Source organism: Neofelis nebulosa, chromosome 12, assembly GCF_028018385.1.
Source record: "Neofelis nebulosa isolate mNeoNeb1 chromosome 12, mNeoNeb1.pri, whole genome shotgun sequence".
In the NCBI taxonomy this organism is placed as follows: Eukaryota; Metazoa; Chordata; class Mammalia; order Carnivora; family Felidae; genus Neofelis; species Neofelis nebulosa.
In genome coordinates this window covers 1599564-1652472 of record NC_080793.1, presented here as the reverse complement: position 1 = coordinate 1652472, position 52909 = coordinate 1599564, and the positions used below count along the sequence as shown (strand labels likewise).

General features: G+C 63.9%; 2 protein-coding genes and 1 long non-coding RNA gene across 4 annotated transcripts; all 3 read left to right on the top strand.

Moving 5' to 3' along the window:
- Window positions 1-340: 340 nt before the first annotated feature.
- Window positions 341-29189, top strand: QSOX2 (quiescin sulfhydryl oxidase 2). Of its 2 annotated transcripts, none has more exons than XM_058693533.1 (12): window positions 341-692; window positions 14189-14289; window positions 16192-16240; window positions 16916-17021; window positions 17171-17261; window positions 18838-18983; window positions 20270-20404; window positions 20665-20794; window positions 22303-22425; window positions 23262-23412; window positions 25938-26126; window positions 28047-29189. In XM_058693533.1, exons 1-12 carry the CDS (start codon window positions 356-358, stop codon window positions 28592-28594), a joined length of 2106 nt encoding a protein of 701 aa, XP_058549516.1. In that variant the 5' UTR covers window positions 341-355; the 3' UTR covers window positions 28595-29189. The 2 variants fall into 2 exon arrangements, with proteins under 2 accessions (XP_058549516.1, XP_058549515.1); XM_058693532.1 differs by lacking the exon at window positions 341-692 and adding an exon at window positions 7854-9465.
- Window positions 29190-29344: 155 nt separating this feature from the next.
- Window positions 29345-30960, top strand: LOC131491064 (uncharacterized). Its single transcript, XR_009251286.1, has 2 exons — window positions 29345-30114; window positions 30377-30960. It is a non-coding gene; the product is annotated as an uncharacterized LOC131491064 (long non-coding RNA).
- Window positions 30961-33936: 2976 nt separating this feature from the next.
- LHX3 (LIM homeobox 3) lies at window positions 33937-40580 on the top strand. The gene is made up of 6 exons (XM_058693556.1): window positions 33937-34146; window positions 36336-36507; window positions 37054-37256; window positions 37836-37987; window positions 38077-38248; window positions 39104-40580. Exons 1-6 carry the CDS (start codon window positions 34053-34055, stop codon window positions 39520-39522), a joined length of 1212 nt encoding a protein of 403 aa, XP_058549539.1. The 5' UTR covers window positions 33937-34052; the 3' UTR covers window positions 39523-40580.
- The last annotated feature ends 12329 nt before the right edge of the window (window positions 40581-52909 follow it).

Genomic DNA, 52909 nt, shown 5'->3' with positions numbered 1-52909 from the left:
AGATATAAATCTCATATTTAAAGGTCAAGGTCAGGGGAGCAGACCCTCTGAAGCCCCAGGTGGGGTTTCCAGATGAAGCGCAGGACCCCCAGTTAAATGGAAATTTCCGATAAGCAGCCAGTCTTTTCCGAGTCCGAGAACTTCCCGTTAAATTTGCATCTCAGACACGGGGCATTTTCGTTTGCTAAATGTGGCGACCCTGGCGTGGGGAGGGGCGGGGCCAGGCCCTCGAGGGCGGGGCCTGGAGGGCGTCTGGGAGGCGGGGCCGGGCGCTCGGGGGCGGGGCCGGGCGCGCGCGGCGCACGTGACGGCGGTTGCCAGGGTGAAAGGTCAGGCGCGCCGCGGCACTCCCAATATGGCGGCGGCCGGGGCGGCGGCGTTGGCGGCGGCGGCGGCGGCGGCGGCAGCGGCGCGCAGCTCGAGAGCCCCGGCGACGACGGCGGCCCGAGCCCGGCGGCTGCCTCCGCTGCTCGTGCTGCTGGCGGCGGCGGCGGCGGCGGGCCCGGGGGCGGGCGGCGCGGCGCGGCTGTACCGCGCGGGCGAGGACGCCGTGTGGGTGCTGGACAGCGGCAGCGTGCGCGGGGCCACGGCCAACAGCTCGGCCGCGTGGCTCGTGCAGTTCTACTCCTCGTGGTGCGGCCACTGCATCGGCTACGCGCCCACCTGGCGGGCCCTGGCCGGGGACGTGCGAGGTGAGGCGCGCCCGCGCGGGACCCCCGACCCCGGCCCCACCCCCTCCCCGGGCCCCGCAGCCAGCCCCCCCCCCCCCCCCCCCGGGACAGCCCGGCACGTTGGCGGCCTCGAGTCGCAACGGCGAGAAGCCCTCTTCCGGCCCGCACTCCGCAGCTGCGGACCGGGGAGCCCCCCTCCCAGGGTCTTGGGGAAGAGCGTCGGTGCCTCCCCCCCAGCCTTTGTCCTAGCTGTTTCCCGACGCACACCCCGTCTCCGTGCCTCGGAGCCCCCTTCCCCTGAAGTCCTGCGCCGTCACCCTCTTCTGGCCATATGGTGGATGCTCAGAGCGAGCCAGCAACTTAGACCGACGTCCAGATGCCCCGCAGACCTCTGTGGAGGCAAAACAGGACCTTCGGAGCCTGTCATCGGGAGGCGCCTGGTTCCTAGAGGCGCAGCCCGTGGTTGACCTGACATCCACCAAGCTACGTTTTATGTCGTTGGCAGTTTCATCAAGCTGCCAAGTGCTAATCAGTCCCTCGTTACTCGCCTGCCCCGGTGGCAGAGTTGGGGGTGGGGGTGGGGGTGGGGGTGGGGGCGGGTCTGCGGCTCCCTTCCGCAGGCCGGCCGGGCTTTTACATGGCACGTGAGTCGCTCTGAAGTCCGTGCTGTCCTCAGCGAGAGTGAGGTTTGGCGGGACCCTTGCTGGTGCTCAGCTAACCTCTAATTACATATTTCCGCGGGCCAGAGGATAACAAATTGCTACACTCTCTTCCAGCACTTTTGTTTTTTAAGTCTCCTTTCCTACTCTTGTGATTTTCTCATAACTAAACAGGTTCCCAAACTTCTTAAAAGCCTAAGTAGGGGTTTTGTGCAGAATCGTAAAAGATTGTCTTTAAGAGGCATTCTCGTATTACCTCGGGGAGTTGGGGCCTTTTGATTCTGAAGGGCCTGTTCTTTGATCTCCTGTTTTCTGAAGTCCCGAGTGTTTGGCACTGTGGCCAGAACGGAGGTGGACGGACAAGTCCTTAGCGGGCTTTCTCAAAGCCTTTGCTTTGGGAACAAACAAACTCTAAGAGTGCGGAGAACTTTTCAGTTCTCGTTTGTCACTCAGTGGCAGAAACACAGATGTGTAACTATTCTGTAGTTGAACCAGCGTGTCAGGAGCCTTGAAAATGGCCCCTGGAACTTGGAAGAAAGGTTTCTTCTGGAAATGAAAGCGGCAAAACCCATACCCGATGGTGTGATTCACTCAACCCTTAGCTAAACAAGGTTATCTTAAAAGGATTGCACGTTGCCCGCGTCGGGCAGGACGAAGGCCTGGGACGGAGGGAGATGTGGCTGAAAGTGAAAAGCAGCTGTGGTCTGAAAGACAGTGGGGACAGCCGCGGGGCACCTGGGCAAAGCGTCCGTCCCGACAGCCAAACCACTGCTGGAGGCAGGGGCCTCGGCACTGGGGACAGTTCCACATGGGGTCCCCAAAGAGAGGTCACCAACCCGGGTCTGCTGGGTCCGAAACGGGGCGTGAGGCCCAGCATCCTGTCAGCACAAGCCCCACGGCTGGAGGATCACCGTCCTCAGGGACACCAGCCCCATGACGCACCTGCAGGGAAGCACCCGTGGCCAGGATACGTGGCATATGGACTCCCCCTCGTGGATGTCCCCAGTACACAAGGACTCCCCAGAAAAGGAGTCCATTAACTTTTTTTAAACAATTTTTTTTACGTGCGTTTATTTAAAAAATTTTTTTTAATCTTTATTTATTTTTGAGAGAGAGACAGAGTGTGAGCAGGGGAGGGGCAGAGAGAGAGGGAGACACAGAATCCAAAGCCGCTCCAGGCTCTGAGCGGCCAGCACAGAACCTGACGGAGGTCTTGAACCCGCAACAGTGAGATCACGACCTGAGTTGAAGTTGGATGTTTAATCGACTGAGCTGTCCAGGCGTCCCCCTTCCCTTTTTAAATGTTTATTTATTTTTGAGAGAGAGAGAGAGAGAGAGACAGAGCACAAGTGAGGGAGGGGCAGAGAGGGAGGGAGACACAGAATCCCAAGCAGGCTCCAGGCTCTGAGCAGTCAGCACAGAACCCGACGCGGGGCTCGAACCCACGAACCATGAGATCATGACCTGAGCTGAAGTACGGCGCTCAATCGACTGAGCCACCCAGGCGTCCTAATGTTTGTTTATTTTAGAGAGTGATATACACAGCAGCCGCGGGGAGGGCAGAGAGAGGGAGACACAGAATTGGAAGCAGGCTCCAGGCTCCCAGCTGTCGGCACTGCATGGAACCTGACTCGGGGCTCCAGCTTGAGGTCGTGACACTTAACCGACTGAGCCACCCAGGTGCCCCTGGAGTTCACTAACTCTTAAGCCTTTGCTTCCTATGTGATCGACCACAGGGCTCTTTTTGTGCCTAATCCTGGCCCGCTCCCAGTGGAACCACTGAGAAGCTGCGGCCGCCCCCAAGGAAAGCAGGTCCCCATTGCCCCCCATGTCCTGTGTGAACACAGGCTTCACTCCCGTTGTCACCCCTTTGGTGCCGTCAGTCACCTGTGAATTGGGCTGTCCATTCCCCGGGGCACACGGACCTTGCACTGGGCCCCCATGGGTGCCCCTCCCCACCCCTCTTGAAATGGAGACCATCCAGCTGGCGTTTTTCCCCATCCACTGCTCCCCCCACCCCAGCCTCAACACTGACTTCTAGTAGGTGGGACAGGCTCTGCTCCCCCGTGAGATCGCCTGGGGTGGGGGCAGCGCTGTTTGCCCTGCTGTCCCTCCACCATCACCTGGGGCGGGAGCGGTTTCTGTTTGCTCAGAATGGACCGAAGGCCTGAGGGGTGGTCTGGAGAGGGTGAGGCTCCTCCCCCCGCTCTGGAAGCGTCTTCCGCTCAGAGCTGAGGGTACTTTGCTTTCCTGAAGGACTTAGATTGAACTTTGGCAATTAACTGACATTTTCAAGATTTTGAAAATAAATGTTTTTCCTTGTAACACGGCGGCTTAACGAACAAAAGGTCTACCCTTGGGTGTAGCCCAGAGTTCCTGCGGTGTTTGTGTGGATCTGGCTTACTTGCTCCTGTCACTTCTGAGTCCTTTGTAAGACAAAACCCTGCTGTGTTCCCGGAAACCATTTAGCCCGGAGCTGTGGTGTTAGCGGTTTGTGGTGCCACCTCCTTTTACGGACAGGAGACACCTGCGGCCCCCAGCAGCACCCCACCATCGCGCTGCCTTTGAGTGTCTCTGTGGAGACCGTGGTCGCTGGAGGAGCGCCCCTGTCGAGGGTCACCGGGGCCTCCCTCTCCCTTCTTACTGGTCTGGAGGAAGCAGGGGCACATTTCCTGTAATGGGTCCTGGAATTCTAGATGAGGCAGGAAGGGGAGGGAGCCTGAGACTCGGTGGGCAGTCACCGACAGCACACACCTTCTCTTCCGTCCTGCAGACGTGAGCGGGTGTCGCCCTGGGGCCCAGTGAGGCCGGGTCCTTCACTTTGGGTCACGCAGCTGAGCACCAGGCCGGGTGGCCCCGGGGCCCGTGGCTCTCTGTCCTGGCCGCTCCGGTGTCCGTGCTCTGGCTCGTCCCCCTGCAGCTCCTCACTCACTACCGGGTCTGGTCTCTCTGCCCACCTGGCTAGGCCACAGGCTCCTGGAGATGAGCTGGCGTTCCCCCACGGGCCGCGTTCGTGGCGGGGGGGGGGGGGGGTGACTGAGCGGGGAGGGGTGCTGACGGCGCACTGCCAGCAGGGGTGTGCGAGGCAGGGAGCCCCAGGAGGCACCGGGAGCTCGCCGCCTGAACTCTGGAGAGGGCCGCCCGGGGGTTGGAGGCAGGCAGTGGAGATGCCAGCTCGCGATGGGCCCAGGAAAGGCCGCTGTACCCCCTGCCCCCTGCCTGGGCAGCTGTGGTTTCAGCCCAAGGGAGACGCGCCAGGGAGGCCCGGTTTCTGTGATGACCATGGCCAGAGGAGCGCCACCAGGCACCAAGGTCAGCGATGCCAGTGTGAGAAGACAGGTCATCAGTGCGGCCGGGAGGACGGGCCGGGGGCTTTTCCTTTCTCCTGAGGCAGGGTCGCCAGGAGATGCGCTGGGCATGGGGACGGCTGTGTCCCGTCGAGCGCTCCGGACTGTGCGGGGCTAGTTCAAGGCCACTGCGCCGAGGGGCGAGGGCGCCATGGGTAGCCCGCCCCACCTCCACTCCCGGAGGAGGCTGAGACGAGCGCCCGACTCTCCAGCCGCCTCCAGTGACTTGTAGCTAACTCTTGCTGGCCTCTGCTTGTCCGTTATGTGGGGTCAACTTCTACTCAGACCTCCAGACCAGACTTGCCCTTGAACTTGGAATTTGCCTGAAAAGACCTTGCTCACCCAGGACGGGGCCTGCGCCGGGGAAAAGAGCGTCCTGCGGTGGGTGGACCGTGTGCGCCCATGCACCTCCCCCAACCCCCCCACCCCGCCCAGCCTGCACCACGACGCAGAAGCCACGGAACAGCCCTGCGCCTTCCAGACTGCCCTCCTCTCGCTCCCTCTTAGAGCTTGGAGGTCGATTACTCTGTGCTGTAATCGTTTTCTACAACTAACTGATGCTGGACTGTAAATCAGACTTCTGTGGACATTTTCAGGAGAACTTGACCAGTACTGGTAAAAGGCTTAATCCTGAAGGTTAAGTGATAGGGTCCCTTGATAAGTAAACTTGAAATAAATATTAGTTTGCTCTCACAGAGAAGCCTCATTATTTCTCGAGGATTTTTTAAGCCTGTGGTACCGAAGACGGGCTTGTGAGGAGAGCAGAGCAGGGCTTGCGTTGCGACCCCGCCCCCGTGCCCCCAGCGGATGCCCCTGGAGGCGCGTGCCTCCCAGCTGGTGCCCTTTACCCCCCCCCCCCCCCCAGCTTTAGGACATTGTCCCCAAAGCAGGCAATTTGCATTCAGTGTAGAGTGTTTCTCTCCTTTGTGTGGTGGGATCCAGACAGGTGGGAGAGGCAGGAGGAGGGGAGGGTACCAGTTGAATGTGGCCAGCACCCTGAAGCTAGACCTTTGAGATGCTTTGCATTTTATTTGATAAAACGGACTGTGTCTTTTGTGTTGCCCTGAATGCCTCCATCTGCCCGAGCACCGACTGCCGGTGTCTCTGTAACCGAAATTCTCCCTCATCTGCTTCCCTCAGGAGCCTTCCCGCCTAGCTTAGCCTAGCCTGGCCTGAGCAGCCTTCCTCCCCAAGACAAAGGCCTGGTGAGGCGTCAGCACGCCCTCCCGCCAGGACGGCCAGCCCAGCTTTGAACCGGCCGAGCAGAGTGCTGTGTCGAGGGGCGCCGTGCAGACGTGCCTGGTGGCGGGGTGCTGAGGAGCCCGGGCAGGCGGCTGCCCCTGCGCACGGCGCGTGGCACTGTCCTCGGCCCGTCCGTGCTGCCTGGAGCTCGCCGCTCCCTGTGCGAGTAGAGCCCGATGTCTGCCCTGCGTTGACTCTGCACCTCGGGACCTGTCCTGAGTTGTGCGTGGCGCTGGCAGGTGCGGAGAAACCGTGAACGGCCCTGGGAAGGTCCGAGTGGGGCCCCTGTTCCAGAAGGAGGGGCGCTGACGGAAGCACAAACAAAATGAGGTTGATTGCAGCTCCTGAGTCCTGGGAAGATAACCAGGATGATGGAATTGGCACGGGGCTGTGGGGGAAGGCCTCGGCTGGCGTTCGACACTCAGCAGATGAGGGGCGAGGGGCGAGGGGCGCGGCCAGTGCCAAGGCCCTGAGACAGGCAGGACGGCAGGTGTCCAGGGGACTGTGCACGCGGCTGTTGCGGCTCCAGGGTGGGGAGGTGGGGAGGTGCCCGCGGGTGGAAGCCGGCGGCGGCTCCGGGTCCAGAGGCTGGGCGAACCGCGTCCTCATTCCTGAGCAGCGGGAAAGAAGAGTGGCTTCAAGTAGGGGGTCCTTTGATCTGGTGTCTACGTTAAGAAATCTGCGCCTGCTCCCTGGAGAACCAGGGCCAGCGGCCGATGGGGGTCGCGGTGGGGACGATGCGGGCCAGACTTGGGATGGTGGGTCTGGGCCGGAAGGAGGACCGTAGTGTTTCGGCAGCGGTGGGGGTGGGGGGCGTCTCGGAGCGGGCCCTTCAGCGTTGTAACCAGGTGGTGGTCCGGTTCTGGACAGACGTGCCGAGTGAGGTGTCTTTCCTTCTGGGAGCAGGGCGGGCACGGGGATTCGTGGCCGCTGTTCCCGCGCTCGGCGGATGCCAGTCGCTTTTCCACGGTGAGCTGGTTTTCTTCTAAGTCCTGTCATCAAGGAACGTCTAAAACCTAGAAATGTGAGAAGAAGGTGGGTCTCGCGTCCTCAGTGTCGCTGGGGCCTCGCCTCACAGGCTCCCCCAAGGGCTGGCTTTCCGGGGGAACGTGTCTGGATTTGACCTTGCGTGGTGGCTGTAATTAAGGGCTTTGCCTCTGAGGCTACGCGTTGACTCACAGACCTTCTCTGGTGGAGGAACGGACAGCTTCTGTCTGGAAGAAGAACCCCAAACGCTAGGGTTTTCCTGCCCCGTTGGGTGCTGGAGGGCCCTGTCTCGTAGGCTGGCTGTTCCTGGTGGCCCTGGGCCCGACCCGCGCACCCTGACGGGGCCCTTCGGTACCTGTTCATCGTGTGCTTTTCTGAGTCATGCCCTTAGCTCTTTGAAAACTATGTCCTGACACTGGCCGCGGGTGGATTCGCTGTCTAGAGCCCTCACGCTGGTGAATTTACCAAGTGCCTTTATCAGAGATGTCGGAGCAGAGGTTCCTGCGGCCTTACACTCTCTTGAAGGCCCTGCAAGGCATTTCAGAATCACTGGGCTTGCCAAGCACCCTGCTTCTCCGGGCGACACTGCGACTCTGGCCCTTTCGCTGTTGTGATGAGAAGAAGCAGTGGGTTGAAAACCCGGCGAAACCAAGGTTTCCCTTTATCTTTTTCATCTCGAAGCCCCCAGCGGTTGTGCCCTCTTTCGAAGGGCAGGGTCCACCTCCCGGGTGCCTGGGAAAGTCGAAGGCGCTTGGGAGGCTGAAAAACCAGCGTTGGTGACCTCCGTCTGCGCCGCCTCGTTTCTCTGTGGCGGCGTCTGCAGCCCAGACCGAGCGTTTCCCACCTGTCTCCCCCTCACTGGGAGAGCAGCCGGTGCCCCTGGGCTGGCGCCCCAGGGAGGGGGGCCGGCTCCCCCCGCCTTCCAGGACACAGCGGGTGGAGGACCCAGGGGCCTCTTTCGGCCACGTTCCGGGAGGTCGAGCCTGGGGCGCCAAGCGGAGACAGCAAGTGGGCAGGGGTTGCCCGCAGCCTGGGCTGGGTGAGGCCCGCGGGCAGAGGTCCGGGGGGGCTTGACCCGCTGAGTCAGAGCCCTCCACCCTGGCCCTCACCCTCGGCGCCTTTGACGGAGAATGTGGCTACTCTGCCCGTGACCTGTGCCCGGTTCCTCCAGAGTCTCTGAGGCCAGAGGTGGTGGCCGAAAGTGAACATCCGACTGGCCGTGGGTCTCGGGCTGGGCGGGGGCGCCCCGTCTACCCGGAATCCGTGTGCTGGGCTGCGGACAGACCGCGGAGGAGCCGTCTCAACCTCTCTCGCTGGAGCTGCCGGAGCCCCAAGGAAGCCTGCCTCCCGGGTGTCGCGAGACACCGAGAGGGGGGAGGCACGCGCTCTGTGGTCTCTCTGACACCGGGACCCTGTGCTGCTGCCATGGTGACGCCGTTGGTCACTCACCGCCTGCAGGGGTTTCTGGGTTCCCTGTGCGCGTCAGTGCCACCTGGGACAAAGGACAGGCTCCCCACACCTGCAGCTTCTCAGGGACTGGCGCCACCGCTGACTCTGGAGCTGTTTGCATGGCCGCCCTCCCTGCCGCCTGCTGCTCTCCACCCAGAGCTGTCTCCCCTCCCCTCCCCTCCCCTCCCCTCCCAGGCGGTCCCCAGTGTCCCGTAGGGTGGCAGCGCCCGGGGTCGTCGGGAGTTCGCTGCTGCTCTGCTGGCCGTGGTGCGCGCTCGGAGCACATTCTAGCAGCAGACGCTTCCCAGCTGCGAGCGGGATGTGGCCGTTAGCCCGTCTGTCCTCGCGGCCCCCTTAGCGGGTCGTTCCCTGGCCTCTGTCTTACAGGTGCGGCAGCTGACTTACAGACACTGGTAAGTTGTCCAGAGTCTCCAAACCTGGTAGGAGGCAGGGCAGCACGTGGGCTGCGCATCTGCCTCCGGACGGGGTCCCCGTGTCGTGTGGCACGCCGCTGCTGAGACAGGCCAGGCCTCTCGGGGGCACCCGGAGGGCCAATGGGCACGAGCTCAGTAAAGGGCGCAGAGGCCAGGACCCGCCGCGACGCGACTGACTGGGGACCTGTGGGCGCCTGTGCGGTGCGGCTGCTGGGGGCAGGTGGCGGTGAGGTGCACCGAGGCGACGGGACCGGCGGAAAGCGCTTGTCTGGACTGTGGCTGGTTGAGAAGGGCCCCGCTCCCGGGACCCTGGGGGCCGTTGGGGGCCGTGGCCCGGCCCCGGCTGGCTGCCACCCTCGGAGCAGTGACGGGGGCGGGCTGCCCGAGCCTGGATGGCTCCCGGGGTGCTTCTGCATGCCGCTCCTGCCCCAGCACAGCCGGCCCCGGCCTGCCCTGACGCCCTCGCCTGCTTCTCCACCCCGGTGTCCCCCCCCCCCCCCCCCCCCCCGTCAGGCAGGAAAGATTCCCCGCCTTCCCGGGATGGTGCGTCGTCAGCGCCGAGCCGGGAGAGTTGGTCTGCCAGTCGTGCGTGGCTCGCCCTGCGTGGAGCTCGTTGGAAAAGCAGAGCTCGGGGGACACGTGTCACGAGTGTCCTGGAGAGGAAGGGGCCTGGGAGGTGAGGACCGTTAGCCGCCTGGTACTTCCTGTGCCTCCCTAGTTACTACGTCGCGGTCAGAGGGTGGCTCTGCTCAGGCGCAGAGGCAGGGCGAGGGGGGCAGACGCCGGGCACCCCCCACTTACCCCTGGGGCCTGTGAGCTTGGTTCCGTCACCTGTGGGGGGGGGGGGGGGTGGTGACAGTCTCATCCCAGGCTGGGATGTGAGGCTTAGCTGGGACGGCAGGGACCAGAGCGCTTTTAGAGCACTGAGTGCGGGACGAGGCTCCAGAGGTGCTCCGGCCTCCTCGGGCTGGGGCTCCGCACCCTCCCGACCTGGTTCCTGCCCGTGGGGGTACGGCCACCGTTGGAGGGACGGAGAGGCCGTGGGAAATATGCTGGGAATGCGAGGAGAGGCCGTTCTTCCAAAGAATGGGCTTTCTGTGCATTTAAGAAGGAAGCACGCCGTGTGCAGGGGCTCACTGAAGAGGTGGGTGCCGTTGGTTCCTCCCGCGCGTGACCGTGTGGGGTCAGAGGAGTGGGAGCGGCGGGTGGGAGCGGGGAGTGTCTCCTGTCTGCGGGCGGTAGGGTAGAGGGAGGGGACTGCTGTGGGAAGACACCCACAACACAGGAACTTGCCGGTCGGTGGACGCCTGTCACATGTGCTCTGCGTGCCTGTGACAGTGGGTGACGGGCAGCCGGTTCTGAACCCTGGGCGGCTTCCTCGGCCTCTCTGACCCCCAGCCGCCTCTTCTGTGGCGTCCTGCCCGTTTCACAGAGAGACTTCCATGGTAGATGACGTGGTAAGAAAGCATGAGGCTCTGTGTAGTTTACTTTGTTCTGGAAGCAAGGCTGGTAGGGAGCTTTTCTTGTCATGTCATGTTAACTGTGCTTGGGCAGGGAATCAGGGAAGGCCTGTCTAGGGAGGTGACGTTTGTGTTGAAATTGACAATAAAGCAGCAAGTGCAGATCAGAGGCAAGTGTGCTGCACCCAAGGAAGAGCAGGTGCAAAGGTCCTGGGGCAGGAGTGTGCTCAGACCCGTCTGTGGCTTGAGGGGAGGAGCGAATGAGGGAGAGGAGGGTACAGGTCAGCTGATGAAATGTGCCACGAAGTGCTCCCTCGGGAAGGTCCCGGGGACACACAGGAAGTGATGTCGCCTGCAGACCCTATGCCTTGCTGGGGGCTGGGCACCCTCCGGGCCCCTTCCAGCCAAGGTTGGAATTGAAGGAGTCACGTAGTTCAGTGCTAAGAAAGGACGCGCTCCTTCTTACGGTGGAACAACCAGCAGACACCACGGTGGGGGAGCGTGAAGTCTGCTGGAAGGCGGAACAGCTGGAGTCGGCAGCCCAGGAGGCCTGGTGGGGACGCCGCCCAGGAACACGGCTGTGTCCTTCGTGCTGAGAGCCGGCCGCGCGCACGTGACGGGGCCAGGGTCCTCCGGGCCGGCTGCTGCGTCCCAGGGCCCCAGGGCTGGGGGGCTGCGGAGGCGGGCAAGGGACCGGGGGCACTTTCGAGGCCTCGCTCTGGTCTGGGCCGGCAGACTGAGCCTGGGAGCAGGTGCTGCGAGCCTGACAGGCCCGTGTTCCCCAGGGTTCAGCGCCCGGAGTCCTGCCTTTGGGGTTACAGAGTTGTTGGGTGCGGGGCTCACAGCCGTTCCTACCAGCCCCGCGTGAGGTCTGCGTGTTCGCGTGGTCTCTTGGTCTCTCGCGCCGTGGGGCACTCAGGAGGGTTGCGAAAATGTGGTCGGCACCACCGTGGCCTTGGGTCCGATTTTGCTTCGCGTCATTGTCACCTGCCGCGTCGTGACCCGTGGCGGCTGCTCTGTGGGGTGCTGTTTGCAGCCTCTTCACGCTGAGGACTCCAGGAGGGTGGGAACTGAGCAGGGGACACAGTCTCCGCGTCCTGGAGGCTCGACTGTGGGTGTGTTTGCTTTTGCCCATAAGACGTACCTAGTGGGGAAAATCTGAAGGACGAGGGGGTCGGACCGAGTCCCGCCGTGAAAACCAGACCGTAGTGAGCGTCTCGGAGTGCATTCTCAGCGGCTTTTTTCGGTTTCGGGTCCGGCTTGATTATTCGTCGGGATTGTATCCGATGCTCAGTGCTGGCCCTCGGGGCAGTTTTTCATTTTCCTACATACCTTTTCTGGGTAGCGGGTGCTGTTTCTTTTTTTAAACATGAAATGAAAGCGCGTCGTGGAAATTGCGTTCGCGAGGCAAGAAAGAGGCAGCAAACAGGAGGCGCTTTGGCCAGATGGATGGGAACAGAAGCAAAGATGACAGGCTGGGGGAGGGCTCCCCCCACAGGGCCGCTGGAGGGCGGGGGGCCACGGCGCGGTGGAGGGGGCCTCGTGGGCGGTGGGGGGCCACGCGTGGAGGGAGCCTGCGCTGAGCCCTGCGCGTTGGGCCATCTGCCGCACTAATTGGATGAGAGTATTAACTGTTCGCCCTTGGTTCCATGTAATTCGAGACTCCGGAAAGATGTGGCCTGTGATTCGGGAAGGTCCCGTGACTCTCGCTCCCGTCCACGGCCTCGGGACCGGAGTTGGTTTCAGGGGAGCCACATAAGCGGAACGGGACTTGGCCGTCGATTGCGAAAGACGGCTGTGGTTTTTTTCCAGTCCGTCCTCCGCGTTGTGTCAATGCTGGTAAACCTTGGGCACCTGGGGGGCTCGGTCGGGTGAGTGTCCGACTCTTGATTTCGGCTCAGGTCGTGGTCTTGAGGTTCATGGGTTTGAGCTCCGAGTCGGGCTCTGTGCTGACTGCGCGGAGCCTGCTTGGGGTTCGCTCCCTCCCTCTCTCTGCCCCTCCCCCACCCCCCACACGTGCGCGCTGTCTCCTCTCTCTAAGTAAAGAAACTAAAAAAATGCATACTGGTAAATCTTTTTTATAACTGTGGGGGAGACAGGCGTGTATTTTTTAAAGTCGAGGAGAGTTTTAATCCTCTGCCACTTCTTTTTTTTTTTTAATGTTTGTTTATTTCTGAGACAGAGCGTGAGCGGAGGAGGGGCAGAGAGAGAGGGAGACACAGAATCGGAAGCAGGCTCCAGGCTCCGAGCGGTCAGCACAGAGCCCGACGCGGGGCTCGAACTCACGGACCGCGAGATCGTGACCTGAGCCCAAGTCGGTCGCTCAACCGACTGAGCCCCCAGGAGCCCCGGAAGGTGCGTATTTTTAAGCACAAGTGGCTCCTTCCGGGCATATTGCTAATGGAACCTCTGAAGTTTAGGGTCATAGTTAGAATCCAGAAAAAACCTGTGACATGATTTGTAACCAGGTTACTGGTTCAGGCCAGTGGTGTCACATCCGAACACGAGGCAGCAAAGAGCCCGGTCAGTGTCTCGGGGACGGCCGTGCGTCCCCACTGAGAAGTCATTGGACTGCAGGACACCGTGAGGGGGACCGGCCCGTCCCCCAGGGCAGCCAGCGCGTGGGGCGCCTGGGTCTCCACCTCAGGAGCCAGTGGGCGGGTGCTTGGCTGTATAACCGGAACCCTAGGGAAAGGGATCGAATGTTTGTGTTTTTTCTTTTTTTTTTTTAATTTATTTTTAAGTTTATTTATTTTGAGATAGAGAGCAAGTGAGCACTGGGGAGGGGCAGAGAAAGAGGGAGAAAGGGAGAACCCCAAGCAGGCTCTGCACTTTCAGGACAGAGCCTGATGTGGGGGGTCGAACTCATGAACTGCAAGATCATGACCTGAGCTGAAACCAAGAGTCAGATGCTTAACCAACTGAGCCGCCCAGGTGCCCCAGGATCAAATGTCTCAAAGAGAGAACCTCACTTTTTGGAGGATGTCAGTGCCTTTGAGGCTGGTGACCCCTGGGCCCAGCCGAGCACCTGTCTCCCTGTGTGTACCTCGCCTCAGGGTCGCCGTGAGCTAGGTTCCTCTGTACAGCCGTGTCCCGCCCATAAGTGAAGCAGGGATGAGATGGGGCACCCCGTCTGGCTGCAGCCCTCAGGAGTCCGTGCGTTCAGCGGGCCATCAGTAGGAAGGAGGGCGGCCAGAGGTCCCCCGCCTCCTGGTGGGAGCGCACATCGCCACCTAGGAAGCCGTCTCCCCAAAGGTGTGCAGGTTTCAGAAGATCCAGGGGGAGGGGGTGCAGCCACACAGCCCGATGGTGGGAGCCGCAGGACAGAGGACCTTCAACGGGGTCTTCCACGAGGGTGTGCGGGGTTCGCGGAGCAGTGGGTGAGACAGCCGCCACTCGGAGGCTCCCCGTCAGACTCTCACGGGGCAAAGGGAGCAAGCCGTGAGCCCGGAGTAGAGCGCGTGTCTGTGTGACTCGGGGTGGCCGGGGCCACTGCTGGCCATGACCCGGCAGCGGGGCCTGGCGGGAGCAGATGGCCGTCGATGCTGAGCTGAGGGTCGTGGCGTTGCCGTGGCGTCACCTCGGTGGCATTCACGTGCAGGACTTTCCGCAACACAACCATTAGAGACGGGCAGATGCAGACGTTACGGCCGCTCCTGCTCTGCTCCCAGAACCGGCGACGGGAAGGGGGGAAGCACTTCCTAGAGAGACAGCCGGTCAGGCGCTGGGGGCCCGTCTCTCACTGGAGCGCGTGCCTGGGAGTGTTGCCACGAAACGTCCCGGACCCGGTCCGCGTCATCCGCGGGTGCACGCTGCTGCCTCTGTGCGTCTGGGATGTGCCCGGTTAGGAGCGGGAGCGGTTGGCCGCGTGGTCGGGGACGGTGGCCGCGCGGACGCGGGCCAGACCGCCACACCGAAGGTCGCGTTCCTGCTTTTCAGACTGGGCTGCTGCCATCCGGGTCGCCGCCCTGGACTGCGCGGAGGAGGAGAATCACGAGGTGTGCCGAGCCTACGACGTCCACTTCTATCCCACCTTCCGGGTGAGCACCGCCCTGCCTTCCGCGGCGGGCCGGCTCTCTGCCTGCCCTCTGTCCTCCCTCCCCGCGATCACCGTGGGGGAAGCCGCGGCGCTCTGGCAGGCGCCGGCGTGTGGCTTCAGCTTAGAGGAGCTCGTTGGCCCGGGGCCCCCTCTTGTGCTCCGCCCCTGGCGGGTTGTGCACACGCACGCACGCCCCGGGCCCCCACTGGCGCCCCGTGGGAACGGGGGAGGCGGGGTCTCCCGACCCGGTGGGCATGGGGGTGCCCGGGAGCTGCCGTCACAGCTCGGGGGGCAGGTCTCTCCACCCCCTCGTGCCCACGTCCAGCCGGGCCTTTCCCGCCTGCACGGGGCCGGGCCAGGTTGTCCCAGTGACGCCTGGAGAGCGGCCAGCGGGTGGCCCCACAGGCGGGTCTTACCCGTTTCTTCCACCGGGGGCGGAGGGTGAAGGGATCCCTTGAAGGTGTGAAGGGGCGTGGCCCTTGCCGGCACGCGAGTGGGAGTGCGTGGGGAGGTATTTACTGCCCAGAACACTCGCGGTGCCTTCAGAAGTCCCCTCCGAGGGAGCTTTGTGTCCCCTCCACTCCCGCTCGGCCCTCGAGCCCTGTGCCCTGTGTGGCCTGGCGCCCCCGCCCCGTCGCGTCTCGTGAGCCCTGCGGAGCACGTCCCCTGCGCTCTTCTCCTGTTTTCGTTTTGTTCTGGCTGCACGCGCGCAGCGTCGCGCTGAGTGTGAGCTGGGCCTTGTCTCTTGTGAACAGGGTGCGGCCCGGAGCACCCCCACTGCGGGGTGTGGCGGAGGCTCGTTGGCCTTAGTCACCTGGGAACGTGCCCGCCCCCACCCCGGGTGCCGGTGGCACCGCTGGCACTCGGCCTGTTCCGGGCGAGGCTGCTGGGAGCGCTCGCTCGTGTCTGACCCATGACCACGGCCACGTCTTCCGTTCACGGGCCCGGTGTCCCCCCTTCTTCTTCTTCCTTTTTATTTATTTTTTTATTTTTTTCATATTTATTTTTGAGAGAGCACGAGCAGGGGAGGGGCGGAGAGAGAGGGGGAGAGAGAGGATCCCAAGCCGGCTGCGCGCTGTGAGTGCAGAGCCTGATGTGGGGCTCGAACCCATGAAACCGTGAGATCGTGACCTGAGCCGAAACGGAGTCGGACACTCAGCTGACTGAGCCACCCAGGCGCCCCGATACTAACCTTTTTTGTTCCAGTTGTGAGAACTGGAAATGTCTTCACCCAGTTTGTAACGGTCTTTTCACTGTCTTTGGTGTCTCTTTTAGTAAAAGAGCTTTTCTTCTGCTCAGAGACATAGCGTCTGTCATTCTCCTGTAAATCCTTTGTGTCTTAGAGCGTTAGAGCCAACTCTTAGGGTGCGCGTTTGATTCCACGAGTCAGGGAAAGCGCCTGTTGAGCTCTCTGGCCTCTAGCCCCGTTGGGTCAGAGAATGTAAACAGCAGAACTGTGGTCAGTCCTCACCCCACACAGGGTGAGCCTGGTCGGAAACACTGACATCCACAGGCACCCGTAGAAACGTGTGGTTCGCTATCGCTTAACGTCATCTCAAGCAGATGGACTAAAGCTTTCTTTAAGATGATGGTCGCTCTCAAGGGGCGCCTGGGTGGCTCAGTCGGTTAGGCGACCGACTTCGCCTCAGGTCACGATCTCATGGTCCGTGGGTTCGAGCCCCGCGTCGGGCCCTGTGCTGTCAGCGCAGAGCCCGGAGCCCGTTTCCGGTGCCGTGTCTCCCTCTCTCTCTGCCCCCACCCTGCTCTCGTTCCGTCTCTCTCAAAAATGAATAAATGTTAAAAAAGAAAAATTTTTTTTAAAGCTGATGGTCATTCCCTTGCTTAAATATTTGCACAGACGCCAGATGAGGCTCTTTCTCACTTGTCCTGTTTTTCCTCTTAGTATTTCAAGGCATTTACAAAGGAGTTTATAACTGGAGAAAATTTTAAAGGTAAGGACGTAAGTTTTCTGTTTTACTCTCTCAGCATCGCTGCCTAAAGCCGCTAAAGCAGGGGTGGTTTCAGGGCACAGAGAACCCCTGCTGGGGTCTGTCTGCCCGTCCCCCCTCACCCCCCCCCCGACACACCCCCCCGACACACCCCCCCCCCCCGACACACCCGCATCAGTCCTGTCCGACCTGCCTTTCCTTGGAGGGTTCCAATGTGCATCGTGTCAGCGAGAATTTTATGCTTTGCCTTGGCCATTCGGTGGTGGAATTTTTGTTTTTAAGTGAACTTTTTTATTCAGAAGGCATTCGGAGAAGTGCACAGATCACACACAAATGCTCACCTCACGTGTTTTATGAGACAGCCACCCAGGTAGCCAGCGCCCAGGTCAGGCTCCGGCACGTGACCGGCCCGTCCCCGGGCGGCAGCGGCTCACGTCAGAGGTCACTGTGCCCGTTGGGAGCGTGGCGTAGGTGGGGCTGAGGCGCGCCCGGCCGCTTCGCCTCCACGCTGCGGGTGGGGGATTCGCCCTGTTGCCCATCGGCTCCCACACGGGTCTCCGTGCCGTCTCCTGATGTGCGAACCCACCGCGGTCTCTGGGCGGCCACCGGCGAGCCCCTCTGCGCGCCCTGGGGGGGCCCTGGGATGGGCGGCGGTGATGGCGGTGTGGTTCCCCACAGGGCCCGACCGAGAGCTACAGACGGTGAGGCGGACGATGATCGACTTTCTGCAGAACCACACGGACGGACACAGGCCCCCTGCCTGCCCGCCTCTGGGCCCCGTCCGGTGCGTACTTGTGCGTAAACGGGGGCGTCGGGGGTCGAGAGTAATTGTGCAGAGTGAGTGCGGGTCTGCACGAGTGACGCGGGCCCTGGCACACGACGGCCCGCTCACTGCTCTCGAAGGCACTGAAAGCCTCTTTTTTCTCCTAAAAGGCCCAGTGACATCCTTTCGCTCCTGGACAGCCGCGACGGCCGTTACGTGGCCATCCTGTTTGAGAGCAACAGCTCCTACGTTGGACGGGAGGTAACTGCGTCTGTCGCGCCCGTGTCTTTCCCTGTGGCACCTCGTGCTGTGATCCGGCCGCTCTGTGGGAACGCCCGTGGCCTCTGCCCGTGGCCTCTGCTCGGTGCTGTTCCCGTTCGTCCTTGTTGATTCCTGGAATGCAGGCGCGGCGTTGCCCGGCATGGTGGCGGATTTACGGGCCGCCGAGAGGGCGGCCCCTCCGCACCCGTTCCCAGGGCACGCTGCCTTTTTCCTTGAGGCCCTTTATTTCTTATGCGCTGCCATCAAGATTTTTTCTTGGCTGTGTCGTGCACGCCCACTCGTTTTGCCAAATACGAGACTCTAAAACGTCGTTCCTGTCGTGGACCTTTTCTGCTCTGGTGTCTCACGTGCGGCTCTGAAGCCTTCGCCGCTGGCCCCAGACACACGGGGGTGGGGGTGGGGGGGATGACGGGAAACCCTCACCTCCCAGCCGCGCCCGCCCCTCCTCCGCGAGCTCTGGAAACGGGGCGGGAGACCACGTGCTCCCCGCGGGAGCTCCCGTTGACATGCACTCGGGCCAAGGCTGCGGACGTTAGCGATCGCCCGCCTCGCCGCCCCTCCCCCCCGTGCCCTCCGAGTCTGGTGGCGACACGACACGGTGCCACCTTCTCTGGGCCGGCCGGGACTCCCGGTGGGGGGGGGGGGGGGGGGGGGGGAGGCCGGAGCAGCCACTGGCCGCCGCACGGCATCCTCGTGTGCCGCCCCCACGCCGTCCCCAGGCTGCCTCTCTCACCGGCGCTCTTAGGCTCCCCCACATCCCGCACGCAGGCCCGAGCGGGGGCCACCCCCTGGGGCAGGCGGCCCGGCCTCTCCCCGGAGGGCCGCCCGCAGCTGGGCTCGAGCGTGGCCAGCTCCAGCAGCAGACGCACTCGGCTCACCGGAGTCCGGTGACTGCCGCACTGCGTGAAGCGCCCCGTTCCGGACACGCTGGTTCTGTGGCCGAGAGGCCAGGGATGCCGCTTCTGCACCTGATTGTGGCGGCACATGCCAGGCCCGAGGGGCGGCTTTCACGGCATCCGGCCCCTGGGATGCCCTCCTGTGGTCCTTCTGCTGCCACATCCCCGTCGCCGTGCCTTCGGCCTGAGCAGGATGGGACAGGGGCAGGTCGAGGGAGGGACCGGCCCGCCGGAAGTCTGCCGGCACTTCAGGGGGCCGGCCGCCGTCCCGGGATGAGGTTGGCCTCCTGGTGCGCGGCCCCCTGTGTCGAGGGAAGCTCCGGGCCGGGGCCGCGGCCCCGTCTCCCTAAGTGGGGGTGAGTGTGCTCGTCCTCCGGATGCCACTCCTGTGGAGGACGTGCTGGCCCAGGAAGCCCAGGGCGAGTTCTCTGGCAGACGTTTTCCTTAGAGTCCGTGAGCTTGCTGCGCGGGGCTGCCCTGCCCTGCGAGCGCAATGGAAATGAAGGTGAGCCTGGCTCAGAGAGCAGATAAATACGGATTTATTCTAAATGACGTTGTCTGTGATTTCTGGGCTCACGCTGCCTTCGTACTTGGTCAAGGCGACGTTTCGTGAGACGCGGCCATCCACAGCCAGGCGACGCTATCTTCTCCTTGCCCAGGTGATCCTAGACCTGCTTCCGTACGAGAACATCGTGGTGAAGAGAGCGCTGGACACAGACAAAGCCTTCCTGGAGAAACTTGGGGTCTCTTCCGTTCCCTCCTGTTACTTGATTTACCCAAACGGGTCACACGGATTAATTAACATGTAAGTGTAGTCCGGCCTCAGGAGCGTTTGTGACGCCGGGTGGGATCTGGGGAACCCTTCCAAGCGTGGGGGCCTCCCCCGGGTGAGTTGCCACGCGCTCCTCGCGGCTGCGACCGCGGAGCCCATCCGCACGCCGTCTGCCTGCACCGGGCCCACTGAGCCGCAGACGGCCTAAAGCAGGGTCGGGAAGGTCACAGGTGAGCAGCCGAGCCGATTCCAGGGGCCTGTGGTGGCCTCCCTGGCCCCAGCCTCCTGTGGGCGTGGGTGCCGAGGACCTGCCGGACCCCACCCAGCCTGTGCTGACCGAGCGGTTCCCGCGGGGTCTCTGTGTGCCGCTTCCTCCGCCCCGGGGCTCCGGGTTCAGCTTCGGAGAGGCGGCCTCCCCGGAGCCTCAGACCCCAGGCCCTTGGGTGCGCTTCTGTTCTCGACAACCGGAAGTCGGGGAGGGACGGCGGCCTCTGTGGAGCGGGTCACCTGCTGTCAGGCTCTGTGAGCGAGGTCCTCGGGCCGCTCCAAGCACCCGGGCCCGCACACCGGGGGCTCCGGCCTGCGGCGGGGGCGGCCAGGGCCAGGCCCACAGCAGATGTCGCCCTCGACGGGCTTTCCCTCGACAAAACGCCATTTTCTTTTGAAGAAAAACGCTCGTTTTGTATGAAAGCGTCACCTGTACGACTCGTTCTTGTCGAATGACTTGGGTGTTTTACCTTCTCTCTTTGGGAACGAGAATGAGCCCTCGATGCTGTTGATGACCCACAGCCACTGTGGAGATGTCCCCGGAGCGCATGCTCCTCCCCGTCCGTCGAGGGGCCCCACGGCCCCTGCCGCCCCCCGCCGCCCTGGCTCCCGGGTGCCCCACTCAGAGGGCGTGCGGAAAACCCTCCCAGCTGGAGTCAGGCTGGTGCTGGCCGCTGCTCAGACCAGCCTTGCAAACTGTCCAGACGTCCCCACTGAACAGAAAAGAATCGTCACACTGCAGCTACAACGCGGTCATCTGTGGCTCTGCCTTCTCCGGGAGGGCCAGCTCCCCGACACCCTGGCATAGCCACCATCCCGGCCCTCCCCCCTCAGTCCCCGCTTCAGATGCCCAGAGAGCGGGCGGGCTGGGAGGTCCAGGCCACATGCCTGCATCTCGGAAGGAGAGCCGTTCTCGAAGTGCGGGGTGGGGGGGGTGGGGGGGGGGCCGCAGAGGAGGCTGGGTGCCCTAGTGCCCAGCTCAGACACCTGCGGGTTGGCCAGGCCGGGAGGCACCCTGGCTCCGAGCCCACACCTTGTCCGCTTTCTCGCAGCGGAAAGCCTCTCCGGTCGTTTTTTTCCTCTTACTTGAAGTCGTTGCCAGATGTGAGGAAAAAACTGCTTTCGGTGCCTGAAAGACCCAACAAAGCAGAAACTCCAGAAATCGTGGTCTGGAGAGAATTTGACAGGCAGGTATTTCTCTCGGACCTGAGCTGCCCAGGGGCGCGCGTGGGCGCGGGCCCGGTGCAGACGCGGAGGGCTGCGGGCTGCGGGGCTCCTTTGCAGGCGGGATTCAGCGGAAGCACACCCCCTGAGCCGCCAGCTGTGCGGGAACGACCGACGACGTGGGCCTGTGGGGAGCGGGGGTCCCCGCGGGCTGGGAGCGAGGAGGGGGAGCGTTGGGCACGAGGGACGTGTCCTGACCCGACCGGACGCTGTCTCCCCTCAGGGCGAAGCTGTACACGGCTGACCTAGAGTCGGGGCTACACTACCTGCTGAGGGTCGAGCTGGCCTCCCACAAGTCCCTGGCGGGGGCCGAGCTACGGACGCTCAAGGACTTCGTCACTGTCCTCGCCAAGGTGCGTGGTGCCTGACCCAGGCCGCGGGGGGCCGGGCTCCGTGCCCGGGGATCCGCGGGGAGTGGCGCTGGCCTCAGCTGGGGGACTGCTCTTTCCTCCCGCTGCACGCGCCTGCCGGGTGCCCACCCAGTTCCGGGCCCCCAGACGTGACGGGGCCTCAGAAGGGGCCGGGACCGCGACGCGCCCGACAGGAGACACTTTCGGGGGGCCGGTGGCGCTCGGGCAGGGAGGCAGGGCCGGCCGAGAGGAGAGAGGCTGCGGGGCCTGGGCGGGGGGGCCGCTCAGGAGCCATCCCTGTGTGCGGAGTGGGTCCCAGCGGCCGGGACCCGGAGCCGTGGTGGTGCACGTGTCAGTGGCCGCTGGGAGGTGAGGGGCCGTGCTGCCGGGACTCTTTGCTCCGGGGCAGAGAATCCAGGGCCTCCTGTCTCTTCCTTAGGTCAGAGCCTCGGGAAGCGGGAGGGCATCCCTCTCCCCTGGGGGGCGCCTGGGGCCCCCCCTGCTCTCTCACCTTGGGAGGGCTTCTGTCACAGTGGCCTGGGGACAGAGCCCTTTGCTCCCGTATCTGGTGCCCAGCTCGCCTGTTGTCTAGAAGGTCAGGGAGCTTAGTTTTGAAGGACCTTTCTCGGGGTGCCCGGCTGGCTCAGTGGAGCACGTGACCCTGAGTTCGAACCCTGTGCTGGGCGTAGAGATGACTGAAAAATGAAATCTTTAAAAATAAAAAAAATCAAGGACTCTTCCTGCTAAACGTCAGGTGCTCGGTACAGTGGTTCCTGGTCAACACTGTCGTAGACGCGGTTTGCTCGTGTCGTACGACTTCTGGGGTAAACCGTAGGAGGCGGAGTTGATGGCGGAAGGGACGGTGAGCCGCACAGCGTGTCTCCAAGGAAGAGACGGAGGCTGTGTAGACGGGCGTGTGCCCCGCTGTGCCGATCAGAGTTCAGAGGCCGCGGCCTCCTTCGCTTTCAGTGAGTCACAAACGGGCTGTCTCCTCGCCCGCCACCTCCTCTGTGTCCTCGGCGTCAGGGAGGGGTAGAGCTCCGCAGCCCAGGAGGATCACAGATGACCCGGGCCGGTTCCTCTAAAGCTCGCCGAAAGCGGCAGTCCAGCGCTGGCGAGTTGGGAGCGGCACGTTGTCGCCGGCGCAGGAAGTGGGGTTTTGCAGCCTGAACTGTCCTGTCCCTGCTGCAGCAAGTTTCCGCTCAGGTTTCTGAGCCAGTGGCAGCCTTTGTTTCGCACGCTTAGCAGGCGACACGTAGGGCAGGGCTGCACCACGGGGGTGGCCGAGCCGGTGGGCGAGGTGCAGGAGTCCGGGCGGGCGAGCCTGTGGGCCAGAAGCCTCTGCCTGTGGCCCCTCCCGTCCCCTGCTCTGTGTTCTGGGAGCCCCCCACCCCAGTACTGGGAGAAACCCGTGTCAGGCAGACCCCACCTGGTCCAGGTCCCCAGGGACGGCGCTGCCGTGGGAGGCATCTTCCCGGACGACCTCTGAGCGCGCGTCCTTCCTTGCTCAGCTGTTCCCCGGCCGGGCGCCAGTCAGGAAGCTGCTGGAGACGCTGCAGGAGTGGCTGGCCAGCCTTCCCCTGGACAGGATCCCCTACAACGCCGTCCTCGACCTGGCCAACAACAAGATGCGGGTGAGCCCGGCCCCCGCCCGAGCTCAGGGCCCGCCCACTGCCGCCACCGTCCGGTAGCCACCCCCTGACCCCGCGCTCTCCTCCCTCCAGCCCGGTGCGTGGGGAAGGAGGGAGCTGGACTCGGGTGCCGTGGCACAACGCCTCCCCTCACCGCGTGGGAACCGCCGTGTCCCTCCGCGGTTTGCCGTGGTTTGTCCTGTTGCTGGGACGCTTTCTGTGCACCCCCCATCCCCGCCCCTGCCCCCTGCCTGTGGCGCTGTCAGCTCACGGGTTGGCGGGAGGCAGGCCGCGACGGAACGGGCAGCTTGCTCGGGTGGTGCGGTGGTCGGGCTGGTGCGTTATTTCAGTTTTCAGCAAACTCCTAACTCCCGGCCAGAAGACACAAGGCCCGCGTGGACGTGGGGTGAATGCTTGAAGCTCCCGCTCGGCTGCGGGCACGTGCCTCCCTATCCGTGGTGGCTGAGAATGTTCCACAGCTGGGCTTCTTAGTCTTGGTGGGGGGGGGGGGCGGGGGGGGCATCCTTCAGGCTTTTCTAGTGTTCTCGTTTGTCCGGACACAGAGGAGCCCTTCCCCCCTCCCCGAAGGCAGGGAGGAACAGGCCACACTGCCCTGTTTGGAGACCTCCTTTCGTGGTGTAGACACTGTGCTGTCTCACGTGTTTGCTGCTGAATTTAAACACACAACGTGCTCAGATGTGCAGTTGGTGAAGTTTTAATAAACATACAGTCTGTGTAACCACCACCCAATCAAAGCAGAGGACGCTCATCAACTGTCTTAATTTTAACTATTCAATTATCTCTTCTTCTACCCACCTCCCCCCCCCCCCCCGCCCCAGATTTCTGGAATATTCCTTATTAATCACATAAAGTGGGTTGGATGTCAAGGAAGCCGACCAGAATTCAGGGGTTACACGTGTGCTCTCTGGAAACTGTTCCACACTTTGACCGTCCAAGCTGGGGCCCATCCAGAAGCGCTGGATGGCACAGGTAAGCCGTCCCCGTGCCGGTGCCTGCCTGGCATCGTGAGAGGTTGTATGCAAGGCCACACGTCACCGGGGCTGCCCGGGGGTCCCCTGCTCCAGAGGGGGGTTGGGGAGCTTCTCTCCACACCTTCTGCCCAGTCCCCGGGTGGGTGCTCGGTGCCCCAGAGACCAGCCTGTGCACGGCTGAGCCACAGGAAATAAATCCAAGAGTGAGAGCACACTGGCCAGGAATTCCTCTGCAGGGCAAACCCCTCATTTTTCTGCTTCAAAGAGTATGAGCGTCCGTGAAACCTATTTGGAGACGTGTGTTTGTTGTCTCTTGCTGGGTAACGACCCTGCCGCTTAGCAGCTTAGTTTCATCTCAGAGTGTCTGTGGGTCAGGAGCTCAGACGTGGTTTGGCCGGGGTCCTCTCCCTGGCCTGTGGGCCCAGTGTCGGCTCAGGCTGGGGTCTCACCTGAAGTCTCCACTCGGAAGGGACCCTTCCCCAGCTCGCTGGAGGGGTGGTGGCTGGTCCTGGGCCTCGCTCGTTCCTCACCGTGTGGCAGCCGGCCTCGTGGGCCGGCCAGGGGGAGAGGGCGCCCTCCTCGGCGTGGTGTCCTTCCCATCTGTGTTCCCTGGGTGGGCGGTGAGGCGCCAGCCCAGCCTGCCTGGGGGTGGGGGGCTGTGACACAGCTCTGAGGCCGCCTGCACCAGAGGTTAGAAACCACCAAAGACTGACTTGGCTTGAATAACTTTGATTATCAGGAAAGCATGGTCGTGTTTTGTGCCCTGCACAAGACACCGAAAACTGGGCTGGGCTGTTTTATCCACCTTGGGCCGGGCTGCGTGTGCACTTCCCCTGCGAAGCGGGCTGCTGGTGGCCATGGGGTCGACGGCCTGCCTTCTCTAGCTGTTGGTTCAGTGAGGCGGCTTCGCTGTTTGTATCGAGCAGAGGCTGTGACTCACACGCCCGACACTCTTTCCAATAAGGCCGTAAGCTTCTGGTTCTCTTTTGCTGCGTGACAGCCTAAAGCAAACGCTGGGGCTTGGAAGAAACACCCTTTTGTTTGCTTGGGATCCTGTGGCTCGGCAGCGTGGGCGGCCCCAGCTCCCGCGTGGGCCCCGCTCAGGAAGGACCTCGGGGCCCGGGCGAGCCGGCACACGGCATCGCTTCTGTCGCATCCTGTTGTCCCGCCCAGGTCCACGGTGGGGGAGAGTCCTCCCGGCGCCAGGGAGGCGGCAAAGTCAGGTTGCAGGGGGCGTGTGCGGTCTGCGAACCCCTACCACCCTGGCTCTCCTCGCGGTGGCCTTGGACCTTGCTGGGGGAGGTGGGGAGTGCGCCTGCTGACGGGCCGTCCAGGGGGCTACGCGGGGGCTCCCGGCACCGGCCCCAGTGCCGCGGCGGAACGGCGGCCGAGCGACAGTGCACGTGGTCAGAAAGATCTCCGGGGCACGAACAGGCCGTACCCGAGGAGCGGGCCTCATGTCACACGCAAAGAACTGGGTCAGATGGACCCCGCCGGATTAGGTCTTGGAAGGTTTTTCCTCTCCTTCGTGCCTGTTTAAAGCCCATCGACTAAAAAGCCGCCGCGCTCTCTAATCCCCCACAGGTAGGGTTTATGGTCCTCGTCCACTCTGAAGATTAGGGTGGCCAGCCGCGCGGCAGTTCGGCGGGGAGAGGGAAGGAGGATTACCCAGTGATGGGCGGCAGCTGGCGGCCGGGGAGAGGCGGGCAGGCGAGCCGGCCATCGGGGGTCCTTCCCGCGTGCCCACCGTCCCACCCTGCACGCCACCCGCCGCCCTCGGGGACACGCCGAGCGGAGGAGAAAGTGGCCGTGCACTCAGCGGGGGCCTTCTCTCGGCAAGGCCGGCGAGGCTGACGACAGATGTGGGGACCTGGGCCGAGGCCGGGCCCTCCCACCCAGAACCACAACTAGCAGCGAAGGAAGGGCTCACCCGCGAGGGCCTGCTGTTGATTAAGACGGATTCGGTCTCAGAAGCGTGTCTTTTTTTTTTTTTTTTCAATTATTTTGCTGCATTTCTTTTAATGCCGACATTTAATCTGTTCTAATCCCAGTCTTGTTTGTTGGCTCAATCCCCGTATTAGTTGCCTGAAGGGAACCGCGGGTGCCAGCCTCATGCCCGCCCCCCTCTTGCTGACGTGAGGGGTCCTCATCTCAGTGAGGTGCGGCTGTTTCCTTCTGCTGTCGGGGGGGGGGGGCGGGGGGGGGGGGTTGTTTCCTGGAGCGAGCGTGTTGTTCCCGGAACGTCTTTAGGGAAATGCCGGGGCGCCCCTCGCCGGCAGGCTCAGCCAGCCCGCAGCCCCCGGAAGGTCTGGCTCATTGTCCTGGGTGCCGGGGCGCGTCCCGGGGCGCGTCCTGCGTGTTCGGGGCAGCCCCGCCCCACCCCGCCCCGGGCACAGGGCCGCTCCTTCTGGCTCGGAAGGCGTCTGGGCTCAGGCTCCCTACCCGCCCGAGCCCAGGGTTCCAGCGGAAACCCTGGGACACACCCCACAGGGCTGCCGGTGCGTGTCCCCTCTCTCGCTGCAGGTCTCGAGGGGGACCCACAGGCAGTGCTGCAGAGCATCAGGAGGTACATTCGCACCTTCTTCGGCTGTAAGGAGTGCGCTGAGCACTTTGAGGAGCTGGCGAGAGAGTCCATGGGTTCCGTCAAAACCGCAGACCAGGCGATCCTCTGGCTTTGGAAGAAACATAACTTCGTGAACAACCGCCTGGCAGGTGAGCAGAAGCCACAGCGGGGTGGCCGGTGTGAGTGTGGCTGCACGCCTGGGCCCCCAGAGCGCGTCCTGCCGCACACGTACCGATGACACCTGACCTCTGCCACCGTGCTGGCTGCCCCGGGGATTGCCAGGGGTGACCGCCCCTCTAGGCTGCCAGCGTCCTTGGCTTTCCAGACGGTTCTCCCCCTTCTGGGGCTCCTGGGCTGCATGGAAACTGACACGCCGCCTCCCCCTGGGGTCACCGCCAGGCCCCCGAGGACGTGTGGCGCTGGCAGTCGTGGATCGTGATCACTTGTCAGTAAACGGTGTTTGTGCGATTACAATCTGCTCTCAGACAGGGAGCAAACCCCTCGCAGCAGTTTTGTTCCAAGACCAAATAGGGTGCATGTATTTTTTCAGAGTTAAGTAATTCAAACTGTTCCCAAATCAGTGGCAGATTAAAATTAGGCTTAAAAATAATTCCACTGACAAATAAGTCTTAATAGAGATGAAGAGAAAATTCCACTAAACTATTGGTTTTTGTTTAATCCACCGCATTATAAAACATATTATAACTAAAGCACTAAAGAAAATTGGTTTTTCTTTGCGCTCAGAGCTGACCGCTGTGGCTCTGGTCGTGCGGCCACAGCGCCTGTGTGTTTGCCGGGGTTTGCCCGTGGCCGTCAGCTGCAGGGCAAGGCGTGTCCCCCGCGGCCCTGGTTCAGAGCCCCCACGCCTCTGCGTGTCGGGCCCGCCCTGCTCCAGGAGCCCTGCGCGCCCCCTGAGTCATCGCGTCCCTCCTGGGTTCTGTAGCCGCCCCCACCCCCCCACCCCCCGCCCATGCTCCCCGGTCCCACCTCCGGCCTCCGGATTGGGACCTGGGCTCCCTGGAGGCCCCAAGACCTGCCCGGACCTCCCCGTGTCTGTAATGTGAGCATGTGTCGGTCCCCGGCAGGGTGGCTGGGCCCCCGTGGTCCGCACGCCCTCCCGCCCGTGCCTGCGGGCAGAGGAGAGGGTCTCCGTTGCTTCAGACCCATGAGGCCATGAGGCGGAGGCGTTTCGTCCACGTTTACTTGCAGAAGCACCGGCAGGGCCGCAGGGCGGGGGAGTCCGGGAGCCGAGGGCGCCGTGTGCCACTCTTGCTGTGCTCGCGGCCCGTGTGGTCCTCGTGTCCGTCTGGCAGAGGCCCGGGGCCGGCCGACCCGCGGCCTCGCGCGCACGTGTGGCGCTGACACGCGTCCGGGCACCGCGTAGGCGTCGGCACGCGGGGCGGGTTCATGTTCATTTACCGCGTGGAGCCCGTGCCGGCCAGAGGGCGCGTGCAGGTAAAGCCGTGCCGCGTGGTTCCGTTTTGTGACCGCACGTTTGCACGTGTGGAGGGGAAGGGCTCGCCCCACTGGTGTCGCGTCTGGAGCAGAACCGGGAGCGGGCTCTGCCAGGTTTTCTGCACACAGGCAGCCAGGTTTCCCTGTCGCCGGTGGGCCTCACGCCCAGAGTCGTTTTCGGAGATCCTCTTGGGGTTTGGGGAGGGGCGGGGGCGGGGGCTGCACACGCCTGAAGCACCTTGGAGCCGTCCGCACCGCCGGCATCCGGGGCAGGCGTACGGGTGCGGGTGGGACACGCAGCGGATCACGTGGGGGCCTCGGGGTCTCGGGGGGCAGAGTAGCTGCGGGCGGGGGCAGGCCTGGCCAGGCGTGGAGCTTTCCCACCATCGTGGGTACCAGGGCCTGCCGGGGGCGCCAGGGGAGATGCGACATTTATACCGGGTACCGGGGGGGGGGGGGGGGGGGGAGGGGGGCAGGCGCCCGTGCAGGAGCGATGGGAGGTCACAGTGGACGTGGGGGGACGGGGGAAGGGTTCGCGGGGGGCACGGGCCCGGTCAGGGCACGGGTCAGGTCATCAGGAGGCACCTCGACTGTCGCTCTCTTTCCCCTCCTAGGCCATCTGAGTGAGGACCCCAAGTTTCCGAAGGTTCCGTGGCCCAGCCCGGACCTCTGCCCAGCCTGCCATGAGGAAGTTAAGGGCCTGCACAGCTGGAACGAGGGTCAGGTGCTCCTGTTTCTGAAGCAGCACTACGGCAGCGGCAACCTCGTGGACACGTACGCCGAGGACCAGGGAGACGCCAGCGACGGAGGCGGCCCGCCCGGGGGCGGGGAGCGCGAGAGGGGCCACGCTTCCCCAGAGAAGCCTCGGGGGGACCCGCGTGCCGAGAGTGCCCGTCCACCCAGCGTGCTGCCTCCCAGACCCCGCCTGTCCGAGGGCTCACAGCTCGGCCTGGACGGGAGACTCCAGAGCGTGAGCTGGGCTGAGGGCCGCAGGGAGGCAGAGGCGGTCGTGCCCTTCCTCGGGATGGGCTTCTCCAGCCTGGACATGAGCCTCTGCGTCGTGCTGTACGTGGCCTCGTCCCTGTTCCTGATGATGATGTACTTCTTCTTCCGGGTGCGCTCCAAGCGATGGAAGGTCAGACATCACCGCCCGTCCGTGTAGAACCGAGCGGGACCACAGAAGCGCCTTGAGAAACAGCCCCACCGCGACACCTGCAGCTTTAACGATGACGATCAGGGATTTTATAAACACATCAGACCTGGTTTCATATCAGATGGCGTCTCGGGCCCCAGGTCCTCGTTCAACGAATGGTTTTCCTGCCGAGGACGGGCCGCTGTTTGTGGGGCTGACTGCTGTCCGGGGGTCCTCCCTGGACGCCTCTACAGATCCGACGGCAAAAAGACATCTGTATTTTTACCCTTCTAGATCTGAAGACACGAGTGGGAGTCCAGGCCAAACGAACAGAATTCTTCCCGCCTGCCTTCACCCTGGGTTTCTAGACGCACGTCGCGTCCTGCACCCTGGCTTGGGGTTTGGAGCACGGCCAAGCCCTTCCCTGCACCGGGAGGCCACCGGGCAGTGTCTTGCCACCAGCCGCGGCCGGCCGGAGCAGAGAGGGAGCTCGGCCGCCAGCGCACCCCACCCCCGGCCGCCTCTCGAAGCCGGTCGGGTCCTCGGAGGTTCGCTTGTGTCTGCGCTTTTCAGCTGCTTGGTTGTTTCTGCTGAAGCCGCTCACAGCCAAAGGGACGACTTCTTCGGCACCTTTTTCTGCAGATGCAGAGTCTGGAGAAAGAGGGGAGGGAGGAGGAGGGTTCGTGGCGTTGCTGCATCGCGAGAAACACCCCCCTGGCCGTGTGGAGCGGAGGCTGGGGACACGATGGTGGCAGGACAGCAAACGGCCCGTCCCATGGCGCCGAGGGCGGAGCCCCTGGGGGGCGGGGGGGGGGGGGGGGGGGGGACACGCTCCTCCGGAGGGGAGTCCGCAGGGGAACGAGCCCCTCACCCTCTGTGTCACATGGGGCGGCACCTGCAGGATCTGCCGGTGACCTGAGAGGGTAGGACCCGAGGGCCCGGCGAGACGGTGACGCGCGGTGGCCCCCCGGAGGTGGTCTGTGCTGTCCTCAGCATCTTTAAGGCCAAATTTCATCCCCCTGAAGCTGTTTTATGAAGGGTCCTGGCACAGGGCCCCGGTGCCCCAGGTTTTGGTGATTGACTTTTTTACCGTTTGATGATTTTAGCACATTATTCGTAAAACCCAAGTGATTTAGAGGTAAGTTTGCCTCTGAAGACGTCAGCGGACAGAACGGACTGTGCCGTTCTCGTCGAGATCCTTTGTGACTGTCGGTCTGTCCCACGAACTCAGATGTGTCTGTGCTCTCGTGTCCGTGAGGTTCTAGTCTTTCCCACTCTGCCTAGCGTGTGCTCTGTGTTTACTAACCACAGTCGGCCACCGGCCTGTACCTGTTCGGGCGCCGCAGGCTGGGGGCAGTGGGATCTCACGGCCACGGCCTCGAGGCCGGTGGAGCTGGGCCCTCCCTGGGCGGCCATCAGAGCTTTCTTTCTGTTTGACACTTTTTTAACCCCCAGAAGCCTGTGTGTTTCGTACGTGGTCGTGTGCTTGGGTTCCTGAGGACCCCGTATTGTTTCCTTTCATTTAAAAAATCGGGCAGTGGGGCGCCTGGGTGGCGCAGTCGGTTAAGCGTCCGACTTCAGCCAGGTCACGATCTCGCGGTCCGTGAGTTCGAGCCCCGCGTCAGGCTCCGGGCTGATGGCTCGGAGCCTGGAGCCTGTTTCCGATTCTGTGTCTCCCTCTCTCTCTGCCCCTCCCCCATTCATGCTCTGTCTCTCTCTGTCCCAAAAATAAATAAAAAAAGGTTGAAAAAAAAAAATTTAAAAATAAAAAAATAAATAAATAAATAAAAAATCGGGCAGATTTACGCACAGAATCCGAAGGGAAACACTTAGCACCGTTAACTAAACTGCCTTTTGGTTCACGTCAGATGCTTTTTCCTGCCCCGAGTGAGTTTCCTCACGCGGTGTGAACCGGCACCAGGTGGCAGGACGCGACCACTGCCAGAAGCTCCACGAAACCCGTTGGAAAGGCAAGACTGGCTCTAGGGCCCCTCACGACATCGCAGTCGAGGTCACCACCGTTTGAGGGACAAGTTTGAGGCTCCCTGAGGGGCCAGGCTTCCAGTAGTCCGCGGGCAGTCCGGGAGAGGTGGTTTGCCGAGACGGCCCCGGACGCGTGTCCCGTGGGCGCCTCATGTGGCCTGCTCAGAAGCGGGCACTACGTTTAGGCAAGGTTCAAGGTCTGTTTTCTAAAGCTGTAAGTATTGAGACTAATGAATTGACTAGTTCGGTAATTTAAATGGGTATTTATTTTTCATGGAGGGATTTTGATTAAAAAGAAGCTAATTGACATGGAAATGTCTGGAATTTCTTACCTGCAAGGAAAGTGAACGTTTTGTATTTAAGTGGACTATACCGTGCACATTTTTTAAATAAATAAATCTGACATTTGAGAAGATTGTAATTCTTTCGAAACTGTGAGCTCCCTGGAACAGTGATAGGAGTCGGGGTGCAGAAGGGAGCCCTCCTTCCCTTCCGGAGTTTGTGGACCGGACACCTGAAATTCCAGAGCCTCTTGTACTGAACCAGACGCTGAGGTGGAAGGTGAAAACCGGAAGATGAATTATGGATTATCTTCCTGGGGCCGATCTAGCTGGGAGCGGCCCGCGGGACAGCGGTTTTGGTTCAAGTCACACGGCAGGCAGATGGACTGAGATGGGACAACAGCCGAGACCCATGTGAATGGCAGGACTTAGGGCACCCAGGGGCGCCCCGGTTAAGGGAGCCTCTGAGGAACCCTGGGAGAAGGGAGCCCCCAGGCACCTGTTTGTTGCCTCCGAGTCTGAACTGTTTTGATTTCTTCTCCTGCCTCCACCTTTTCTTTTGCTGGGGGCGTGGGGTGGGGGGCCTGCCAGCAGGAGATCTGGGCAAGAGGTTGTGAATGCAACAGGTTCCTCAGGCCAGCAGCAACAGCCAATTGCTGAGCCACACCTGGAGCCAGGGACTCATGGGGGCCTGGGCTGGAGGCCGGTGGGGCTGGAGGGGCCACCTGCCGAGTCCTGGACTCTGCCACGCAGGGCAGGGTGGACCGCCCACTTACTTCAAATCCCCGAGCCTCTGGGCTGGCCTGGAGCTCAGGGCAGAGCCGGCAGAAGAAGCTGCCTGCAGCGGCAAAGGGAGGGGCCGTGGGGAGGGGATAAGCCTGGCTGAGGGACTGGGGGTCCTGGGGCGGTGGGGGTGTGGCCTGGAGCCTGAGGAGAGGAAGTGGGTAAGGAGGAATCTGGGGGAGGGTGGGGGAGCTGGTGGAGAGACCAGAGACCTAGGGAGGTGGGGAAGTGAGGAGGAGGGGCTGGGGGAAAGGCAGGCGGAGTGGGGGTAGGGGGTGGGGGACAAGGGCCTGGGGAGGTAGGGAAATGGGCAGGGCAGGGGGGAGGTTGGTGCAAGGACAGAGGACCTAGGGAGGTGGGATGGTGGGGAGGAGGGCTGGGGGAAGAGGGTGGTGGGCGGAGTTAGAGGACGTGGGGAGGGGTGGGGGACAGGGGGCCTGGGGAGGTGGGGAGGTGGGGAGGTGGGGAGGTGGGCAGCCGCGCGCCTCCTTCAGCACCGCGGACAGCGCCCGGGCCCAGAGTCTCCCGCCTGGCCACACCGCGCGCCACAGGCTCGCCGTTCCGAGGCTCCCGGGTCCTCGGGGAGCCCCGAGCCCTCCCCCGGGGTGGCAGAGGAGGAGGGAGGAGGGCTGCCCGGGGCCACTCGGGCCTCATCTTCAGCCTGGGGGTCGCCATGCTGCTGGAAACCGAGCTGGGTAGAGACAGAGACCGGCCCGGGGCCCCCGGGGCCGCTGCCGTCAGACCCCCGTGAGCCCCTTGGCCTCCAGCCCGAGCAAGAGCACCCACAAGGGGAGAAACGGCAAGGAGGGTGGCAGAGTCAGGCAGAGGGACAGCGGGGAGGAAGGGGCCCAGGACAGCAGAGAACAGAAGGGGCCCTGCAGGCGCTGCTGGGGCGGAAGGGATAGGGCAGAGTGAGGGGCGCCAATTTCCTCCAGACTCCACGCCCCTCAGCTGTCCCACACAGACCTCCTAACCGCCCAACAGTGCAGAACTGGGACCCCTGGGCTGGATCTCCCGCCTGAACCACCCTCCCTAAGGGCCACTAGATTGCCATGGACGTCGTGAAATAATGGAGGCATTGCCGGCAGGCTGGCCAGATGCTGAGCGTGTGGGGCCGCCACCTCCCGGACCCGCTGTCTGCTTGCCCCTTCCCCCCTCGAACCACACTCGGTCCCTCTAGGCAGGCCTCTGCAAGCAGCTGACACTCAACAGGCGACACCCCACAGCACCCACTCGGCTCCCCAGCGTGTGCACCCTTGCCCTGTCCTCTGGGTAACAAGTGTCATATGAGCCTTCGCTCAAAACCGTGAGACTTCGGGTCTGCTGGGATCTGGGAGGCGCTGTGTCCTGCCCACATCCTTCCAGGCTGGTCCCCTTGTTGAAGCACACAGCAGACCCGGCAACTGGAGGCCAGGAGAAGGAGCGTGGGACTGCCCACTGCCAGTCCCAGGTGGAGGGACCTGAAGGCTGGCATGAACCCCGCCGCTCCCCAGCACTGCCTGGGGTGCCTGCCCTCACCAGCCCCAGCCCGCAATGGCCCCACACTGCTGTGTCTTAACTATTGGACCGGGGGCAGGATATTGGAAAATTAAGTGTGGGACCCGCATTCTGGGCAAGCTGGGGCGCTGTGGGTGAGGAGGAAAGTGAGGGCGGACCCCGACTTTCCCAGCTCTGTCCTTCCTGACCTGAGTCTCGGTCGCGTGTCCAGGCCGAGGACACCGGGTGTACCTGCCGGGAATCGCCCTTCTTCTCCGCGCCCATTCTGGTGGCGGTTCTCAGGGTGGGACTCAGAAGCTGGTCAGAGCGGGGAGGTCTGAGGTCCTGTCTGGCTCCTGGTGGCTTGGCTGAGAGCCTTTTGGCTCCACACTCGTCCTCGCTGGGTCTCGGGTCGCGTTCTTGCCGGCCAGACGTTGTCACCAAGCCTCCCAGCCCCGTCTCTCGAGCGGCGGTAGGACTCGGCTCCTTCCGGGACCGCCCTCCCCGGACCCCGAGCCTACCCGCGAGCGTGCACGCCGGAGCCCAGGCCTCAGCCCGCGGCTCCGGGCAGGTTAGCTGCGGGACCGGGGCAAGCGCCCGCGGGCAGCCCTGGCCCGGCTCCTCCCGTGACTGTCCCCGCCTTCGGGCCGGGCACTCGGGGGGCGCCCGGGCACCCGGAGTCCCCGCGCAAAGGCGCGCAGAGCCGGCGGACTGCTGGGGCGCGTCTCAGCGACCCCCCCGCCCCCCACCCCGGCCCCGCCCCCGCCCCGCGTCGCGGCCCCGCCCCCCGGCCGCTCCGCCCTCCGCGCGGCCTGAGGCTCCGGGCCCCAGGGCGGCCCGCGGGCGCGGCGCCCAGCAGCGCGGGGAACAGCTCGGACACCAGCCTGGGGCCACCGAAGCCGTGGCCTCGCCGGGCCCCGGGAAAGTTCGGGGCGGGAGAGCAGCGGCGCCAGGAGACGGGTCCCATGGAGGCGCGCGGGGAGCTGGGCCCCGGCCGCGAGTCGGCGGGCGGCGACCTGCTGTTGGCGCTGCTGGCGCGGAGAGAGGACCTGCGCCGAGGTGGGTGCCCAGGCTGGGCGGCCGCCCCGGGGACAGCCGGGGGTCCTCGCTCCTTTCCGGGCCTGGCCACGGAGGTGGCGGCAGACAGGGGACCGGGGAGGGCACGGGTGCAAGGGCCCCAGCAGCGAGTTAGCGTGGGGGCCCCTGGAGCTGTGTTGTCGGCTGCGTGGTCGCAGCGCCGCACTGCTCAGGCCGGAGAGTCCCAGGGGTCCCAGGACCGATTTAGCAAACCCTCTCCCTTATCAGGAGAGTAAGTGGATAGGACCGCGCAGCTCCATGACCACGGGGCAAGAGGATCCCCGAGAGGGCCGACCCCACCCAGACCCTCCACACTTTCGGGGCGGAGGGGGGGGGGGGTAGAGAGAGAGAGGCAGGGGCCAGGGGGTAGAGCTGGAGCCCGCTGGCAGGTCGCTCCTGGCGGGGATCTTGTCTGCACCCATACGCACCTGCTGACTGGCCGGCTCCAGACGGTTCTCAGGACCCGTCTACAGGAAAGACCCAGCCTCCCGGTCCAGCTTCCCGGTGGCACCAGCCTTGCCCCCCGCTCCCCTGTGCATTGCTTCCAGAGGAGGGCCATCGGCAAACGTTCTCTGGCCCGGGAGACCACGGGAAGGAGACGGAGGCGGGCCTGGGCCGGCGGGGAGTGGCAGGGACGGAGCAGGTGGGAAACAGGTTACATCCAGGCTGGGGGGGTGGGGGGGAGGCTCATCCGTCCCCTACTTATTTATTTATTTATTTATTTTTCCGACGGTTCCTGGGAGGGGTTGGCCGCAGGGGCTGGGAGGAAGGGGTGGGAGGGAGGAGGGAGAGGGAGGGAGGGGAGGCGGGCTCCGAACGCGATCGCTCAGGAGAGCTGGCCGGGAGCGGGCGGCCGGGCCGAGGCTCCGCTGGGCCCCGCGGGTGCTGAGGGTAGGAGACCCCGCCGAGGCTGGAGCCGCCATGCAGCGTAAGGCCGGGGTCGCAAGGCTTGGCGGGGAGCGCGAGGGGCGCGCGGCGGGAGCGGCTTTTGCAGGACGCGGGGCCGGGCTGGAGGGGGGCGGGGGGCCGAGCTCGGCCGGGCGCTGTCCGGGCCGCGGTGCTGAATCCGCGCGGCGCGGGCCCGGCCGGCCACCAGCTGTGGGCCGGCTGCCCTGGAGGCCCGCGAGGGGGGCCCGGGACGCGCGGCGGATGCCCGCGCTCCTGCACCTGGGGCCGCGGTTTGGCCCGACGCGGGATCGCGTCCGTTTGGAGTTTCCCGTCGCTGCGGACGGAGGTGGATCCGGTTCTTTCGGGAGGGAGGCCCTTCTCTGGTCCCCCACGCACTGCGGGCCGGCCTGGAGCGGGAGGGGCCGGCGGCTGGCCAGGAGGGCACCGCGAGGTGGGCACGGTGTTTGCACTGGTTCCAGTCCTGCCGCTGGCTCTCCTCTTCGGAAGACCTTTTCTAAATCAACAGGGACACTCACCCCACGGGCACCCTGCAAAGCCCCTTATGGGCCAGTGGCTCCCGCAGGCCACTCCAGAGTTTCCCCAGCCTGGCTCCCCCAGAGGCCTGCCGTCCCGGGGCAGCAGGACCAAGTGTCCCAGCAACTCTTGTCAGGCACCGGCGATTGAGTCTGGTGACCAGGATGCATTTGTCCAGCCCATGCATAAGTACCCCCCAGGGTTCCCAAAGATGACCAGGACACCAGTGTTCGCGTTGGTGCCTGCAGACAGGGCCACGGGGCTGGGTGGCCACGCTGAAACAAGCAATCTCCAGCTGCAATGATATTTAATTGTGCAAAATAATGATGGGGGTTGGGTGGTGGGTGCCCCACGACCATGCCTTGCCTCCTGGTGACGGAGAGAGCCCCTAGGGCGGGATTTTCATTTGAGCTCAACGTGCACCCTTCGTGCTAACTGGGAACACTTTGCAATCGACGGTGTCTGGCCTAACGGGGCGGCCTGGGCCCCTTCCTGCTCGAGGGCACACTTCTAAACCGTTTTCAGTTTCCCCCAATTTTAACCGTGGGCCCGGCTCTGGACTTTGGTGCTGGGCACTCGCTACGCTTGGCAGGCCAAGCAGCCACTCGTGCCAGCTGGGGAAGAGGGGTTGCGGGGAAGGGGGTGTCCCTTGGCAGCCCCGGCCGGCCCCGGAGGCTGGAGCGGGAAGGTGACTCCCACGCTCTCTCTCCGGGCGGCACCCCTGACCGTGGCGGATCCTCGGCCTGCAGAGATCCCGCTGTGTGCCGGCTGTGACCAGCACATCCTGGACCGCTTCATCCTCAAGGCGCTGGACCGCCACTGGCACAGCAAGTGTCTGAGGTGCAGCGACTGCCACGCGCCCCTGGCCGAGCGCTGCTTCAGCCGCGGAGAGAGCGTCTACTGCAAGGACGACTTCTTCAAGTGAGCGCGGCCGAGCCCCCCCGCGGGGAGGGCAGGGGGGGAAGTCTGCTCCCCCAGGTCGGCCCCTCCCGCCACCCATGTGGGGAGGGGGCAGGGGCAGGGTTTGGGGCAGTTCCACCGCAGCCCCGGCCTGCGAGGCCGGGCGCCTAATTTTTCCCAGGTAATTAATTTTGTAAATCATGGGAACAGTCGTTCAAAAGATAACCCAGGTTTGCAGAACTCGATTGGATCTACTCCCTCTTAACTCTGGTCTTGTTTTTGTCCTTAATGCTCGGGAGGGGGTGCTTTCCAGGCACAAGCCTCGGGGGTCTAAGAGACCTGGCCCACGGATCCAGCTTCCTGACCCGGCCCCCAGGGCCCCCGGGTCCCTTCTCGGTATTTTGTGCGGCTCCGCCGAGGCTGCCGGGCCGGTGATTTAGGGGCAGGGCCGGGGTGAGCCTCCCTCCTGAACCGCCCAGCGCGGCGCCCCGCTCGCCGCTCTCCAACCCGCTCCGGGCGAAGGAGCCGCCAAACGCCGCGCTGAGCCGCGCCCTGTGCGTCCCGCAGGCGGTTCGGGACCAAGTGCGCCGCGTGCCAGCTGGGCATCCCGCCCACGCAGGTGGTGCGCCGCGCCCAGGATTTCGTGTACCACCTGCACTGCTTCGCCTGCGTCGTGTGCAAGCGGCAGCTGGCCACGGGCGACGAGTTCTACCTCATGGAAGACAGCCGGCTCGTGTGCAAGGCGGATTACGAGACGGCCAAGCAGCGCGGTCAGTGGGCGGGTCCACCCACCCTCCTGTCCCCGTCTGCAAAAAGAGGCTGGCGCCGGTCGGGTCGGGGCGCGGAGGGATCCCCACGTCCAGCGCCCGCCGGCGCGCGCTCGCGCGGGGACGCGAACTTAAGCGCCTTCCCGGCAGGCCTGGGGTGGGGACTGGGGCTGGAGCCGGGTGGGGACAGTTCACAGAGCGGCCGGGGTCTCAGCGGCCTCCTCACTCGCGGATGCAGGGAGGCTGGTCTGGATTGGGTGGATTATCACCCCTGGTCTGAGTTACCGCCCCGAACCCTTGACCGCGAGGATCCGGCCTTACGCACAGTCTCGGAACAAAGAGCAACCGGGAGGAGGGGAGGTGGGAGGTGGGAGGTGGGAGGCGCGGGCCGGCGGGGGCCGCGCGTTCCTCCTTGCGGCCCAGGTCGCGGCGCAGCCGCCCCTCCGCCCGGGCCCGGACGCGCGCCAGCCGCGTCTTCCCCGGGGTCCCCGCGCCCTGGCGGGGTCTGGGGGGGGGGGGGGGGGCGGTGGGGTGCGTCGGGCGGCCAAGGCGCCCGGCCTCACCCCAGCCCTCGCGGTGCAGAGGCGGAGGCCACGGCCAAGCGGCCGCGCACGACCATCACGGCCAAGCAGCTGGAGACGCTGAAGAGCGCCTACAACACGTCGCCCAAGCCCGCGCGCCACGTGCGCGAGCAGCTCTCGTCGGAGACCGGCCTGGACATGCGCGTCGTGCAGGTCAGCGCCCCGCGCCCGGCCGCGCCCCCAACCCCTCCGCTCCCCGCCGCCAGGCCGCTCATCACCCCCACCCCGCCCCCGCCCCGCAGGTGTGGTTCCAGAACCGCCGCGCCAAGGAAAAGCGACTCAAGAAGGACGCCGGCCGGCAGCGCTGGGGCCAGTATTTCCGCAACATGAAGCGCGCCCGCGGCGGCTCCAAGTCCGACAAGGACAGCGTCCAGGAGGAGGGGCAGGACAGCGACGCCGACGTCTCCTTCACCGGTAACGGCGGGCCGCCCCGCCCCCCGGGGCGCCGGAGCCCCCGCATCCCCGGGAGCCGCAGCCCGGGAGTCCCACCGCACCTGGGCCCACTGGGCGCCAGGAGCCCGCAAACTGAACTTCCTCGCTAGGGGACCGTTGATGGACCCTGGCCCCCACCGTCCCCCAGCCGTGGGGTTTGGCCCCTGGGGCGCTGCTCAGCTTCTCCCCTGGGCGGGGTGGGGGGTGGGGGGGACAGCCCCGTGGGCCACGTGTCCCACAGCAGGCTTTCTCATGGGGAAAGGGTCCAGGCCAACCCTCTGGTTCCTGGCCCTTGCAATGATTTTTTTAGGAAAGTGGGCAGCACAGTTCTGGGGTAAGTGATGAAAAGTCTTGGCTGTTTGGAGGGGGGGGGGGAGCCCACCCTCCTCTGTGGGGTCTGAGCACCCTCCTCTGTGGGGTCTGATTGTCTCAGTCTCGGTGCCAGGGAGACCTCTTTCTTACCCCTTGGTGCCCGTCCTCAGTTTCTGCAAGAGATTCTCTTTGGCTGCACTGTGACCTTGGGCAATGAGTCACGCTGCCTCTCTGAGCCTCAGTTGAGCTGTCTGCAAAATGGGATTAGTGGAGTCTGTGCTACCTTTCCCAAAGCCGTCTCGGGGGCTGTCCTGCAACTCTGGGTTTTGACTGGTTTTGCTCCCCCCAGGGGATCCCACCGTTCCTCAGATGCTGGGTGGGATTGAGCTGCACAAGCACGGGGGCCGAGGGCAGCAGGAGTTCTAAGTGCAGAAGAGGCGGGCCGGCCACTGCTGGGGGAGGGGCACTGAGGGCAGGAGGGGGAGGAGGGCGGGCCCTGAGCTGCACAATCCACTTCCGTTGCAGATGAGCCGTCCATGGCCGAAATGGGCCCTGCCAGCGGCCTCTACAGCAGCCTGGGGGAGCCCACCCCAGCCCTGGGCAGGCCCGCGGGAGCCCCGGGCAGCTTCCCGCTGGAGCACGGAGGCCTGGCCGGCCCGGAGCAGTACCGCGAGCTGCGGCCCGGCAGCCCTTACGGTGTCCCCCCGTCCCCAGCTGCCTTGCAGAGCCTCCCTGGCCCCCAACCCCTTCTCTCCAGCTTAGTCTACCCGGATGCCGGCTTGGGCCTGGTGCCCGCAGGGGCCCCAGGTGGGCCCCCGCCCATGAGGGTGCTGGCAGGAAACGGACCCAGCTCTGACCTGTCCACGGGGAGCAGCGGGGGCTACCCCGACTTCCCTGCCAGCCCTGCCTCCTGGCTGGACGAGGTGGACCACGCTCAGTTCTGACCGAGGCCCCCGGCTCCCCTGAGCGCCGGCCACGAGGGGTGAGGGCTGCGGTGCCGCCCCACCCCCCACCCCCGGCTGGGTGGCCTGGAGCCGCACGGCCCTCCTTTCCCGAAGTCCTGGACCTCCGCGGGATGCAGGTGCCACTGGCAGCAGTGGGGGGACAGGATGAGGGCCTCGAGAGAGGGCCACACCCCGCAGCCCCTCCCTCGGGCGCAGAGGGCGTCCTCCTCCCTGGACCCGGGGCCGGCCCGCCCGCGGCCGCCCAGCGAGCCTTGTTTTGTAAGCAGATTCCTCCCTTTATGGACCAATTAACTGGACGCTTGCTGTTTCTAGACCCGAGCCATCACCCGCCCAGGCTGGGCCTTCACTCCGGGCCTCGCTCCACACCGTCCTCAGGCGGGAAGACGCTTCTCTTTCTAAAACCAAGAAAATAGTACGAACCGTGCTTTTATTTCCCAAGCTCCATCTGTCTGAGCTGTGTAGCCCCGCGTGAGGTCGGAGATGGGTCGGTCTCCTCTCTCCAGGCAGGAGGTGGCCGAGGGGGGGACCACGCCTGTGTCCTTCCTGGTCCCTCTGGGAGCCTCCCTGACCCCAGCCCCCACCTTCCCAGGAGCCTCCTCTCCCCTCTTCCCTGGGGCAGCTGGCTCTGGATCTTTCTGTTCTTGACTCCACTGCCCCTCCGAAGAGATGCCACTCCCGGGCGCCCTTCTTCTCCACGAACAACCTTTAAGGCCGTGGGGACCTCCCTCCCTGTCACAGCCGCCCCCAGGCCCTCAGCGTCCAGGCCACGCCCAGCCCACCGATTTCCGTTGCCAAACAGCCTGCGGCTCTCCCTCTGGGAGCCGCTCTAACTGCCTGAGGATCGGGCGCCTCCTCCGCCCCCGACAGCGTGTAGCCGCCCGCCCCAGACTCACAGGCCGGCCGCGGGTGAGGCCCAGCTATCCCCACAAACGTGCATCCCAAGCTGCCTGTTGGTTCTGTGGACGTCCCGTGTTTTTATTTACTCTTTGACCATCAGCTCTTTCCAAGACTTCAATAAATTTGTCGGTTATGGTCTAGAGGGTCCGTGTGTTGAGTGGGGCTAGGGGTGTGTGGGGCAGAGGGGGCAGTTGTCTGGAAACGGGGAGGCCGGTTGGAGTAGCTGCAGCTCCTCCTCAGGGGTGGCACCTGGTGTCATTGGGCCTCTCTGTCCCTGGATCTTGGCCAAACTTCTGAGCACCGGAAGGAGACGTGGGAGAAATGCGGGGGGGGGGGGGGGGGAGGGGGGTGTTGCTGGGGGCCCGGTCCCTGGGAGAGACAGGGGCTGGGGCGGCCCGGGAATGTGTTCACAGCTGGAGCGGCACCGGTGGTGAGGACAGTGTGGAGTCGGCTGGTCAGGAGGTGCACGGCACGTGGTCGTGGGGGTCTTGCCAACTTGGGCTCCACTCCTCGCCATCTGTGACTTGCTGTGTGATGCTGGGGAAGTGAGCCGCCCCCTCTGAGCCCTCCTGCGAGGTGGAGACAGAGGAGGCAGCCCCTCCAAGGGAGATGTAAGGAGAGGGTCTGTGCGCTTGGGGCCTCCCCTCGCCCGGCAGGTGCGCCACCGGAGGGCACGACCCGGCCCTGTGGGCCTCCACTGCATTTGGGGCACCGGGGCGGTCGGGGGAGGGGGGGCGGATGAGCATCCAGTGCAGGGAAGAGGGGTTGACGCTGGGAAGGAGAAGCGGCGTTCCTGGGAGGAAGGTTCCGGCAGCCGCAGGCTCACGTGCCCCCACAGGGCAGCCCCCGGGACAGGGAACGGGGAGGCACCAGGAGAAGATTGGGGCAGGACGCAGGGGCCCCGAAACCATTCCGTGGGGGGCGTGGGGCAGGGAAGAGCCAGCCTAGGGCAGCAGGGTCGGAGGCAGCTACCCGGAGCAAAGGCGTGGCACCCGGAAGTGTGAGCGGTTCTGGGTTAGCCAGGTAGGATGGTGCTCAAAGGTCAGGGCCACCCAGGGGGTGGTGGGCGGGGTCCTGGAGGGGAAAGGGAGCCCCCCCGGGGAAGAAAGAAGCCTGGTCGGAGTGGGGATCTGGGGGCCCCGGTGGCACAGGAGCCGGCGCTGTCTGACCTGGTGGCCCCGAGGGGGCGGGCGTAAATCCTCAAGTCGCCCCCTCTCCTGCTCGAGCCCCTCCCCCAGGCCGCCCGGGACCTTTTAGGCGCTGACAGGTTAATAAAGTGCTAAGTGGCCCCGCGGGGCCCTCCGCCTGTTGGCAGTTGCTGCCGAGCGCGCTCCAGCTGGCGGCGCGTCGATAATCCCGGAGCCAAGTCAGTGCCACGGAGCTGGGGGCGGGCGGCCTCCCCCCGAGACCCCCGGGGCCGTCCAGCCCGGGCGCGGAGACCCTGGCGGGTGTCGGAGGGGACACGTGAGACATACCCAGGCACCTGGCAGATGTGCTCGGCCATCAGACCCACAGCCGCCCCGTCCCCGCGGAGCCTCCCCGTCCTCGGTATCCCCATCCGAGCAGAGCGCCAGCTGGGCAGAACCACAGCTCCCACGTCCCGGGACCACAAAGCCCATTAGCCGGGTGGGTGTGGGGGCGGCCCGGGGCTGGCACGGCGGTGGGAGGGGTGCCCAGGGGGGCCCTGCCCGGGACGACCCGCGTTGCTGGTGAGGAGGAAGGCAGCCGCCCGGCTGGCAGACCCTGGGGTGGGGGAGCCCTGTCGCGGATTCGGGGCCCCCTGGAGCTCGCGAAGCTTTTTGTGGGGAAGGGCAGGGTTGTTAACTATTTTTTTCTTTTTTCCTTTCTGAAGCAGGCTCCACGCGCAGCGCTGAGCCCAGCTCGGGGCTCGAACTCACAACCCCGAGGTCAAGACCTGAGCTGAGATCAAGAGTCCGAGGCTCAACCGACTGAACCACCCAGGCGCCCCTGTTAACTTCTGAACCCAGCGATGTATTACATTATCAAGCGTGAATACCTGAATAGCGTAAATGATAACATCAGCCGACACATAAAGGGTCTTCTCTTAAGTATAAAATTTGCACAAGGGGGGAACCTCAAAGGATGATTCCCAAAGCAGGGACATCTCCCTCCCTGAGACCCGCTCCCCTCCCTGCTTCACCTCCCTCCTCACCACCCCACCCCCCGCAGGACTGGCCGGCTTGTTGGGGGACCGGCCCCCCAGATGTGGACAGGAGGGGGTTGGGGTCCAAACCCTGGGGACTTGCCTGCTTGAGTAGCAAGGCTATAAATCAGTGGGTTTTCAAAGGAATCAGTCTGGAGCGCTAAATCCCAGGGGCTGTAATGATCAATTCTTTAAGCCCATAATTGTTCAAATTACTCTGAGCAACATAAAACATTAATTTTAAGAAATTTAATAGAAAAAAGCTCTTTAAATCCGCAACGAGATAAATGACACCCAGCACTGCGACCTTTCTCCATACCTTGGTGACATTGAATAATCTGAAAGGTATTCACATTTTCATTCTTCGTGGAAAATGTTGACAAGCTTTTGGCCGTGGGCGAGGTGTGCGGCCGTGCGGAGGGCCCCCTCCCCCTAATTAATGGGGGAGCCACGGCTTCATGAAGCAGGATTTTCATCAGTCTGCCTGGGCGACGTGGCAGAACCCACCCCTCTTGGAGATGAAGCAACATGGCTCATTTTTTACCATAAAGATATTCCCTCCTGACCGGCGGAGCCCCCTCTTGGCATTCAAAAATAGACGGGGCGCTAAGAAGCCGCTGTCACGCGGGCGGAGCGTGCGTGGGGCCCGAGGCCAAACCTGAGGGAAAACTTCGGGTTCCGCACTCCCCAGAGTCAGGGACGCGCGTGTGCCCGTGGGTGTGGCCGTGGGGCTCGCCCCTGGAGGGGTGGCCACAGGCCCCCAGGGGCGCGCACAGCCCTCAAACCCTCGGTTCCATGCGCTCCTGAGAGACCGTCCAGGGGAGCCGCCGTGGGGGCCCACTCGCCGACACCTGCGTGGGGAGCTGGGGCTGAGCCAGCTCCTGGAGAAGGCGGGGGAGGGGGGTGGTGGTGCCCCCGGCTCCCTGCCAAGCCCCTCACGTCTGCCCTTAGGGGTTTTGCAGAGCCAGGCACCAGAGCCCAGGGTCGGGGTGAACCGGCCCAGGCTCCTCCCAAGCTGTGTGACCTCGGGCAGTGGCTCAACCTTTCTGAGCCCGCACACAACAGCATCACACCCTGGCTTCCCGGGTCACTGCGAGGGGAACAGGCTACGGGCTCGGATGAAGGGCTGGGCAGAGGTGGGGACGGTGAGCGCCTAAACCACCTTCTCAGGTGTGGAGGGCAAATCCCACGCAGAGGAAACAGCCCGGCCAGACCCGCGGCATCCCCAAGACTCGGGGCTCTGTGACCGTGAGCACGCAACCCCCGCTCTGGGAGGACAGGGCTCTGAGCCGCGGGGGGTCTGGGTCGGGGAACCTTGTTGGGTTGTCACAGGGGGTCAAAAAGCCCCTGGCCCGCGGCCCTGACTGTGTCACATCAGAGCTGCTCCGAGAGGGGGGATGGGCGGGCTGCCCTGTAACCTGTAGGTCTTGGTGGCTGTGAGGGAAGCGGGGTTGTGTGCACAGGCTCCTCCCCACTTCGGATCCGAGCGCCCAGGTCAAGGTGTCCTCTGAGCCAGGTGCCGGCGTGGGGGGCCCAGGCCACCACAGGAGTGTCTCATGTCCTTCTGCCCCGCTCCAGCCCGTGTCGGCCCCAACAGTGGGTGAGACGGAGGCAGGGCGCGGGATTGCTGGGGGAGGTCATGCACTCAAGGTGATTGGTCTGGAAAGACCCCAATCCAGAGGAGACGCTGTCGCAGAGGGGTCCCCTCTCTCTGAAGGGTCCCCTGCCCCTGAGGGTCCCCTGTCCCCGAAGGCCTCTTGTCCCTGAAGAGTCCCCCATCCTTGAGGGTTCCCCGTCCCTGAGGGGTTCCCATCCCTGGGGGTCCCCCATCCTTGAGGGCTCCCCGTCCCTAAGGGGTCCCCAAATCTGGAGGTCCCCATCCTTGAGGGGTCCCCGTCCCTGAGGGGTCCCCCATCCTTGAGGGCTCCCCATCCCTGAGGGGCCCCCTGTCCCTGAGGGCCCCCAAACCTGAGACCACCATCATCCTGTCCCCCACATCCATGGTCCGTCAGCTGTGGGCTGAGAGGTGGCTCCTCGTCTGTGACAGGGTGATCTAGTCAACAGCACAGGAGGAGGCACGCACCAGGGACCTCGAGGGAAATCGAGTCAGAACTGCAGTGTGAGAAGCCACCGGAGCCCCACGGGACGGCTACAAGCAGGGCAAAGTGGACAGCAGCAAGTCCTGGCAAGGACACGGAGGGACCGGGGCCTGGCGTACTGCTGCCGGGGACCTGGGGCCGCAGACCATGGGGACAGCAGCCCCCCCCCACTCCTCAGACACCTGGCATTTCCACTCCCCCAAGGGGCTGAGAACAGGAACCCAAACAGACACCCGAATACGAACGTTCATGGCAGCACAGCAGCCCAAATGTGGACACAGCCCAACGGCCATCAGGTGATAAATCGATAGGAAAAGGGGGCCCGTCCTTGTCGTGGCAGCCGTGGCATAGCACCAGCCGGGAAGACAGCAACTCGCCCACACGCGCCACGGCTCCACGGACCTTGAAACAGCCTGAGGCTGAAAGAAGCTGGACACAGAAGGCCACGTGTTGTATGATCCACGTTATAGGAAATGCCCAGAACAGGGACAGCCACGGACACAGGAAGACGCGGGGCCGCGTGGGCATGGGGTGTAGGACGTGGCCGCTGACGACGGCCTTGTGAGGTGCCAGAAACGGCCCCCGAGCACAGAGGGCGTGGGCCACACGCCGCGGCACGGCCGATTTGACCACGTGGGCCTGTCACCTGCGGGGTGGGGAGAGAAGGAAACCCAGCGGTGCCCGTGGGGGGTCTCCCACTGCTGGGTGGCGGGGAGGCTCCGCCGTGGTGGGACGTGCAGAGTCCACACCGCCCTGGGCCCAGCGGGCAGTGCAGGGGGGCGGCCCTGGCGGCAGAGGGACCCTCCCCCGATGAGCACAGCTGGCCTGGGACTCAGTGCCCCCTCCCTGGGAAAGGGCCCGTGTCCGGGGAGGTCTGACCCGGTGGCTGAGCAGAGAGGGCATCTCCAGCCCCCAGACGCACCGGCCGCCGGCCTGGTGGTCGTCTACAGAGCGGCTCCATCCTGTCCCCCGGCCTAAAGCTCTCCCGGAGACCCCTGACCATTGTCCCAAGGGCCAGCCCGCCCTGACCACCAGCTTTGTTTGAACTCCAGGAAGGGCAGGGGTCAAGACCCGTGATGTTCCAGGGTGACACGGCGAACACGCCCTTTTCACGTGCCCCCCTCCCCCATTTTTTTCTCTGCTGGCAGAATGCCGGCTGCAGACGGGGCGGGCGGAGTCTGCACTCTGGAGAGGCTCCCCTCGGCCTCCCTGGAGGACAGGAGGCGGGTGGCCAGCCGCCACCAGCTCTGAGCCGCGGGGGCCTCCTGTCCCCCTCCCCCCCACGACAGCTGGCAGGGCCTAGAGAGGGATGGCGGAAAGGACAGTGCCCCTGGAGCCCCACCGTGTGCCGGCATCTCATGTGGTACTCACTCTTCCTGGAACCTGAGGTCGCTGTGTCCACAGCCACCCCGCCTCAGGGCCCTGGCACCCTGGGGCGGAGTTTGGCGGGAGCCCCCAGACTGTTTCCCTGGGAGAATGCCAGCCCCCCCGCCCCCCATAGCCAGGCCCATCCTGGGGGCCGCCTTAGAGGGCCTGGTGCTGCGAATCTCCTGGTCTTCCAGAAGATTCCTTCTCAGCTCCCTCAGCCAGAAACCCCTCTGTAGTTTACAGCCAAGACCCCCATCAAGCCTTTCCTTGGGGAGGGGCAGCGGCTCCTCTCTCCCTGACAAATGTTTCCATCGGAGCTCTGGCTAATCTTCAGAATGACAAGGTTTAAAATTTAATTAGCAGGTTCCTCTTATGCAAACTCTCCTCATTAAACTAAGTGTCCTATTAGTTAAAATGAAGCCCCGTGGGGGTTGGGTTTGGATATATGGCTGGCAGGGCAGAGACCGACAAGCAGGCAGGAAATCCGATGGAGGGTAGGTTGACTCGGCTGCTGCCGGTTGGGTCGTAACTCAGGGGGGTGGCTTCTCTCCCAGTCCTTCCGGTGACGTCAGGCGTCAGAACCCGGGGCTGGTGGTGGGGCCACTGCCTAGAGGGAGGACGGCGTGGGTCCCCACCAGGTCTCCGAAAGGCGGGCAGGCGGCTGGTGGGGGCTGCCTCTGTCCCTGAGAGGCCACTGGGTCCTGCTGCCCTGGGCCCCTCCCTGGGGACCCCTCCCCTTCCCCCGGCCCATCTCTGCCCCATCGGCCCCAGGAGCTGGAGGGCATCCGATGGGGCTGGGGGCCAACGCCAGGGGGTGTGCCCCGGGAAGAGGCCTGTCCAGGCTCCCACCCAGCCCGGTGGCTCTCATCCCCCACCCCTACATCTGGCCGTCCTCTCGTCCATCTGGCCCTTTGTGCGTGGGCCACAGGCTGGTGGGCAGGCACTCCACGAGGGTCCAGGAGGGGCCGCGGCCCCGCCTCCCCCAAGGGGCCTGGCTGGCCCGCCTCCTGTCACCGTCCTTTAGCAAATCCTCTGAGGAATTTCTCAACGGAGCTGTCTCCTGACTTCAGGGGATGAGAGGAGCTCCCGGCCCAGGGTGGAGGGGGGTGGAGAGCTGGGCAGCGGTGGGGGGGCTGCTACCTCCAGCCCCCACCCATGTTATTTGTTGCTAACTCAGAGTGTAGAACCGTGTGGGATTAAGGGACTGCATACGCGGCTTCCTGTTTTTGTCTTGGTCAAAATAACTCCAGCCCAGTAGTCTGTGATTCCAAGTAAAATGTTTAATTAACTGATTTCAACTTTTAGGTTAATCTCTTATTAACTTCGGGGGCCACACTGGAAAACAAGAAGACTGGTCTCCCCGTTTTTACGCTTGGTGCGTGTTTAGACACATCGTGACTTGTGAGACTCCTCCCTTTGCGTCCGGCAGCTGAGGTGACGCAGCTCGCAAGGCTGGAGGCTGTGGGTTGGGTCAAATGTTTAAGAAAACTGAATCGAGGGGTATAAGTTCCCTAACATTGTTCTGAGAGTTTGCTAAGCTTCATAATTGAATCGTATTAGTAAACTAAACTTTAGAACTTAGCAAACAGACTTTCAAGTTAATCGGATTTTTGAAACACCAAAATAATTACACCGAATAATCTTTTTTTTTTTTTTACATTTATTTATTTTTGAGAGAGAGAGACAGTGTGAGCAGGGGAGGGGCAGAGAGACAGGGAGACACAGAATCGGAAGCGGGCTCCGGGCTCCGAGCCGTCAGCACAGAGCCCGACGCGGGGCTCGAACTCGCAGACCGTGAGATCATGACCTGAGCCGAAGTCGGACGCTCCACTGACTGAGCCACCCGGGTGCCCCTCGAGTCACCTTTTTTTAATGCTTAAAACAAGGAACGTTTGGAAGCACACTGTCCTTGGCCACCCGCTTTCCCGGCTGCGAATGCAACTTTGTCCCAGCCCCGGGGGCCCATGCGCAGGGACTTATGTGGAAAGGGCCATGTCATTAAGTTGAGATGAGGTCACACTGGGTTGGGATGGGTCCTAATCCAGTGACTGGTGTCCTGAGGGAGAGAGAAATTGAGACACGGACACACACGGGAATGTGGCTTCAGGAGGACAGAGGCAGAGACAGGAGGTTCGGGGACAAGCCAAGGGCCACCAGGGGAGGCGTGGAACCCAGGCCTCAGAGCCCGAGGGAGGAACCAGCCTGCCCACATCGTGATTTGGGACTTGTGACCTCCACAGGTGGGAAAGAATGCAGGCGTTTTCAGCTACCCTGTGTGTGGTACTTTGCCAGGGGCCCCCCTGGTCAGCTGCTCGGTGCTGACACCACCCCTGTGGTGTGGGTCCCTCCAGTCCCCGCTGCCTGCAGGCCACAGGGTGAGGAGGCCGCAGGGAGGGGCCCAGGGTACCTGCTGGGGTCCCCGGGGGGCCTGGTGCTTCCTTCCATACCAGCTGGGTTGGTCCTGTCCCTGTCCCAGGCTGTCCCTCCCTGGCTGTCCCTCCCCCTGCCCCAGGCTGTCCCTCCCTGACTGTCCCTCCCAGGCTGTCCCTCCCCAGGCTGTCCCTCCCCCTGCCCCAGGCTGTCCCTCATGACTGTCCCTCCCCAGGCCGTCCCTCCCAGGCTGTCCCTCCCTGGCTGTCCCTCCCAGGCTGTCCCTCCCAGGCTGTCCCTCCCTGACTGTCCCTCCCAGGCTGTCCCTCCCCAGGCTGTCCCTCCCCCTGCCCCAGGCTGTCCCTCATGACTGTCCCTCCCCAGGCTGTCCCTCCCAGGCTGTCCCTCCCTGACTGTCCCTCCCAGGCTGTCCCTCCCCAGGCTGTCCCTCCCCCTGCCCCAGGCTGTCCCTCATGACTGTCCCTCCCCAGGCTATCCCTCCCCCTGCCCCAGGCCGTCCCTCCCAGGCTGTCCCTCCCTGGCTGTCCCATGCAGCCTGTGGGCATCAACTCCAACCTGCCACCGAGTGGTGCCCTGGCCCCTTCCCGTAGGCTGAGGGGGTAGGGAGCCATCCCGTCGGCTGACCGCCCCCCAAAGAAGGCCCCGCGACCCTGCCTGGCCCTCCCCAATCCGCCAATATTAGAAAGGATTTGTGTCCCCGATAAATAATGCAAAGTTAAATTACATCCGCTCCGGCTTAAATTTTCATATTCCTGTCTCATCTCCATAAAGAAATGCTGCTCCCCGGCCTCGCGGCGTGGCCTCTGCCAGCTGCCAGGAAGCTCCTAATGAAATTACTCCTCCAGCGACAGGCAGCCCGGGCAGGGGGTGGGGGCTGCCCGCCTGCCGGGGGAAAAGGTAAAAGGCCGGAGTTCAAATTATTTATCTCCCTAATAACGTAACCGATCGCAGGCATCGAGCGGCCTCGGGCCGGGGGCAGGCGGGTGATGCATGAGGAGGCGGGCTGGGGAGGCAGGCGTGGGACCTTCCCGGGGGTGGCCCCACTGCAAGGGCACAGCAAGGGCGTGCCTTAGCCATGGCCCGGAGCCGGGGATGCGGGGGCCACATCCAGGGAGAGGTGGGGTCAGCGTGACACTTCCCGGGCTCAGGCAGTGAGCACAGCCCCACGAACCCTTCAGAAAATTCAGGACGGGGCACAGGCGCTTCCTCGGGGTCCTTGCCCCTCTGTCGTGGCTGAAGTCAGGGGCTGGCTTCTTCAGACTGGTTTTCCCAGACCCGGGACAAAGCCGGTGCTTAGAAAATGTGGCCTGCATGACGTTGCCCAGCTGAGGGACCTCCCAGGGTTACAGGCAGGAGCGGAGACCCTGGGCCTGCCTCGAAGGTGCCAAGGGTCCAGACAGAATGACCTGGAATCCCAGGCAGGATGGGGAGAGGCCCCTGCTGGCTGGCATCCTTGGGATTGCCAGGCCCGGGGCTGTAGGTGGCGGGAAGGGCAGGGGAGGGGGGTGGCCCTGGGAGGAAGGGCACGTGGTCAGAGTTCCTGAAGGAACCAGCCAGGCAGACCGCAGCACAGGCCGGGAAGCCCCCCAAACTAAGACAAAGACCTGCAGAGAGAATTTAAACCTTTTGTTACCACTGCAAGGAAGGGGGTCCCCCTACCCCGCGCGTCCTTCCCGACTGCAGGGGAGGTCACTGGGCCCCTCTGTTCTGCAGACTGCGTCCCTGGGCTAGGACCAGGTGTCCGCAGCTGGCTCCCCGCCCCGGCCCTGGCGGCCATGCCCCGGGCCCCCCTACCTCCGGAGGGGGCAAGGCGAGCCAGGTAGCCTCTTTGCCCCGTATCTTGGTCCCGCACCTCACTTTTCTTCCCACCCGGGTCCGGCACCCTTGGTCGGGCCCCAGACCCTCATTGCACAGGCAGCACCACCCCGGTGTCCTGCCTCGCCCTCCGCCTGCTGCCCCCTCCCCTCGTATTTATGGCCACTTAATCTGTGTGAGCGGCCAGCCCCAATATATCTCCAAGTATTGATCAGCTTTAGGCTGATAGAAGTTCAAGCTCACAGGGCCTCGCTCTTTGACCCCCAAATAGGGTATGAATCTCAATCGGATAGACTGATATTCGCACACGGCTTCTACCCTGGGCTAGAGGCTGCGGGAAAAATCAATGGAGAGTGCTAATGACTCACGATTTATAGAACACCTGCCATTTTAATATTAGAATAAATGTTATATTGCGAAGGGAGGGGACACAGGGGGTCTCAGGGAAAATATTTCTTAGAGAGCCTTTTCTGCTGGAAAATGATGTGCGTGGAATTTTATGAAGTCAAATTTATAGACCTCATTTAGGCTTATAATTTAAAACTGCTTAGAGAAAGACATTCAGTAGAGAGCGGGGGTAGGGGGCAGGGGTTGGACGGGCGGGTGGTCCCAGAGCTGAAGGGGGCAGGGAGGCCCAGGGAGGGCGGCCCTGGGGCCCAGGGTGCCAGGCTGTGGCTCTGCCGGGGCCTGAGCAGCTGGGTATCTTGGGGGTGGGGGTGGGGGGCAGCCGGCATGGCAGGATCGGTCTGGGCCAGGGGCCAGCCGCGAGTGGGGGCGGGGGCGCCAGCCCATCTCCCCTGCCCGGCCCTGGGCTTGGCAGAGGAAGGAACACCCCAAGAAGGTGAGCCCCCCGGCGGGTGTCCACACCCACGCGAGGCGAAGGCAGGCACACGTGCACCCACACCCCTGAGTCTGCGGGCGAAGGTCTACACCCGTGTCGGCCGCTGCAGGTGCGCACACACCTGCTCTCAACAGCCTCTCCTTCACCTCCTACTTTAAAGCCACGTCTCGGATTTCTCTGCTGAAGAAAACTCTTGGCCCCAAGCTTCCCGCCCTTAGAGGGGCTCAGAGTCACCTGTGTCCTGGGCTGGGTGGAGGTCAAAGGGGTACCCTAAACATTGTTACTTAGATAAACTCTGCGAGGCGTCTGGGGCTCCGGGGACACCGCCGTCCGGTAGAAATGGGCAAAGGCCAAGGAGGGCGTCACCATCCGGCTGATACGAAGGCGAGAAGCAGCCGGCCCTCCAGTGGCAGAGGAGACGACCAGGAGGGCTTGTCCACGGGATACTTGGCCCATCCCCGCCGGCAAGTCCCCCCCAAAGCTCTGTGTGTCCTTCCCCTCTGGGCCTCAGTTTCCCCAACTGCACCCGGAGCGTTTCCTCATCTGATGGTCTGGGAGCCCCCCGTCCTAGGCTCCAATCTCTGATCCTAAGGAGGCTCTTGTTGGGACCCCGGTCTGATCCTGCAGGCCCCCTACCAGGAAACAGGCCTGGGAGGCTGTGGCTGGCCCCGGAGCCCACGTGCAGTCTCCCCGTGAGGCCCGGCTTCTGGAGCTGGCATTTCCGGACGGCTGGACAGGGCAGGGACCGGCCTTTTCCTAAGTGGAGTCATCTTTCCCGAGGAGGCCCCTGCAGGTGTGGGGCTCCCTGCTGAGAGCTGGGGAGCCGTCTTTCAAGGGCGGGAACCTCGCCCAGCTCCCCCAGCTCCCATCCAGAATCGCCACCTTCCCTGCCAGGCGCACAGGCTGTCGCTTAGTTCACAGAAGCGCGGCAGGGCCCGGGAGGACCCCGCTGTGCTTCGTCCAGAAGGAGGTGACCGCTCCCTCCCCTCCGTGTGCTCGCAGCACACTGCCCGTGGCGCCCGGTGTGGGACGGGCGTATTTTACATTTCCGACTTTATTAAAGGTGTGTGCGGAGCTTGGGAACCGCTGCCTTCTCTCTGTGGTCAATTCCGCTCCTGGAGGCCATAAATCTCCGGGCCTATGATTTGTGACTCCGCACTCCCGATAAATTAAATCTTTCTTGATGAAAAGGTTGGAGCTCCCGGCTCTGCTCCCGGTCACTGTGCTCGTCCAGGGTGAGTGGTGAGGGGCCCGGGCGGGGCTCCCCGCTGCCCCCCACCAGCTGTCTGCCCACAGCAGGGAGCAGGTGTCGCGGTGGGGGGGGGGGGGGCGGGCAGCCGGGCAGCAGGGTCGCAGCTCGCTGGCACAGCCGGGCCCTCAGTGGCGCCTTGCAGCCAGACCCGCGGACCCCCGGCCGCCAGTGGACGTTTGGGCTCTTGGTCTAAAATGTCTGCCGATGTCCAAAGTGAGAAGAACAAAGCCGTTCTCGGTTTTCTCAGATGGCAGGGTCACCAGGGACGGGGCCTGTCCGGGGAGGCCCGTGAGCGCTGCCCGGGCCCTGCAACAGCGGGGGGGGCCAGCCCTGCACGGTTCCAGAATTGACTGTCAGGGATCTTTGCCACCGGGGTGTGGGGGGCAGAGGCAGAGTCTGACCGCTGGGCTCCCCGGGCGACTTGTCCCGCCACGCCTCCCGGCCTCCCCGGCATTCTGGGTCTTCTCTGGGACACGGCCCCGGAGAGCTGGTGTGGTGCTGCACCTGCCAAGCCACCGGCTGTCAGGCCGGGACCTACA

What these genes read in the sequence shown, in the direction of transcription:
- QSOX2 (XM_058693532.1), top strand. Translation starts at nt 8,910, where the DNA reads ATGGGCACGAGCTCAGTAAAGGGCGCAGAGGCCAGGACCCGCCGCGAC. An exon ending in GTCTGGAGAGAATTTGACAG is followed by an intron (nt 20,405 to 20,664) that starts GCAGGTATTTCT and finishes GTCTCCCCTCAG; the next exon opens with GGCGAAGCTGTACACGGCTG. An exon ending in AGAAGCGCTGGATGGCACAG is followed by an intron (nt 23,413 to 25,937) that starts GTAAGCCGTCCC and finishes CTCTCGCTGCAG; the next exon opens with GTCTCGAGGGGGACCCACAG.
- LHX3 (XM_058693556.1), top strand. Translation starts at nt 34,053, where the DNA reads ATGGAGGCGCGCGGGGAGCTGGGCCCCGGCCGCGAGTCGGCGGGCGGC. An exon ending in TGCAAGGACGACTTCTTCAA is followed by an intron (nt 36,508 to 37,053) that starts GTGAGCGCGGCC and finishes TGCGTCCCGCAG; the next exon opens with GCGGTTCGGGACCAAGTGCG. An exon ending in TGGACATGCGCGTCGTGCAG is followed by an intron (nt 37,988 to 38,076) that starts GTCAGCGCCCCG and finishes CCCGCCCCGCAG; the next exon opens with GTGTGGTTCCAGAACCGCCG.